At 34.3% G+C, this 72089-nt stretch overlaps 1 protein-coding gene across 1 annotated transcript; it reads right to left on the minus strand.

The window, feature by feature from the left end:
• Positions 1 to 6092: 6092 nt before the first annotated feature.
• LOC120623421 (neuroligin-4, Y-linked-like) lies at positions 6093 to 57947 on the minus strand. Its single transcript, XM_039889446.1, has 10 exons — positions 57459 to 57947; positions 57061 to 57278; positions 38650 to 38802; positions 32453 to 32653; positions 30215 to 30713; positions 28775 to 28865; positions 24951 to 25124; positions 23347 to 23498; positions 9347 to 9465; positions 6093 to 7309 (listed from the first exon to the last, which is right to left on the minus strand). Exons 1-10 carry the CDS (start codon positions 57821 to 57823, stop codon positions 6315 to 6317), a joined length of 2967 nt encoding a protein of 988 aa, XP_039745380.1. The 5' UTR covers positions 57824 to 57947; the 3' UTR covers positions 6093 to 6314.
• Between the last annotated feature and the right edge of the window lie 14142 nt (positions 57948 to 72089).

The following is a 72089-nucleotide window of genomic DNA, read 5'->3' on the forward strand; positions in this document are numbered from 1 at the left end:
TAGCGCAGTGGGCAGCGACCCTGCTTTCTGAGTCCAAGGCCGTGGGTTCGATTCCCACAACTGGAGAGTGTTTGTGTGGTGAACATGAATGTTTTTCAGTGTCTGGGTGTTTATCTGTATATTATAAGTATTTATCTGTATTATATTTAGTGTATTCATCAGCTATCTCAGTACCCATAACACAAGCTACGCTTACTTTGGGGCTAGATGGCGATGTGTGTATTGTCGTAGTATATTTATTTATTTATATTTATTTATGTCTATTTCGTATTAAGTGTTCACGCTGTGTTTAAAACTACATATGAGATACACTCAGTTATTCCAAAAGTCAGCGCAAGAAATATTCCACCACGACAAAAAGAAATATGGTTTGGAAGGCAGATAGTTGCTATGTACTACTAGTATATAGGTACATGTGGTATATCTATAAGCTAACATCTGTAGAACATCGCTACTAACCTCCACCTTGTCTCAATATACCTACGTAACATATGATATAAGACTAAGACACGGGGAGGTATCTTTGCATCGTTCGTGTCCATGAAGGACTGCGTTGCACCGATAATGCAGTCGTATTTATATCAAAATACCCACCAACTCAATGTCATGAACATAAATAAATATCTGGCAAATATGAATTTACAGTAAAAATAACCTAAAATAAACTATTTAAAACTAAATAAAATCTACAACGTCCTCGAAACCACCGCAGCGAGGCACAGTTCCTAAGATGCTGGCAGCATTGCCCCTTTGGATAGCCAAACTAATTCGTTGGCCAAGGTAACTGCCCGCTCTAGGATCACCGGTAGACTCGTATAGTATAGTATAGTATATTTATCAAAAGTTTAATTATTTACCCACTTTATAAATTTACTGTAACACATACTAAATGATATTGTCTTTATACGCTATTGTATTGTATGCGGTGCGGTGTAATGAAATCTATGCGTGCGTTGCATTATCAGAATGCTATTATGCATTAACTTGATTTAGGACTTACCTGGATAGTTGATAGAAGCCTTTCAAACGGCGATATCGTTTACTATTTTGAGACACAAACACCGTATGAATTACTAGCTGGCTTTATGAGCGTAACATAGCAAATTAAAACGCAACCGAAATTCTCACTTCACTTTTTCCAATTTAATGCAATTTCTAGTTGCTAATTATTAAAGATTTTTGTTTTTAATCAACATTTTTCTCAAATATAGTTAAACGGGTACATACCACGATAATATTTTTGGATTTGTCGATATTTCGACCCAGTTGCATGAATCGTGGTCACGACGGGACTGCGTAGGCACGAGATGTCAAGTTGGATGTCACGGGCAGAATCTGACTACCCGATTTCGTGTTCTTTTTGTCGGTATTTCACGAACTGAATTATATTACACTAGCTGTTGCCCGCGACTTCGTCTGCGTTTGATTTTGTTTTTTGATGTGGCATTCAATTTAGTTGTAGTTCTAAAAAAAAATATTAGTTACAAGTATTCAGTATCGCTAAGCCTTAAATGAGGTGTTTGCTGCTTTCCGCTGAGGAGTTCTGTCCTCTATCTCCAATCCATTCATCAGATCTACACAAAGTTTGGGCAAAATTAAACACACATTATAACCTCTATAGTACATAAATAATTATTTAAATCGGTTATAATTTGTCGGAGTTATGGTGTAAAATCGTCAAACACTTTTATCCCCTCTCTCAAAGGAACATAGCTTAATGTCGGGATAAATAGTATCCTATATTACTTCTAACATTTCCAAGATAAAAAAATGTTTGTGAAAAAAAAGAAAGAAAAAGAAAATCAAGAAGAAAGAAAGAAATCTCATATATCACGATAGGTGTAGACTATGTAGCAGTACGCTGCCTCTCAAAGTTACGCGGGCGAAGCCGCAGGGCACATTTAGTCGTCTATAAACATAGCAACACTTCACAGGGCACGTTATTAGCACGTCCTGCAACATGCCGTCCTGTGTCTTATTTGAGGAGTAGGTTTGAAGCCTGTTACTTGACGGCCGATAGGCGCAGTTTGCAGCGACCCTGCTTTCTGAGCCCAAGGCCGTAGGTTCGATTCCCGCAACTAGAGAATGTTTGTGTGATGAACATGAATGTTTTTCAGTGGCTGGGTGTTTATCTGTATTTTATACGCATTTATGTATATGATCAGTCATCTTAGTGCCCATAACACAAGCTATGCTTACTTTGGGGCTAGATTGTCATGTGTGTATGTATTTTTAATTACACTTGATATTATATAGGGGAAGAAATAACCAATAGTCAATTTGTTATGATTTTATTTCATCTTATTATTTCTTGTTACTTAATACTTGTCATAAGATTCGTAGTAGTAACGGTTAGATAACATATTAACCCGTTGTTTCTGAAAGGCCAATCAAAAGGACAATCCTCAAATTTATCTGTTAAACAGTGATCGAGTTGACGAAGCGCCGTAATATCTTAATATTACTGTACATCGTAATAATCGATTAGCCTAAAACCAAATTAATGCCGTTAAAATTAATTTAATTAACTGATGAATCGCCCTTTTTTAATCCTATTTGGTAATAATCATTTGATAAAAGATCAGCTTTTCAGAAACTGGGGGCAGGTTACTCAAACAAATAATCAACAATTAATCGATTGTTGAAATCTATACGAATACTCGAATACACACAAGAGGAGCACCTAAATTAGATCAATTCATTAAAGGTCTATCTAAACACAACTGGGCCTTGTCAGGGATTTGGCTGGACCTTGACCAGGTTTATCAACGGTGCCTAAGACAAAGTTGCTCAGTTAGAAGATGAAACAACTCTCATCTCCAGTTTCTAATTAAATTAAATTTTGAAAAAAATGTACAAAAATAATTGATTGGTAAATTGTCTTAAGTTCGTTGACCATAAAAATCATGAATACGGTATAGTAGAACTTTTTTTTAATTTCGTAGCCGTCAGTTCACAGTCTCAACCACATCCCTGATATCGCACGTTCACGTGGGAATATACCTTAATATAAAACAACAAAACAGATATATTTTTAACACACAATAAATATTTATAACGTCGAAATACAAATTTAGAATTTTAATAATTAATTTAAGTATAAATTTTTGTATAAAATTTTCATAAATAAAATTCAAGAAACAGACCATCAGATATTCTGATTCAAATATTAATTAAATCAGCGATCAAGAGAACGACATCTGGGGGGGTTATTGCATAGCGCACTCATAGTCAGCATCACTTTGATTGGGACTGTTAAAGTTCTGTCTGCTAATTTCAGTATAAAGGTTTGATATTTTGTAATCCGTATTAACTTTAAACGGCTTAACTACCTACGATTGCTATCATCATCAAATTCTAAGCACCTCATGAGTTCACCGCAATAGCTCATCACGAGAAAATTATGCTACGCACCATGTGTACTTTAAAAATTGTTGATATAAATGTAGGTCAGGTTTAAATATTAATTTGCAAATAATAATTTATTTTTCCTTAATAAGATAGAGGCAGAATTTGAATAATTCTGTGAATTAACCTTTATCAGTTCCTTGAGAAGAGTTGACTAAACCAGCTGAAGACTTTCATAAATCTATAAATACAATGTAATTAATCTGGCTAGTTGCCAAGTAAAATGAACTAGAAGAACTATCAGGTCCACCACTGATCGTGCATCATATCAAAGAAAAATTATATAAACAAAAAGCAGCTCTGCCATTGTTTTTTTTTGTGTATTCTATAATCTGAACTGTAGAGTCGTTAACTACAAACAGACGTGAATTATCAAAAACGCCTATATAATAGGCCATCTTTTCACAGAGAAGTTATAGCAGAATAAAAAGTTTAGATAAATTACGATTTACTCACATATTTATAGTTATAAGGTAGCAGACAATTTAGCTACACTATCGAAGTTGTTTGCAACTGAAAGCGCGCTATACGATAACCCCTTTGAATTAACAGTGGGAAGAAATTGAATAATTAAATAAGGATTTACACAGAATGGAAATTGTGTTTCTCTGTGTGATGTAAAATTGAACATGCACCGGTTATGTTAAGCCAATTTAGAGCAACAGAACCTCGTAATTATTAGCTTATATTAATTACTAAATACTTAATAATTAATACTTACTATTAATTAATATGTATATTGTTGCTCTTTCTCATTTATATCAGTTTTACTTAAACTCAAACATTATTTTTATTTAAATAAATCAAACAGAAAAACTTTTGAATTTTTTAAATTTTTTTTTATTTTATTGTGATTATCTTTTCGCTTAGTTAAATTTAAGGCAGAAATATACTTTTACCCTATGTTGATACGCGACATGACGTGAGTCAAAACAAAATGTATATATAGCTTAATAATTATAGGACATTGGGTAATTATCTGCTACATAGAAAATTAAATGACAAGTAAAAATTTACTTTTTAATTTGGGTTGATGTTAGTACATTTACCCTATTATCGGTTCATATAATTAATTTCAAAGTAATAATGTCTCGTACAACTCGTTCTGTTTATGACCAAAGAGCTTGGCAAAGTTTATTTAAAATACGGTTAGTTTTAAGTTTAAGCTTGAGTTCAGGAAAGTATCTTTGAGTTGCATAACCGGTTGGTCCTCGGAACAAAGAATTGACACAAAATATTTGAGGGTTTTGTAAATAAAACTACTATACTTTCCCAGTAACATTATTCTGTAAAATCTTCCAATGGATTTTAGAACTAACTAATGTTAACGCGAGAGTGTATTTTATTTATAATACCATAAGAGGTGATTTACTTTGTAGTGCCCATACGCAGATCAAATTGATATTCTTGAAAGACAAAGGCAATAAGCACGTTAATTGTGCATCAAAGAAATTGAGAGTGTCCCTTTTACGTCCAATCACATCGCTGTTTATTCTTTATACTTGATTTATTTTCAATAGAAAATAGGCAACTCTAAAAACTCATACTTCAAAGTCAAATTGTAAAGAGACATGTGCCGATTAGTGGATCACGTACACACATAAGGTAATGCCAAACGCTATATATATGTTTTATGCATATTCAACGAGCTAATGTTGTACTATTACAGACAGGCTAGCATAGGTACGAGTCAAAAATTGTACCCACGGAGTATAATGGATAAAATTAACTTGTCTACTTGCCAAAGCACTGCAACAGAGAAGTTTACCTCTGTTTCATAATACACGTGTACTATTATTTCCACTCGAGCAAGGTTCTAGAAGAGTCGATACAATTGTGGGTGAGGATAAACAAAGACATTATGCTAGCCATCCTGATAATATAATCATTAGATAAAAATTAAAGATGTAGTCAAATGATACTTTTAGTTCAAACCAATGATGTTTCGTAGAGTATTATTTTACTGTATATTAATCGCGAAATCGACACTACAATCTAAATCCAGTCGAGTAGCTATGATAATAATTACAGTCTTTAGGTTCTATTTTCTTTACAATAAAGTCATTTAATGACTAAGTTAGGACATTAACAATAAAGTATCCGACATTATGCTTTTATTTTCATTGAAACATTTCCGGGATAGATTATGAAAAATGTATAACACATAAAAATAATCAGAAGTGAGATTTTATTCGTAGATCCATTCAAAATGGAAATGGTCGTATTTACAGGGTAATGCCACGTGTTCACAGTAAAGTAAATTAATTTCAAATTTGAATATTAAATCAAATTTGGTGGATCGCGAAGCACCCTAGTTAGCAAGCCGAAACTATGTAACGGAGGTACATTTTACTCATTCAGAATATTTACAACTCATTTTTTGGTAGGTAATATTAAAAATACAAACAGCGGCTCGTACACAAAAATCAGAAATTATCTAAAAAAACTTTAAGGTAAATTTATAAATACTTCATACAAAGGTTTTATGTTGTTTTTCTTAAAAAAAAAAAAAAAAAATTTATTGTTCCTAGAACAAAAATATTATAATATGTTATTTATTTACCAATCTTTACAGAATACTATATCTTTCAATGTCGCCTGGACATATCTTACATTGGAAAAATCCGTGTCAAAAGTAACCGTGTAAGTAACAATTGCGAACTAATGAACACGTGGCTCATGGGCTCATTAAATATACGTACATACGAATGATGTAATATTAATCATGATACATATTATCTAAACCTTAAAACGTACCTGTTACTTTCCAAACTTACAGTTTATTTACACGGTATTTTCACATGATATTCACAACTATGTGTTGTTGAGTGCCAGCAATGTTAACACGTGTCCATTTCACGATATTCACTTTCACTTTAGACATAATTGTAAATATCCTCCATTTCTCATACGTTCATTTCGGACATGGCCGCTTGAGGGACCCGGGATTTCTGCGAGAAGTGCTGTGACGGTGGGGATGACGAGGGAACCGATCCGTTCCCTGGCGTTTGCAGCTGACCGGTTTGAGCCTGTACGTCAGGCAAGTTCGCACCGCTCATAAAAGTAGCATTCTTTGGTAACGTCATACAATTCGACGCGTTGCAAATCTGATTTTGGTAGCTGAAGCCGACTTTTCTCGGCAAAGTCGTGCACTGTCCTCTGCTAGTCGGACTAGACTTTTGCGTCAAACTGGACATTTGAATTCCTGTGTGACATACATTCGGACAGTTGGAATTCGTGAAGTGCGGAACTCGATTCGTCATAGCTATAATTGCGTTCTTGTCCTGATGATCGATGTCGACAATCGTGCTCGAACTTTGAGAGTGGCCGACGAAATAATGTGGATGTTTCGACGAGACGCTATCAAACGTTGAATTGTGATTCCTCTTTTGCTGCTGTAACGCTTTCACTTGCAATCTTGTCTTATCTCTTTGGTAATAAACTCCGGCGAAGATAAGTACGTTTAAGATTAATAGCGAGCAGCCTATAGCTATTGTGACGCTTAGGGCTGTGGAATAGGCTGTATAGCCGGCTGCCTCTGAATTGGATACGTCTTGAGGGCGAGAATTGTTGGTCTGGCTTTGAGTGACAAGTGAGTCGGGTCGGGGCGACATGACATTGATGCAAGTGGTTACGTAAGTCTCGATGGTAGTTGTAGGTATGTCGAGGCTAACGTTGTACGGCCGGCGATACAGTTCGAGCGTCGGGTCGTAGAAGTTGGACCGTGTGAGGGGATCGGGCCGCACTAAGCCGTCGTACAGTTCCGGGTCGTTGTGGTTACGGAATAGGTTGTGTTTCGCGACGACGTCCTTCATCCCGGCGCGATGGATTTCCGGGATTAGCCGCAACCAAACGGACAGCTGGTGGGCTCGGTAATGATTTTTCATGCGGGGCTTCATCCCTGAAAATGAATTTCAGATGAACCTCCCTTTAAATTATAAATCGTAGCAGCATACATTTTTTTGTTATATTTTGATTCGAAATATAAAAATAAAGTCATTTTATATTATTGTTATGTACGTCAATGATAATGAGCCGTACTTTTGATATAATTTCGTTTTTACTTCGTTCACGAACTTTCGCTAGATATATTGTTTCTTTGCAAATATCCAAACTTCAGCCTAAACTAACGCCTGTTTTATTCATGCCTACGTTTAATATTGCTTTTATCGCTCGCTGAATTTTTGCGTTAAATTGCCAGCCTGGCTCGTTTAAAGAGACTAAAATTACCGAGCCATATATAATTAAAAGAAATGCTTCATTGTATTAAAATCATAAATATGATGATATCAGTTGACTTTTCACCACAAAATTTTAACAAATGGATTAATATTTTATCAGTTTTGTTACTGATTGAATGCAATTACAAATAATTGCTGCGTAAATTTGTACGTAATAAATAATATGGAAGTCGAAAAGTCAATATTAATAATTAAAGTCACCAAAGTGTTTGAATATTAAAGTTATCATTGAAGTTCGCCTGGCGCTATTTAGTAATGTCACAGTTTAGTTATCATACAGTTCAGAAACCAACCACAGCGCTCACCACTACATCAGTCCAACAGATCCAACAAATCGGCTAAGATTACAAGTACAATATAATGGAGCAAAGAGAGCATTAAAACTGCTTCGTTGTGGTAGTGAGGTAAATATAACAATAGGCTAGCAGGAGTTTAATTCTTTGTAATGGACTCTACAAAGTTTAAGGCCTGCAACCTTATACTCAGTTTGTAAAGCAATAGGCTAGCAGGAGTTTAATTCTTTGTAATGGACTCTACAAAGTTTAAGGCCTGCAACCTTACACTCAGTTTGTAAAGCAAAGAATTAAAGCTGTGTATTTACTCTTTTAGTAAAATAATGTGCTGCTTTGAGTCAATTACTTGACGATTTATACATAATGACAGGTCAACACTAACTCTCGATGTAGTTGTTTTATGGTAAATTCATCCTCAAGGCTCCGAAAAGTCGCGCTTGTGAACATATCCGACAAAAATCCTTAAATTAGTTTATCGACTGTACAAGTGGATTTATATATCATCTGGAATATTTTGTAGCGCCTTGCGGTCACGTGTTCAATATACCTGAACTGTAAGCTAACTAAACTGTGATAATTTCATTGCGACATCATCAATTTCGCAACAATAAATATTTATTTATGCAAAATGGTTACTGGTTACTGCCGTTAATCATACGCATATATTTGCAATATTTTAACCAATGTCGCTGATTACACAATGAATGTAAAATTGTTTGTTGAATGCATTGCAGCATAACTAAAAGTTTGATTTTTATTTAAATTAAATCAGACGTTTAAAAATATAATTCTATTATTAATTATTGGGTTGTTAAATCATTTTAGAACACATGGTAAAAAGGCTTGTGACAAAATATCAATAATATCAGTCTTTTGAAATTTAAACTATTTAGATCTTTTAATTATGTTGCTTCAATGGGTAAACAGTTTTTGCATTTGAATTTTGAATTTCGAACAGGAACTAAAATTTATTTTGATATTATTAAGCTTCTAGCATAATCATAAAAATACACAGTTAAAGCAATATATAAACTTGAAAAAATAAAATTGAAGCACTAAAAGAATTATAAATTAATCTTCGTCAAAAAAAAATCCCCCGAAAATAACATTTATATTAAATTTAATTTATTAAAATAATTAATTTACAATCCACTTAATCATGGCTGGTTTTTGTTACATTGGATTACAAATATAATTGAAACTTTATTTTGTTATAAAATATATTATTATTTGAAAATTGAACAACGCATCTCGTTTCGGTCGTGTTCAAATAATTATTGTGCTAGGAAACTGACGTATGCAATCAGTTTGTATCGAGCGATCAAGCCAATACGTTATTTCAATCTTCCACACCTAATTAATATAATCATAAACATACTCGTACAATATATAAATTTCTCTTACCTATTTCTAAATACTTCTGATGTAGTGTATCGTATTCGTCCCAAAATATGCTCTTGAATTTGTTTCGCTCTCTAGATATTGGAAGCACGGCTTCTTGCCGTTGCGCCTCGTTTGGATTTCTGTGAAAAATAACACAATGTTAAATTTTTTTTTTTTTTAGTAACGATAGGCCAGCGCTTGACGACAATCATGCCCGTTAGAAAGCAATGATGAGGTATAGGTTGGAGCACGCTTGCATATAAAAAGCCTATTCACTCTAGCCTTGAAGGTACTCAAGTTATACGTGGCAGGAAACAATAAATAAATAAATATAAATATACTTCGACAATACACACATCGCCATCTAGTCCCAAAGTAAGCGTAGCTTGTGTTATGGGTACTAAGATGACTGATATTTTTATGAATAATATACATAAATACTTATAATATACAGATAAACACCCAGACACTGAAAAACATTCATGTTCATCACACAAACATGTTCCAGTTGTGGGAATCGAACCCATGGCCATGGACTCAGAAAGCAGGGTCGCTGCCCACAGCGCCAGTCGGCCGTCCAAATCGTCCAAATCCTAACAGTACGTATCAGAAACGTGGATAAAAAAACGTTTCGTGCGTATTGATGGAATAACAACCACATAAGGATGCCACCGCTCACGGCTTCGTGCTGTTCTGTGGTAGGATGGGGACGGAGGAACAAGGTTGTGAAGTTCACACACTGACCGAAGTATATCCGGTAAAAAACCGATAAACAGGCAACAATATACATTCATATTTCCCCTTTTTTAATAGTAATTATTGAATGACCAAGAAGATGGGCCACCAAGAGTGGAATACCATCGCCTAAAAACAGAGCAACACTTCGCAGAGCATGCAAGAAGCACTTCCTGTAACTTGCCAGCCTGTGTCCATCAACTAAAGGCGTAAGTGGTATGCCTCGAGTGCCTATAAACAACAAACACGCCTTTGAGACCGGAACACAGCATTGCAACAATGCTGCTTAGGGACAAACATTTTTAAACAGGGATTATGTTATCAAATATTCAAAAATATGCATAAATATTAATAAGCTTAAAACTTGGACATTGATGTTAAATTTTTTTTTTTTTTTTTTTTTTTTTTTTTTTTTTTTTTTTAATTTAATTTGAATTTGAATTTTAATTCTATTTTATTATATATTATAGTAAAATATTTTTAGACATTTATTTTGTAATGCAGTTATATATAAAATGTAATTATATTTTGAAATTATTTGCAAACGTTGTGAAAACCTGTAATAAGCTGAACATTCACTTAGCTCACAACGTAAAAACTTGGACAAGAAAAAATGTATTAGCGGTTGGTTTTCCTAAATAAATAAATAAATAAACTACTTTCGCCAAAGGTTGTCTGGGAGAGATCGCTTTAGCGATAAGACCGCCTTTGCGCACCTAAACTAGTTTTTTTATTATTTTTTATTTGTAAATGTGTTTCTTTTTGTATTTTGTTTTTGTGTGTTTAATAAAGAATTTAATAATAATAATAATAAGTCGTTTCAGTCAATGATCTTCTCGCGAAAAGCTTCGACCAACATCTTAAGACGCTTTCGCTTGGTTGTTGGATCAAGGGTCGGATACAGAAGGCAGTAGTCCTTGAAACGGCGCGTATTGTGAGGAGATTCCTCACTCTGGAGCCCTGACCGCCGGTTGCTTGGGCATTCAAAAGCCCCGCAAGCGACGGGTGGATTTTTTTTCTTATAAATTTTTAATAGTGTATTTTGTTTTTGTGAGCATTGTAAAGAATTAAATAAAAGGGAATCCCCTGACAGGGATTGAACCCGGGACCTCCCCCTTAAGAGACTATTGCGCTCGCTACTGCAGCAGGGCGATCGTTAAAGACTGGTTTGTGGAAATCCGTATAAGGTATAAAATATTATTATTATGTTAATCAGGATACGACCATCTAGATAGAAGGCACACACAAAATGTAATACGCACCCTCTTAGGATAGGAGGTGACGGAAAATGATTTTTGGTAAAATACACCCTAGTATGAATAAAACGGGAAACAGAAGGTGTACCTTTGTACGTTATCAGACTAAAAAAATATAACGTTTTAAAGAAAATCTACTAAACAAAATATAACATTTTAAAGACAAAAGTTTTTTTAATTACATAAAACATTTAAATAAAAGTAATTTTTTTTTTCTTAACTTATTTTCAAATAAAATTTGGCATTTCTATATTAAGCACCATGTACCATGAACTCATGGTACATAACGGCCATGAAATTTGAGTTTGGAGATATTCAATACAACGCTTGATTATTGCGTACAGAATGGGTAAAATTTGAAGTTAATATCAAACATATTTGAGTATATTCAAAAAATTCTAAATTAAAAATTCATTTATTTCAAGTAAGCCTAATATAAGCACTTTTGAAACGTCAAGTCTGTCTGTTTCTAGTGATTCTACCACCGGTTCGGAAGGCAGATTCTACCGAGAAGAAGCCGGCAAGAAACTCAGCAGTTGCTCTTTTCCAACATCAACAATTTACATTTTGCATTTTAACATTAATTTTTCTATCTTGTGAGAGCTGAAAGCGGAGCCGGATGCATCCAAGCAACCTTGTCATTAAAAAAATCATCAATCGTATAGTAACCTCGCTGTAATAAATGTGTTTTAACAAATTCTTTAAACTTGTGCATTGGCAGGTCCAAAATCACCTTAGGAATCATATTATAAAAGCGTATACTCAATCCCACAAATGACCCCTGTACCTTACGCGGACGATATGCAGATGACACTAATTTATGACCATTTCTTGTAAGTCGACTGTTTATGTTCACTTTTTGTTTATAAAGACTAATATGTTGTCTTACAAATACTATATTGTTAAAAATATATTGTGAAGCTACAGTAAGTATGCCTATTTTTTAAAACTTCTCACGGAGGGATTCGCGTGATTTAAGTTTATATATTGACCGTGCAGCTCTTTTCTGCTATATAAATATAGTTTCGATATCAGCTGCTTTACCCCATAACAAGATTCCATAGGACATAACACTATGAAAGTACACAATATAAACTAGCCTAGCTATTTCAACGTCAGTAATCTGTCTAATTTTTCTGACTGCGTAGGCAGCCGAGCTTAGTTTACCCGCTAGTAAATCTATATGGGCACCCCACTGTAGCTTATTATCCAAGGTCATGCCCAGAAAAACTGTGGAAGTCTCTATTTTTAGTGATTCACCATTTATCATAATATGTGTTTTGTGTACGTATATGAAGTAAGTATATTTTACTTAATTTATTATTACCTATCTATTTTAGTTTTCTAGGTTTATTATTTAAGTATTATTTAGTGTACACCCTATCCTTTCTTCTTAAGTTCATGTACTTTGGTAGGTTGCCTGGTAGAGATCGCTTTTAAACGATATGACCGCCTTTTTCTTTTATTATTTCAATTGTTTTTTTTTTCTAATTGTTTTGTCTTTGGTGTACAATAAAGTGTATTTGATTGATTTGAATTCTTAAAAAATTGACACTTGGATACATAAAGGTGTCTATTGTTTTTACTATAACATCTCCTTAGATCTACAGCTGTAGTTGGCAGGATAGAAAACCCGTGGTTCAATTGACAAAGCACTCAGGCTTGATTTAAGCCACAATGCAGGTTCATATACAAAAATAAAAGTTTTTTTTAATTAACATTTTAATTAACAACAATTTGAATTAACTAAAAAATAATTTAATCTGAACTTAATTAAATTAAACGTATGACTGGCATTTACCATCAATTAATTCTCTCTGGTGTTCATATAACTCTTATATTGTCTTTTTCATAATGACAGATTGAAATGTATTTATTTCAAGTAGGCCTAATTTTTAAGCACTAAAGCGTCAAGTCTTTGTACTGACATTTCCAGTCCACTACAAGGCATGGGTCTTTTCCCAGAATGAGAAGGGTTTAGGATGTTGTCTACGCTGGCTGAGTGCGGATTGGTATATTTCTCAGATCTTTGAGAAGTTTATAGACAACTCTCTGGCACGCAGGTTTCTTAACGATGTTTTTCCTTCATCGTTAAAGCAAGCGATATATAATTGCTCAAAGGTCACAGAGTGTGAGATTTTTTATAAACATTAATTCAACAGGAAATTTTGTTTAAGATTTATTATCCTAACTACTTTTATAAATATTAACTTTAAATGACAATGTGAGATGGTGATAACAAAAAAAAAACACCCAGGACGCGTTTGGAACCCTCGTAGCTTTAGTTTTAAGTTTACGAATATGGTTATCGCCATCATCTCACTACCGTGTAATTCTGATGTAATGTACGCATCAAAAGTGCCATCTTCACCCCCTAACTAAGCAACAAATGAACTTGATTTTAAGCATAGAATTAATAGAAAGCAGAGTACGTAATACGTACGTACGTGATACGTTCGTTACTCTACGTCCTTTCTACTAACTATGCTAACTGCTAAAGACGTAAGAAGTAATATAGGGATTTTTACAAACACATAATAAATGCGGGCAACAGTATTCTTGGTATAAAATATTATTGTAAGTGGGCCAGTAAGATATTTGGCTATCAAAATACAAAATCAAGCTGTGAAGGCAACAGTTGTGCATAAGCACCGAATGGCCAACGATATAAATTACATTATATGGAAGGCGAGAACTCCGAAAGCCACCTTTATGTTGAGGTCAGTGTGGCTTGTGGTTTGCCTATATTATTAAAGTTTGTAATACAATTTATTATTATTAAAATAATTACGTTTGTCGTTACAAATAACTGTGTAGTTTATAACCAATGAATTTGAATCATTGAAATTTAATCTAACACAAATACTTCAAAACAATCGGAACGTTTCAAAATAAAATAAAATAACAACGATGATTAGTATTTTGAAGTCGAAGGGATTTATGGTAAGGTAATCTTTAACTATGTAATATAGTTCTATATAATTTGTCAATAAAATCTGTAAAAGATCAACAAACCAATACACAAGTTAGCAGGTACTTTTATAGAGCTATATGGCTATATTACCAGGTGAGGTCACGGGCTAACCTGTAGTGGTTAGCCCTTGACCAATAACTATTTCCTCCAATCTTTATCTGGGTTGCTACATAAGTTTTTAAATATTGAAGAGAAGCAGGCGTTACTTTGCGCAATTCCATGATATACTATGAAAATGAAGCTTAATTTTCCATGGTCTGCGAAAAGCATGAGAATCTGTACGATGTAATTTATAATTTCTTCAATCTTTATATTCCACAACAAACAGATCTTTGGCAATTTACCCTTTACGCACGTTTCGCTCCGAAAGCGGAACATCCTCTGGAGATGTTTATTTTACAATGAATAACTGTTACTTAACAATTATTCTATTGTAAAGCCAATATCTCCTGAGGAGGCTCGGGTTAATTTATAAATTCTTCAATAAGAAATAAGATTGACTAAATTATAAATTACATCATACAGATTCTTCTGCTTTTCGCGGAGCTTAATAACTAAACTGTATTTTCATAGTACATAAGTTTTTATTTTCTTTGCTATTTGAGAGCGTACACCCCAGGAAACGTCCACAAGCAGTAATTATTTTAAAAATTAGTTGTTGGTGGGTTATTTGTGTTTTTACATAATTCATGTTTCTGTTTTGATTATTTTGAAAATTTATAAATTAGGCATCACTCTTGATAGTTTGTGATATGATCAATCATAAAATTAAGTATCGTCAGCTAGCGTACTCAGGCGCTCTGAATGTCTCAAGATTAAACAAGTACAAAAAAATTTAACTAAAGGCAACAATAGTACCTTTTATTTACCTGTTAGATATTTCCGAGTTTAAAATTTCCCGCTACAAAGCCGCGCCCTATATATAGGAGGCGTTTATAATCATAATTTTTTTTTTTTTTTTTCTTTAATTGGAAAACCAACAGTTGTAGATACTAAATAGTTAACAAATTGGTTGACTTAAAACTAATAACAGGTTTCCACAGATAAGTCTTATATAAACAAGGATACCTGATAGAACCCAGCAATAACGCAGCAAACTTTAACAAAGTGTTATGTTTACCTACCTACCTATTAATCTGTTATAATGTAAAGAAATAAGTGACATCTGTCTTACGCTAACACTTATACGTCATTATCAATTCACTTTCCTAGATTGTCTTTGCTACTAATTTTTCGCATATCATGCATTGCTTTAACACTTTACGAAACATTGCATCTGTATGTTACCACCCGAGGACACGAATCTCACCACTACCCTAAAAATATATGAACGTTTACCAATACTATTCACATAATTTTTAAATTTCATTTATATTTTAGGCAGGAATCGTAAAGGTACAGGCTTCTACGCTCCCTAAGTAATCGCTTACCTTAATGGAACTACACCTATCTCGTATCTAAACTGATATTACAGTTTTATGAAGTAAAACTTCTATTAGCGCACCGCACACAGATTCTTCCGTAGGTAAGTACGAGTTAGGCTGAACCGTCACACTCTGAGCTGACAGGCTCGATAACCGCCGAGTGTATCCGAGCGAGAAAGGTACAATCAGCTGCTCTACGCTATTGTTTCGCTGTGTTTAGTATATTCAATTCATACCTAACAATTAACTTTATTAAATTTATTATTATTGGTACATAATAATAATTATTTGGTTGAAGTTCTGAGGTTAGTGTATATAGTTAGCGGTTTATCGTGCGAATATTATATATTGTAAAAAACATTATAAACATTAAAGATTAAAAAAGCACAGTTATTGTTAATGTAACGCTTTTTTTAATCAAATATTTAATTTTAATATAAAAATTTTAATTAAATTATCAATCAAATTCTACAGCTAGAATAAAAAAAAGGTATATTTAGTATATCTTATTCCTAATTAATCATCTTTTAACGAAGACAAAGATTAAAAAAACAAAAAATTAAATGAAATAAAATAACTTCTGCCATGCGGTCTTAAGCACACACTCTTTTTTTCAAATATTATAAAAAAAAGATATATGTTTTATTAAGCCATAATTAAGAAACGTTTGTTTATATAATTTAAATAATAATACTTTTATATGAATTGATTTATCATAAAGTAAAGTTCAAGGGTTCCAAAAGTGAACTGGTTATAATAAGAAACCCGCAAAAACCTCGTCCGGATATTTTTAAAGCACCCGGTTAAATAATAAAAAAATAAAAACAATGTAATAAAGTGTTTCTTTTATATGTTGTTGTTTTTGCGAATAAAATACGAGTAAATGTTATATTTTTGTATGTAAACGATAAAATGGAACGAGTATGGGGCGAAGTTATGATGATATTAAACCACTATTATCACAATGAGTACCGAAGAGGCTCGTACTGGCGGCGTAGCCATTATAACTAACCGGGTTGTTGGGAATATGATGTTTATTTAGTATTTGTTCAGTGGCGAAGTTCACTTATAACTTTAGAAATTATACTTTACTTATAAAGTATAAGTATTAGTATTTATTTATTATAAATAAATATACTACGACAATACAAACATCGCCATGTAGCCCAAAAGTAAGCGTAGCTTTTGTTATGAGTACTAAGATGGCTGATGAATATTTTTATGAATATTATACATAAATACTTATAATGACCCAGACACTAAAAAAACATTCATGTTCATCACACAAACATTTTCCAGTTGTGAGATTCGAACTCACGGCCTGGACTCAGAAAGCAGGGTCGCTGCCTACGGCGCTGATCAGCCGTCAGTATGAAGTATGTAGTATGAAGTAATAAGTATTGTTATTAAATGTGAGGAAAGTCGAACACTCACTCCTAGCTGCGCCATGTTACCAACGTATTCTCTCGTATAGCCTGGAAAAATTATAATTACGGGCAACAACGGAGGCAAAAGACCTAGACGCCGGTCCCCAACGAGATGGGTAGACCAGTTAAAAAAATCGAATTTATGCCACTTCTATCAAATGGCCTCCAACAGAAGCCGATGGAGACAGTTTACCAACTCGAAGTTGAGATCTCACCAGGACCACGATCTTCAGTGATGAAGGAACGAACAGAGAAAGAGAGAGAAATAAGTATTGATAAAAAATAGCAAATAACGATTCGCTGCTCTTGTATGGATTAGCAATATTGACGCAATGCCTTCACTTAATCGGGGAGTAAAAAATACTAAAAATATTTTTGCGTGGTATGTTTTTTTTTTATAATTATTAATAGATGGACCAAGCAGATGGCCCACCTGATGGTAAGTGGAAAACCATCGCATATAAACAGAGCAACACTTCCCGGTAGAAACAAGGAACACAAAGCGGAACACAGCATTGTGCCAATGCTACTTAGCGGCAGAAATAAGCATGGGGGTAGTATTTCCCCTGAAGTTGTCTGTCACAAAAAGCTCTGCTACTACTAAAATGAATACTCTACTACTAAAAAACCCAATGTCTGACTCTCATGGACTAAAGTCCCCTTTACTTCAAGGTCAACACGCAACTGCCTTGCATTACGAAAGTTTTCTCCCTTTCTTTTCGTTTGTATGTCTTTTTTATTCCTTCTCTCCTAACTATTATAGCAATGAAGATACTTTTGCCTTTCTTCAGTAGACAACACGCGTCTTATCAGATTTCGGACATTAAATTGTGACATTCAGAGAACACTTTTCTTGGGGTGTTTTACTAGAAAAAGTGCTGCAGTTACGCTGCGATGATAATATCATGTGGAAATATAGCGTATCATAACCAGGTTCAGCTTTGGGCAGCAGTTCATTTGGAAATATGTATCTTCTGAATTGGTTTCGGTTTAGACTGCTTATAATATGTGGCTTTAATTATACTACACCCTAATTAATATGCTTCAATTCTAAACTGGATCATCACTCTCTCTACTATGAAATCGCAGACAGTAAACTGCATTAAATAAAACGAAAATCATTTATTATTCTACCCCACTCGATAACAATCAAAAAGTTCGGAACAAGGTTTTAACATCAATAGAAATCTTCAGTCGTTTGCTTTGTGACTCTATTAAGGTATAAACGACACCAAACTACGAATTTGAAATGAAACACAAATACTCGTGACGGAATAAATAAACCAAACAGGTTACAACTCGTTTTAATTTTACCCCGCTTGGTAACAAAGTGAAGCAGAACTCGAAACAAATTCGTGACAACGACACAAACCTTTTGTCATTTGATTAAAGACTGAATTAAAGTGTGAAAAGATTGTAAATGAAGAAATAGTGAAGGAACGAGAATAACAAACCGGTAACAATTAATTTTCCGTTTCAACCCGTTTGGTAACAAATGAATAGCTCGCAATAAGTTCGATTCTCTTGCCATTTGTTATGGGAATTCTTTTATTGTTGCCGCTCAGGTGAAAATTAACGAACTGTCTAATTGGATGGTTATTGCTTTGTGCTATTTATACTTCCTGGGATATTTCAGTACGAAATAATAAAGAGGTCGGATCGAATTTATCAAGGATATTAATCAAAGATTTTGAAGCGGTGAGAGCGCAGTGGGTAGGATTTCGACTTCACTTTTGGAGAGCCGAGTGCGAATCCCAGCACGCACCTCTTCTTTTCTAAGTTATGTGCGTTTTAAGTAATTAAAAATGTTACTTGCTTCGACGGCGAAGGAAAACATCGTGAGGAAATTTGCATGCCTGAGAGTTCTATAAAATGTTCTCAAAGTTATGTGGAGTCCACCAACCCGCAGTGGGCCAGAATGGTGGACTACGGCCTTAACCCCTTCTCATTGTTGGAGGATACCCGTGCCCTGTAGTGTTCCGGTAATGGGTCGATATTATGATAATTGAACTTTAGGGTATACCATATTATGTGTGTGTTTGAGTACGTCGCTCGTGGACTAAAATTAAACTCCTATTACTTACCTCACTACTAACTTCGTCTGCTTTGACTTCAGAAATGGGTCTTAAGCTTCGGGATAAAAGGTAGCCTATGTTCTTTTATATGTCAAAGTCTACATGGGTGCCAAATTTCAACCAAATACATTCAGCCGTTTTTCGTGATTGAGTAAAAAACATCCACACTTTCACATTTATAATATTAGTAGGATTACCTTACTATTTTACTGAAGATAATGTATTAATATATCCAAGCTAAAGTCAAAAATCGTTATCCAAGTAGGCCCATAGATGGCCAAGATGCGTACATTACTTGAGAAACGTGTACACGGTAGCGAGATGATTGCGATTACTACATTAAAAACGACTTAAAACTTTCTATACTAAAATAATGTTTTTGTTAGTTTGTTTTTATGTGCTCCTATACCATTTGGCACTTTGGAAACGATTTCTAGATATCTGTTATATATTTGGAAACTTAAAACTAAAGCTACGAGGACTCCAAACGCGTGATGATCTAAGTAGAATAACACAACAAAATTAGCCGTGATTTTTTTTGTTATTACCATCTCACATTCACATTTGAAATTATTAGAAAAGCATTCTGGTCAGAGCAATAATTTACACCCAAGCTTTTGTATCGCTTACTTATTCCTTTATACTATATTAGGACTTTAGTATAATCCTAATAACAGTAATATAATTAATAATTATACGCCACTTGGTCAATATGCCACGTTCTTCATCCGTGTTTATTTCTGTATTATTCTCTCTCTCTCTTTCTCTTTTTTTGTGCCTCTCCACTACTGGAGGTTGGCCGTCAGCTCAGCGAACTTCTCGCGGTCTTGCGCCAAGCGAAACAATGTTTCCACGCTTACGACATTGGTCCATTCACGGATGTTGCGCAACCATGTCTTCTTCCTTCTTCCAACACGTCTTTCGCCCATCATTATGAGCTGGAGCAGTATCGCTCTCGTCTCAGGACGTGGTCCGGATATTTGGCTTTTCTCTTATTAATGATTGGCAGTAACTCACAGCTTCTTAAACCCAAAACTTAGTTAAAAATTGTTAACCACTCCAAATAGATATATATAATAGATACAGCTTAAGTAACGCTTTTTTGTAGGGAAAGTTGAACAGAGCCATCTAAGTCTTTGTCACAAAGCATTCACCGATATTCTTCAATAAAAATATATTTACAAGAAAATAACAAGTAGGTACATAATACCTTCCTTTTTCAGTTCTTTTCCTTCCTTTGTTACTTTCAATTATATTTAGGACCCACCAATGGCAATAAAATTCCAATTTGAAAGAGTCTTTTTCCTACAAACCCAACGTCAATAAAGACATTCCAGTAACAAAAGAAAAGACAATCAAAGCGTTATATTTTCAAATTTCGTCGAATAATACTTCCCATTGTGCCAATACCAAACCCGGCATACGACATTTTACAGCCGGTTGGCGCAGTGGGCAGCGATCCTGCTTTCTGCGTCCAAGGCCGTGGGTTCGATTCCCACAAATGGAAATTGTTTGTGTGATGAACATAAATTTTTTTCAGTGTCTGGGTGTTTATCTTTATATTGTAAGTATTTATGTGTATTATATTAATAAAAATATTCATCAGTCATCTTAGTACCCATTACACCAGCTACGCTTACTTAGCTTACTTAGTATATTTCATTATTAAAAAAAAAAAAAAAAGATGTTATTTATCAAAAACGGTTCTGCTTTTTTATATAAACAAATAAATATACAACAATACACACATCGCCATCTAGCCCCACAGTAAGCATAGCTTGTTTTATGGGTACTGAGATGACTGATAAATATTTTTATGAATAATATAGATTAATCCTTATAAAATACAGATAAACACCCAGATACTGAAAAAAATTCATGTTCATCACACAAACATTTTCCCGTTGTGGGAATCGGACCCACGGCCTTGGACCCAAAAAGCAGGGTCACTCACTGCCCATGGCGCTAAGCAGCCGTCAAAATATAATGTTATACAATAGTTGCTACCTTAGGAGTTCTTCATTCAACCGATTTTATTGGTTAAAAATATATTATAACAATGATTACTTGAACGGAATAGTCAAGAGACAAACGTTTTATTTCACATTTTATCCACTAATTATAAGGATAAAATTTACTTGTCCACTTGCCAAAGTACAGGAACAGGGAAAAGGTGACATTTATACCATTTTGGATGTTATATGCCCTAAGACTACTTCATGTAAGACTTCGTTCCTCGAAAGAAATTCCAAGCACATAGCACATTGTTCTTTGTAAACGTAAGAATTTACAGGTAAAACGCTCTGATCGGAGATATGGTCTTTAAGCATGAGCGATGAAAATACATAGCGCAGTTTGCCAGATGCTATCAAGTCTTATGTTATTCTCCTGTCGATTTTTTTTCTTGAAACTATTTTGGATATATAATATTACAATGTCATAGAAAACTAGGTTATTTGTAATTACAAGTAAGATATGAATTATCAACTCTTTCCTCTATTGGCATTTCAATTATTTACTTGTCATTAGCTTCACTTGTCTTATCATCAATTTTTCTTTTTTAATTCCGTTCATAAATATTCCGAAAGTCATTACAATTATATAGCTTCCATACCACAATCTTATGAACAACGACCCCATAGTCAGTGTCGACTAAAAATACGAAGAACAAAATACAAGACAATCGAAGCGTTTTATCAAACTTTATTTCGCGCAATAATTTTCCATTCTACTGTTATTAAACGAGGCGAAACGGGAAGTTGATTGTTACCAAGTTAGCATTCTCATTGTTTTGCCTTTTTTTTACTTTACTTGAGTTTTAATACCCACGGAATTAAATTTGCGGCTTTAAAAGAGAGATAGGAGAGCTACCCATCAATAGAGCTGTAGTTGTAGTAGAGTTTTTTTGTGACAGTGCTCGTCCGGGGAAGTACTAGCACCATGCTTATTTCTACCGCTAAGCAGCATTGTTGCAATGCTGTGTTCCGGTCTGAAGGGCGTGGTTGCCGGTGTCATCACACACATATGAGGCTTAACACCTACGCCTCGGGTTAAGGGCCACAGGGCAACACTTTGCAGGATGTGTACCTTTCATGCCCAATTATTGCTCTAACCAGGTTGCTCTTCTAATAATTTAAAATGACATTGTGAGATGGTGATAACAAAAAAAAAACACCCGGCCAAGTTTTTTGTGGGCTTCTTCTTAGACCAGGACCCGTTTGGAACCCTCGTAGCTTTAGTTTTAAGTTTACGAATGTGGTTATCGCCATCATCTCACTACCGTGTAATTCTTATGTACGCATCAAAAGTGCCACCTATGGGCCTACTTGAATAAAGATTTTTTGACTTAGACGGTGGTTTTCCACTTACCATCAGGTGGGATATTTGCTTGGTCAATCAAATATTAACCATAAGATAGGTACTTATTAAACGTGCATAGAAAAAAAATTTAGTATGTGAACATTTCGAGGTGAGAACAATTTAATAATATTATAGTAGTTGAAAAGTGGGTGAAATTCAAACTGATCTATAGAAAAGCAAACCATTTTACCACATTTTTTATTGGCAAGGCTTTGGTCGTGTAAGCTTAAGTCCATAGTAAGAAAAAAAATAAAAGCAAGCCTGACTTGGTGACAATAGGATCCCTCCTTTAAAACAATAACAGAAATTTCAAGAACTCTCTATCATTGTTATTGACGGAATATCGGGGAATTAAAAAACAACATGTTGTCGTAAAGACCACTTCGTACTTCTTTGAACTAGGTATCTACTTTTAACATTTTGTCTATGCGTTTTATTAAAAATATTTTTATATTAAACGACATGGTAGCCTGTTTGCCAGATAAAAGATAAATATAAGTAATAATTGACATTATGACTTATATTTTGCAAATTTAACTACAATTTTTAATTATAAATATTTTAGTTAAACTTACTTAAATAATATATGTATGCTTTAATATATAAATCATAAAAAATCTAATTATAAAAACGGATATTATAATTATAATTAATTTTATTCGGGTAACGTCATTTCGAAGAAAAATTACAAATGTTTTAAAAACCAACGTCAATAAAAAATTTATATCGTAATTGCAAATGGAGAAATGAGTGGGAAAACTTGTACTCACCCAGTCCTAACAAAATTAGCTATATACAGGATAAACGCTTCAGATAAGGCCACTTCAGACTTGGAGTAGTTTTTGGGAAAGTGGCCAAGTCCCTCCACTAATGGCGCGCCGAATAAATACGGCAGCTCTTCCCCGTGTACGGAACCCATACGCTGAAACAAACATAATGTTACGATATGTGCTATGTACATTTTCTGTTTTCATTTGAGTTTAAACTTAAAGCTTATAACTAAATAAATAACAAATAAATATACTACGACAATACACACATCGCCATCTAGCTAGTAAGCGTAGCTTGGGTACTAAGATGATTCATGAATATTTTATGAATAATATACATAAATATTTAAATACCTATATCAAACAGATAAACACCTAGCCACTGCACTTTTCAGTACACAAAGATATTCCAGTTATGGGAATCGAACCCTCAGCCTTGGACCTTGGACTTGGATTGCTACCCACTGCGCCAATCGGCCGTCTATATATTTCCGTAAATCTCACGTGTGAAAATGGCAAATATAATTTTTTTCATTCTTTACAATAATTACACTGGTTAATAATTACTGCCAAGATTTAAACCAAATTTACTAAACGTAGCATTTATTTTATTTTAGAAGTGTCTTTTATGTATATAATCGATAAAATTTATCTTATAAATAACATATTAATAATATCACTTGAAAAGATTAAAAATCTTGCTTATTTTAATTTAAATTGTGTTATTTGATTACGCAAACTCAAAAAACTATTTCAGTCACCCTCTACAGTTAAATTAAATGCCTATATTTCAAATACTTCAGTGAACAATGAAAATACGCATTTGTGAATATGCGAAGCGAGAGATAGGCTTTCATGCCAGAAGGATAACCATAAATCAATCAATTGAGAATCGGTTTGAGATTTACTAAATGAAAGTTTGCCAATGGAGAGACGTGGAAAAAGACGAGTAGAAACAAAATTGCGATGAACATAAAACGACGCTCGCTTTGAAGAGAAAAAAGTACCAATAATGATCTAATATTGGAAATCGGGGCAATATTAGAAACGTCGCTCCGAGCTTGTCTAGAAGAGACAATATTATATTTTATAGATTGGATCGGAAAACGGTTTGCTTGAAGTAGGTATTTTGTATATAAAGTTTATATTTTATAATCAACCTATGGCAACAACCAAAGTATCGAATTAAAATCATCCTTACATAGAGTCACATTAGTTTTAAGTTTGAATAGAAATATAATTAATCGCCTGAAGCAATCGTATATGCAATGTTATATAATAGTTGTTACACATTACAGAAAAAAGATAAAATTACAATAAAACAAACTTCACATTGACATTTTGCGTGCAACGGCGGTCTTATTGCTAAGGCGACTTTTTCTAGACCACCTTTGCGACAGGAAATCCCACTGAACGGGATGGTGCGGCAATTCAAAAGTCAAGAAAATGAAAAACTTTTGCGTCGTAACTTCTGTCAATACTTTGATCGAAATAACTGCTATTATACATAAAAAACAAGTTCCAGTATCAGCTATCAGAATAAAGAACATGAACAAAATTTTATTGTTTAGTTAAATAATTAAAATAAATGTTCTCAAACTTACCTGAGGATAATCTCCATCTTTCGTTTGATAATCGAACACGTAGAAGAATGTGTTTGGCCCAGATCCTACAGAGCTCTTGCTTACACTGAGGAAATCGCCTGTCTGTACCAGTGGAGCGACGTACTGGGCATCCGACAGTGCTAACACTGCTGCATCTCTGGTGTTGATTGGATGCTGTTGGAAAAATATATGAATGTTCTAAAAGTATTTCTAAATTAAAAAAAAAAGTGACTACAATAATTTTAATATTAGAAGTAGGAATAAACTTGCAGTGCAATATACAAGCTTTCATAAAATTCATTATTTGGGGCTAGATGGCAATGTGTGTATTGTCGTAGTATATTTATTTATTTATTTATTTATTTATTTTATTATTGCATTCAATTTAACAATTAACCACCCATAAAGCACCCATTGAAATCGAGGAGATGTCTCTTAAAAAGTTCAAGTTGGTTTTAAACCTAAGCCTATCGAAAAGTCCCATTATAGTATAAAGTTATCGATAAAAATGTTTGGGTGTGAATTATTGCTATAAACAGGTTGTTATTCAAATAATTTTAAATGACAATGTGAGATGGTGATTATAAAAAAAGAACACCTGGCTAAGTTCGTTTGTGCTTCTTCTTAGACCAGGACGCGTTTGAAACCCTCGTAGCTTTAGACTTAAGTTGACGAATAAGGTTATCGCCCGCATCTCACTACCGTGTACGCATTTCTCACGTACGTTCTCATCATAAGTGCCATTTATGGGCCTGCTTGAATAAAGATATTTTGACTTAAACTTTGATATTTTTGTAGATCAATTTAAATCCATTAGGTATGCTTAAAACCTAGCTTGTAGCGCTCGTTAACTCTCTTTCCAGTCAAGTCGGATTTACCGTCCTATGGGACTATTAAAGTAAGGGAATAGAGAGTGCACCTTTGTTTGCGCTCATACGATAGTATATTCTGATTACGATTAGTTGGAAAATCTCTCTGGAGGTTTACCACTGTGGCCAAAATAAATTATCATTAAAGAAAGATCAGGCTTTTTTTATTATAGATATTCTTTGTTCTCCTATCCCAAGCTATGCGTAATCGGCACAATATGTTTGCTTCAAACTCGGAAACAGACTAGTTGGTTTAGTTTTGGGATATTTTTTGCTGCCGACTGCCTGTCTGCCTTTCCTGGACATGTTTTTGTTGGTGGAATAATTCCCACATTTCGGTTGAGTGAGTTCAATTCAGTAAGATTCCTTTCCTAATCGCAATGTCAGTCAATTTCCCCGAGCATCAGGCTCAGTGCAATTTTGTACAAGCAGCAAATGAAACCGAAATAATGCTACAAAAGCTTTAGATGTACAATATGTACTGTCTCTGAGACTTATCAAAAAATTCAAAAACAAATACTTGAACATCAGCTAAACGTGTAAAACAAGGACTCCTTTATATTAAAACTAGCGGGTTCTCGCGTCTTAGTCTGCATATAAGTCAACCTTATAATATAGTCGTATATTGTCGCGGCCCCGTTCTTTCATTATTAATACAAATAAATTTAAAAACAAATAGACTCCTTTATATTAAAACTTCTAAATTACTTTCGAAAGAGCAATCTTAAACTAAAAGGCCTAAAGATTAGGGAGTACAATAAGCATGGCTTAGCGAGGGTCGAGATAAACTCACTGACAAATTTAAAATTCTATTCAAGAATTTAATATAGAAAAACATAGAGTCTATAAAATAAATTTTTAGTGTTCTTTTTTCTTTTCATCGCGTGACCTTCATCGACGAGTTGCCGTGCCGACTCAAAATATACTTATACTTATAATCCTATGCGGCATTGTTCTGGAAAGCTAAATCGCTTAGCGGCACGTCTTTGTCGGTAGGGTAGTACCTAGCCATGGCCGAAATATCCCAGAGAAAATTCTGAAATATAGATTTCCGGGAATCGAACCCGGAACCTCCAACTTAAAACCACAGCGCACACCGCAGCGCCAGCGAGAGAGGTTGTCAAAACGAATTGTTTCCAATGATTTATTTTGATATTCTTTAAAAAGTTCAAGTTTACTAAGATACGAAATCCAACAATGCAAAAGAATCGGTTCTTATTACGGTCGACACGCAACCATTGAGAGCTCTTGGCGTAAGCTCGAAATCTGAAACTGCTGCCAAATGATCTTTGTTTTCCCGTTTCATCTGCATCCGATCCAATATAAAATTCAAAACATATTATGCTAACTATTCCAAATTTTCGCGTTATCTTTGTTTTTCAATTCCTGAATACACGCAGGCGTTATCAATACAACTGATATACAACGTGTTAAGGAATAACGAAATACTGTTTAAGGGTGCATATGTGTATAGGAACCACCCTGTAAAAATATTAAACCAAAGAAGCATATTCATTCTTCCATGTAAACGTATTCAAAACGTTCTAAGTTTTTAATTATGACAACCCTACCGAAGTTAAAAGACACACGTGCATAGTACCTACGCTATGCGACAGTGACAGGGGTCACATGATTTTAATTTTGCATGTGATGGGGCTATATCTATATGTATATATAAATAATAAATAAATATACTACGACAGTACACACATCGCCATCTAGTCCCAAAGTAAGCGTAGCTTGTGTTACGGGTACTAAGATAACTGATGAATATTTTTATGAATAATATACATAAATACTTATAATATGACACTGAAAAACATTCATGTTCTTCACACAAACATTTTCCAGTTGTGGGAATCGAACCTACGGCCTTGGACTCAGAAAGCAGGGTCGCTGCCCACTGCGCCAATGGGCCGTCAAATCTGATATCTTACAGTTAAAACCATGGCAATGTTTTATTCTAAAACTTTTAGCGTTTCGGTTTCACAGATAAATCTGAGAGACAATAAATAATGTACCTCTAAATACCCTAAAGTTTTATTTCGCTTTTCATTTACACGCTGAGTGATTTTATTTAGAGATACTTTTAAGATTTGGAGGTAATTTTAATGGAATTAAAAAAAACTGCCGCGTATTTATTTATCGTTATTTATTTGCAGGAGTGTAGTGTTTGCAAAAAGGCATGCCGAGCAGTATTATTGATGGTAAAAATACTTGTTTCACAAATACATTTTAATAATTGGCTATCACATACGATAACGTTACAAAAGTTGTTCTTTATGTAAATTGTTTATTATGCCGGTTGTGTGTTGAAACCTCACCCATTAAATAGGCGAATTTATATAATGGAATGTGTTTCGATCGAAGTCGTAACAAAACTACAGTGTCCCGTATTCATTGAAGTGTCTCGAATCCAAGATTTCATCAAAGGCTCAGCATGAATGGTCTTGTACCCGACACCTTTTTCTTTTTATCTCTTGTCAAAGAACTCTTTTCATAACTGCACATTTTTTTGAAATTATGTTAATTGTTAATAAAAATATTTGCAACTTGTAGTCATCTAAGTTATATTAAAACTACATACATCGGCAAGTTATACATACAAATGTGAAAATACATAAAAGTTCGAAGGTAAAACTATGTAAAAGTGTATACAAAGTCAGGAAATCAAATTTTGCCAATTACATTTGAAGTACCCAATAAAGTACCACAGGCAGCTGTCTACCAAAACTATCAGTTTCGTGCAATTTACTCGCGAAGCCTATTACTCCCAATTTAAAAGGGACCTGATATCGGTTTACTTTTCCAATCACGTATGTAAGTAATGTGAAGCCGATAGACAATATTCTGATCAATATGATAATACGAAATGAAAAGGGCTTGCCAGTCTTTCCCCCAGACAAGATTTATTGTTGTGGTTAATGAAAAATTCCACCAAAAGTGAAACCTTACCTGAACTGTCCTCTCCCAATCTGTGTATTCGTTGACTATGGTGAAAAATATTTCACTCAAATGATATGTGTAGGCGTTTCTTACGTAAGTCCTGCAAAAAAATGGTATAATAAACGATAGGTTATTTAAATGTACGTTAGTTTAGGTTGTGCGATCTGCATCATCAACTCTTCAATAACACACTTGTAGATAACACGCGTGTCATTATTACCCATTAGCGGCCTACTACAGGATTCGGGTCTTCATCCAGGATGAAAGAGCAGAATTTAGACAGTATAACACACGCCTTTGAGAACATTATGGTGTAAATATATTTAAAAACGCACATAACTTAGAAAATTGAATAGGTGCGTGCTGGGAATTCGACCCTTTACCCACTGGGCTATCACTGCTACTGTATATAAATTATTAATAGTCACATAATGCCGAAAAGTAAGAGGGGGGATCAAACAAGGTCCCCCTAGAGGGAAGCCGAAAAACTGCTCAAACCCACAACTCTCCTCCTGTATAGGTTTGCAATAATTATCACATGCTAACGCAAATTATATAGAGCGATGGGTCAACGTGCATAATGTCAGGTTTCGGAGGTATAAGCCATTCAAGTTTTACTAATAGTGTCATTAGCTCAAAATCAAAATTAAACGTACGAATTCCATTGTGGCTTTGTTTAGTTTAACAATGTTGATTCTCATATAGATCCACAGCAAATAATCGAATTAAATCGGATTGCATTGTTATAAAGAGCGTGTAGATTCTAGTTCATTGCACTAAATAAAGATATTTTTTAATAATTGTCCAGGTATGGCCTATTCATTACTCCGATCAAAAGTTTTAATCGTAGATACGACATGGTTAAGTCAATTCGTGAACTATCCAATTTGTCTTTAGTGCGTGTTAAAAGTGACCCTTATAGTACAAAACACTCGAATGTACTGCGGTCAAGTAGAGATCTTACTCAAATATACAATCGGAACAACAATTAAAAAAACAAAAGTCTGTCTGACACGGATGACAAAACCGCGATGCAACGCAAACATAATATTTCAAACTTCTTAAGCCTAGAGCTGGTATATTAAAATTTTTTATGATGGCCTTATAACATTGTTCGAAAAAGATTATATATTAAACGGCTATCTAGCTATTGAGATAAAAAATATATTAAGTTAACTTTTCGATTCTTAAGTAGGTACAACTAGATAGGTACTCGTATCTGCGCCTGAAAAATATTATTTTACAAAAAAATAACGCCCAGATCGGTCAGCCAGGTACTAAAGTAATTTATAAGCCAAACACCTCTGATGTTACAGCTATGATCCGATTTAAAAGGTTAGTGAAATAACACTTCAACCCTTTCGTTGCTTAAATGGATTTAAATCAATCGATAGCTATGAAATCCTCCGAATCGAGTAAACACCAATTTGCTATTATAAACATCCTCACCTTATTATTCTGTCCCGCCTTTCACCCTCGAAACCGTTTTGTATATCCTGAGCCGAGAATTTCCAGAGAGCCTCACTCGTTACCACGCCAAATAGCAGATCATATTTATTCTGCCCGCCTCTTATCCCGAATATCCTATCTCCACTTCTTTTGTCCGCCTTGATGTTATTTACGCCGGATACGCTGGTGAATCCTTGGAGGTCGTTCGGTATGAAGTAAGTTAGTAACTCTTTTGCATAATCAGTCTTTACTACCACACCATCGACAGATGGCCCGAAAGCTGTGAGGTAACTGGGTGTATTAATTTCCGCGGACATCAGTTCTTGAAGGGGTACTTCTCTAAGGCAGTCGACGATTAGCTCGTGATCCTTAACGACGTCCTCTGGGATTGTGCAATTGGATTGTTTAGCAAGTTGGACGGAAAAGCTGACGGGGTCTTCTACAAGGGCCCATAAGCTCAGTGCTGAGCCAGACAGTAGAATTGCTCGATGGAAAAGACCTAAAATACAACATACTTCTTAAAACTTAATAATTTAATTAGTTTGTTGGTAGAAACAAAAGTGTGTTACATTTGTATCGCAATATTAATTCTTAGTAAAATAAAAATATAACCTAAAATAAACTATTTGAAACTAAATAAAATCTAAAACGTCCTCGAAAGCACCGCAGCGAGGCACAGTTCCTAAGATAAAGTAAATAATTGAAATCTCAATATTAATGTAAGTTAAAAATATTAAATAAATGTAATATTTAGAAAAGTTAGATAACTCACTGTTCCAAGAATCTAGATTGGTAAAGAACGGGATTATATTTACTTTATATACGTTATAATTATTCGCTTTTTTGTTTTTTATAGGAATGAATCTGTAATATTAATAGCGTATGTTATGGTTATATTTATTTTGGCGCGTGGTGAAAATCAGATAAGAGTAAAATCTTCCAAATGAATCAAAGGTTGTATGTACATACTACCTTTGCATTGATTTAAATGAATTCGAATAAATTCATGCTTTACTCTGGCTAAACCTAGGTTAATCTCATTCTATTGGAATGCATAAAAAAATTGTGATGTAAACAAACGCCAAACGTTATAAAGTATAAATTCATACTTGCATTACATTATCTGTTTTTTTTTTTTCATTATTACGAATATCTCTGGCTGATAAGGAGTAACATATAAAAAAGTATGCACACCCAGTATAAAGTAGCAATGTGTAATATTATTCGGCAGCAAAACACAGTGGAATTTAAAAAACACTTCAAAGAACCTATGTCTATCTGTTGAGATAATCGTCATCATCCTCATCAATCCATTACTGGCCCTGTACAGGGCACGGATCCCCCCTCAGAATAAAAAGGATTTAGGCCATAGTCTACCACGTTGGCCAAGTGCCCCGTTGAGAAAATTATGAAGAACTCTCAGGATTGCAGGTTTCTTCACGATGTTTTCTATCACTGCTTAAAAAAAGTGATATTTAAAATGTTTTTTTTTGAAACGCACATAGCTCTGCAAAGTCAGTGGTGCGTGCCGGGACTCGAACACGGTCTCCACGAAAGGAAAACCGAAGCTCTACCCATTAATATTATGAAAATTATAATTAAAATTAATTAAGATGTTGACTTTACAATGAATAAGTCAACATCTCCTGAGGATGCTCGGAGCAAAACGTGCGTAGAGGGTATATTGCCGAGGATCTGTTTGGTGTGGAGTATACGGATTGAAGTAATTATAAATGACATCATACAAATTCTCCTGGTGTTTGCGGAGTATAGAAAATTAAGCTTAATTTTCATAATATATTATGGATTTCCGCAAAGTAACGCCTGATTCCATCCAATATCTACCCATTAAGCTATCACCGCTTTATAATATAATAGTGATGATCATTAAATGTTTTCATTTCACTTTACACCCCGTGATTATTTCCTATTAAATCTATCTGATCTACCCTAAGCAATATTTAAAATAATTGAAGTTTACTAAACAAAAAATAACCAATAAAAAACATTGATTTGTGCGTATAAAAATATAAAGGCAGCTGATCAAATTAAGTACCTGTTTGAACATTTTTTCTTAAACTTGAAACGATCGCATCTAATTAAATTGATACAACCAACGCACCGCGGTGCTTTTTATAAAACATTTTTTTTAACAATGTCTAGAAGATTTTGTACAGATTCATTGGGTCACTGTTGATCAAAGGAAATAAGTGACAGTGTAAAAATTGAAATATATACCAGTCACAACTGTAGGTGAGATCATGAGGAAGTTGATACACGCAGCGCCCGAACCATGGCCCAGCATTGTCACGTTTCCGGGGTCTCCACCAAACAGCGCTATATTCTGCTGCACCCAGTGTAATGCTGCGATTTGGTCCATTAAACCGTAGTTCGCCACTCGCGCCTTTAGATGCGGTATTGGATTTGCATTGAGGAACCCTGCGGATAGAATTCTCATTAGAATAACTCTTCAGTTTCCTTAAGGGAACTGCATTAAATTCAAATTCAATTTCATTTAATTGCTTAAAACATGACTAAATATTATTCATGTTTAGTCCCAGTCCACGACATGTAAATCTTAACGCATCTAGGAATATTAATTTATATACATCACCCCTCAATTGCAACTTACAATTTAAAATTGTAATTATAAGAATGTCATAAGTACACTATGATAGAATTATAAGGTGTGTTAGTTGTATGTCATAATCAAAAATAAAAAGTCTGAATTAATGTTTCGTGGCAAAGAATCATTTTACAGAATAATAACACTTATCCACCAACCAGTCGTGTAATTTAGCTTTGAACTTGAAGAACATGTTAAAATCACATTGTACTTTAAGTAGTTCAACGCGTTTTGAGTCCAATCTATCTTAAGAAAGAAGAAGAAGAAACACCTCATTGCACGTATAACACACAGAAAAAGAAACAGGAAGAAGTTTACAGTGCGAACCTGCATGGAGTACTGTAGTCACCTGTGGGGTGGCTCTGCCAAGTACCAACTTGAAGCTTTGGATTCGGTGGATCGTCGCGCCAGGAGAATTATAGGCGACAATTCGTTAACGCAGGCGAAACTACATAGTCTCCAGCACCGACGCAATGTTGCCTGTTTATCGGTTTTTTACCGGATATACTTCGGTGAGTGTGCTCAGGAACTTCACAATCTTGTTCCCCCTTCCCCGTTTTACCACAGAACAGCGAGACACCGAGAGCGGTGGCATCCTTATGTGGTTGATATCCCATCAACACGCACGAAACGTTTTTTATCCACGTTTCTGATACGTGCCGCTAAGATGTGGAACGCCCTCCCGGTAACTGTGTTTCCTGCCACGTATAATTTAGGTACCTTCAAGGCTAGAGTGAATAGGCTTTTTCTAGGCAAGCGTGCTCCAACCTAGACCTCATCATTGCTTTCTAACGGGCATGATTGTCGTCAAACGCTGGCCTATCGTTAATAAAAAAAAAAAAAAAAAAAAACAGTAAAATACAATGTAGAATAAAGCGGCCTTATTGCTGCAAACAATCTTTTACAGGCAACCTTTGTAGACAGAACTACAGCAAGAGAACGGGATAGTGCCAAGAGCTTTGTAATATATACATAAATACCAGCAACTTCAAATGCCATCAGTCAAAGAGAGGTAGTAGTCCTTCAGACGACTCTTTAATATAGAAGGGGAATTACTTCTACAAATTTCAGCAGGCAGATTGTTCCACAGCATAATAGCCTTAAAGGTGACAGAATTACCAGTACGTATTTAGTAGTATTAAGCCTGAATTTTTTGATATTCGATGTGCAATTGATTGTTGACAACATTTTTCTGGCCTTAAATAAATTAAGATGTCGTCAACAAGAACAATTTTGTAATCTCATCTATGAGTTTACCAACTGTGCTTCTATCTACCTTATTTTCTCGCTAGGTCAATTCTTAGTATTTTTTAAATCTAACTTATATTGAGAGCGATATTTGTCTTAAGCCGTGTGTTTTAATTTACATAGATTTTATGTGCTATGAGCAATTTAGACTTTTTTTTTTTAAGAAAGCTTCAAGTAGAACAGAAAAGGGTTACGTTACGTCTACTCATAAGAATTTGCTTGAATTAACTTAAAACTATCGTTCACGTGCACTAAGCACAGCGGTCTCCTCTTAGAACAAGAACAGTTTATGCTATAGTCCACGATGCTGGCCAAGTGCCTTTGAGGACATACAGAACTATCAGGCATTTAGGTTTTATCACAATATTTTTTCTATTAAAGTCATATTGAATTGTTCAAAACGCACAACTGCGTGTGAATGAAGCTCGGTCCCCGAAAGTGAGACTGCAGTCCTAATTTACTATACAACAGCTGAGACTAAAGCCATTAATATGGGTATCGTGAAAAGAAGACCGCACTTTAGTTGAGGAATCATATAAATTATTCATTGAAGCATTTAAAATGTATGAATGCCTCTTAAGTCAGGGCATTTCTGACCGTCATATTTTTTTTTTTTTCAATGGACTTTTCAAAACACTGTTTGTTTTTCATAGCTATGTTCATCTCAAACGTTCTAACGATTTTGACGAAATTTTTAAGGAAACAGCTTGCATCCTAGAGACAAACATCGGATAATATTTATCCTGAAAATGCACCAGGGATATTTTAAGAAACAATCATTGTAACCTACGTTCTGATTTGCAACAAAAACGATCATGATTTAATTTCGAAAAGTAATTCCAAAAACTAAATTCATGTCAACCAATAGACGTTGAACCGCTAGGTTCCAGCGGCTACCTGCGACGCACTTAATGTCGTCTGTCCACCTCTTTGGGGTCGACCCCCAACGCCGCGATTACCAGTGCGGGGCTGCTATTGCAGCACCTTGGGACCCCAACGTACATCCTTTCTCAGAACTATGTGCCCCGTCCATTGCCACTTTAGCTTCGCGGCTCAACGAGTCGTAAACTCTGGTTCTTCTAAGGATCTCTACATTTCTGATTTGATCATGTAGAGATACTCCGGGCGTAGCTCTCTCCATCGCCCGCTTAGTGACTCTGAGTCTTCTTATGAGGCCCATAGTTAGCGACCATGTTTCGGAGCATCATGCAAAACCGAATTAAAAAGGCGGAACTGATTTTTTTTTTTTTTCTTATGCAGAATTAAGCAGTTAACGGGCAGTTTTTTTATAAACACTTAACTAACTCGTTGAATAATTATAACTATTAGTATATTTTTCATAACTTTAAGAGCTCGTCCGGGGAAGTACTATCGCAATGCTTATTTCTGCTGCAAAGCAGCATGGTTGCAACGCTGTTCCGGTATGAAGGGCGTGGTTGCCGGTATAATTACAGGCTTAACACCTACGCCTCAAATTTATAGTTGAAGGGCGGTTAGTGGCGTGCACAATATTATTGACCAGGGTAGGATAAAGCTCGAAAATTGAAATTTTAAGGGTAGGCAGTGCATTTGTGCATATATGAAATGCACGCCACTAACGGCGGAATGTTGCAGTACGTGTTCCTTGCACGCCCTGTGAAGTGTTGCTCTGTTTATAGGCGATAGCTACCCACTTACAAAAAAAATTAAAAAAGCACTAAATAAACTCATTAAAAAATCAACCCGCGCATAGTTTTCCTTTGATGAATAATGAAATGAGCATTTAGTTTTATTTTTCTTGAGCTTTCATCTAATTATGCGTTTCACTTTGCTTAATTAAACATTTCTTGTAGCACTTTCTCAATGGGACCTTAAATTTAGTCGCGTGTTTGGGATAATGTACTTTATTCTAAGCACGTTGATCTCATTTTACCCCGCCACCCGGGTGGGTTTGTAATTTTAATGAGCTCATATTCGCAGAGTTTTGGTCTACGTGTGCATTTTAGGTGTTAAATCTTCTGGGTGTTGAATGACCTGATTATTATAAAATTTGAATTTATACCGTGGGCTGGCGAGATGAAATCTTGAATTATAATGGCGCTTACATTTGATGTCTGTGGAAAATTTTACTAGTTTATTCTTTATATTCACGAATGCAGCTATGATATCAGAATGTCAAATATGAAACAACTTTTACGTTTGTACAAGCAACCACTTTTTACACTTTCGTCATTGTTTTAAATTTTGTCGTCGAAGGAAGGACGTTTTTAAGTATTTGGATTTTTCTTAAAACACATAATTATTTTTTTACTTTACACACATATTATATTTAATAAAATTTCATGTAATAGCAATTTGAACTTTTCAATTTAATTTACAAATTTAATTTATTTATAATTTTTAATGTTTTTATTTCTTGACGATTTGATGTAGTTTCGAGTTGAATCGCTTTTAATTGACAGATAAGTGTGAAAAATGCAAGTTGTGTTGAATTATAATAAGTTAAACATTTAATATGTAACCGAGTATATAGAAAGTTAGAGTAAGTCTTAATGTATCAGCAGTTGGTTGTCATTAATAAATAATTAAGAAAAATCCATGTATCAAATAAAAAACTGAGTCTTTATAGACTATATTCTAACATTGTTTTAGCAAGTGTGACAGGAGATGAAATATTTAATGATTGTTTTGATTTGTGTAACATTAATTATTTTTTAATAATTGATTCATTTATAAAAAATAATTCAAAATTCAAATTTTCTTTATTCATGTAGGCTTATCACAGGCACTTGAGAAGCGGTCATACATATATGTTTACATAATTGTAATGGGATGGTGATAACTTCGTTCGCCAACTTAAACCTAAAGCTACGAGGGTTCCAAAAGCGCCCTGGTCTAAGAAGAGCAAACAACAAACTTAGCCGGGTTAATTTTTTTTTTGTTATTAACATCTCACAGTAAATTTATATTAAGCTATGAAGCTAGAGCAAAACACACCCAAGCTTTTTTATCGTTTAAGTAATCCTTAATATTATAATATGATTTTTCTGCAAGCTTACGTTTGATATAAACTTTGAACTTTGATTGAAAGACTTCTCAAATATTTCTTTTGGTAATTTGTTGTTAAAAAAATATACAATTTCCCTTGAATGAATTTGCAAATTGTATAGCCTAGTAAACTGCACAACGAGTTTATATTTGTTTCTAATATTTACATCGTTACAGTCCAATTTATTTAAAAAAATATATATATTTTTATGGACATAAATTAAATTTTTAAACATGTACTGACTAATAAAATTGGGTATTAAGTGTTAACTTTAAAGTAATATAGATAAACATTATATAGATCGTATAAGACTACATTCAATAGCAAGTTACAAAAATGCCTGCGATGCAGATGTCTTGTGTTCTTAATATTATGATATTATTATATTCATTATTCTTGACATTTCACATTTTAAACTCACGAACATGCATCTACGACCTTATGAAATTAAGTCACCTACTATATATGCGGTTTGGAGTACTGTGCTGTATTCTACACACGTAGATAATTTTACCTCACCACCTGGTGGGTTTGTTATTTTAAAGAAATCATATTCACGGAATTTTGGATTTTATGTGCATTTAGAGTGATTTATCCTATGAGTGCTGAATGACCTGGATCATTGTAAAATTTGAATTCATACTGTTGGGTGGCGAGATAATAATAATTGTGGTCGTTTTTCAATAATATGCAATAGAACTGCAAGAATGATATGTTTGATAAACCTTTTAAATTATAATCAATCAATATCATCATTCAAGCAAAAACATTGAAATCGTTGGATTGAATCGCAAATAAACGTGGGGCGGATCTTATATGAGGCGATTAATGGAATATAAAGGAAAACAGTAAGCATGTCGTCCGCTGCGCTACTGCTACTACACTCTACTGCGATTAGAAACCGATTTTATTGCGGGTGCCCAATATCAAAAAATCATTTTCTGAATAAAAGCATTGCTCTATGAGGTATTTTTGTATATTTTTAAATTCATTAACGTTTAAAAAATCTGGCAGATGAGTAAGTATTTTAATGGACAATGCGAAGACTTTCCTTGTGAAGTGCTAATTTAGAATAAGAGACATTTAATTTATTTTTAGTATTTTCTGGAAAACGCCTTTCTTTTTCTTTCATTTTAGTGTAAGCTTCTTAGAGCTAAATATAGTTACTTAGTTTTTTTGGCTGTTCAACAACAACCAAATGAACAAAAAGAATTTTCCCCAACTTATTATGTTGATTACAACATAATAAGTTGGGGAAAATTCTTTTCGCGTCATTATTAAGTAATAGAATCTCTTTGGATATACTATTTGCATCTTTGCAAATAGTATTTGGGACATGCAGGATTTGGTATCATTAAAAGTTCAAAATTTAAAGAAGATAATTCCAAATTTAAATCAGGAAAATGTGTGATTTTTATTTGTTTTTCGTACTGTGTAGATGAGTAAATCTACTTATTGACACTTATGGAATGGACTATGTTAAGATGTCTCTGATGGTGTGAAACTTATTCGGCTCGTCAGTATGTTACTTACCCAAAATTCCAAGGCGGTAGTTGATAGTGATGACCACAAGGCCCGCATAGCTCGCTAGCACGGCACCGTCATACACATTGCCGGAATTCCACTCAAACGACTCTCCGTGAATGAATATAACTACTGGATACTTCGCTAATAGTGTCGGCCCAACTGCAACAAAGAACTTATATAGCGCAAGGAATAGAAATAGAAAAACTCATAATCATAATCATTTATTTGCAAAAAACATGTGAAATTATAGATGTTAAAAAAATTATACAGAACAGTGTTTAGCCCATTTAGAGGCATGCAAATCTTAACTTAAAAATAATTAAAAACATTCATAATTAGATTACGTCAATTATAATATAAATTATTTTATTACAGTGTCAATTTTATGTCTGATGCTATATAATTACAATGAATTTAATTTAGGCCTTTAGTACCAGCAAAGTACTCATCTACGGAATAATAACATTTTTCAGCAAAATATTGTTTTAATTTGTGTTTCAGCTTATATGTACTAAATCTTAGGTGCCATATTAAAAACACTTTTGCAAAACTGCGCAGATGAATGTTTTGAAGAAAAAATTTTATTTCGCCTCCTTGCACTCTCAGAGAACCTAAACAGATTTCCATTTAATTTGATGAACACAACAACTTTACAGGTATGCACTAGTCACTATTTTTAATTTTTGGAAGTGAGGTTTGCATGTGTCTGTTGGTTTTAGGTGACAAATAGCACGTATACATTTTTTCTGTGATTTAAATACTCTTTCTCTGTCAGTTGCATTTCCCACCAGACCAGACCTGAGAAAATTCAGAAATTATAAATTCCCAAATTGCTCCTGCCGGGAACTGAACCCGGGACCTTCTACTTAAATTCACAGCGCTCACCATTGCGCCAGGGAGGTCGTAAAAAGTTTCTAGTTCCTCTATAATCTACGCTTGCCAGCCCCACTACATTGTATGCGACTTGCTTCTCTTAGTTCTGGTTGAAAAATAATCTGTATCTCATTTCGTACAAATCTTGACTCCTCTTTGCTTCTCTCACAATTGAAATAAATCTTAAGGCCATAGCTTTGACACAGTCAAGCGAAAATAACGTTTCACAGAAGATAAAAGTCAATGCCTTTTAAGCCTTCTTCAGTTCACCTTTGTTTACGTTATCAACTGTTTCGCATGACAGATCCGTAGAGTTCTAGATAAGTTCCATCTTTGGAACCATTCCAACGAGATGAAATATGTTTTTCCCATCTTATACTAATATAAACCTACGTATATTGTTTTTAGGTTAGTTTAAGTGTATTACTTGTGTGGCAAAACTTAATTGTATTTATTTTGGTTCTTTATTTTTATTGATCTGATCAAAGCTATGTACATCAGATATAACATACCATTGGTCTAGAATAGACACTCGTCTACGAATATAATAAGAAAGATCGTCTTAAAGTTTTGCACTAGGTACTCACTTAAGAATAGTTAAGACCAAGCCAATGAATGAAATGGTGGCGAGTCACCAGCAAAGCGACCAGCAAAGGACGAAAACAAATTGTAATAAGAAAATAGAAAACGAGAGAAAGAGGTAAGAAGATTTCAGAAAAAAACAGAGCAGAGTCTATGAAAAATAAGCGTCTGTACCATTTAAACACACCTATACTACCGAAAAACAATAATCTTTATGGATCTTCGGATTTAGAGTTAAATTATTTCAGCTGTAAATAACAGCAATTGCTTTTATAAAACTATACAGATTAGCCAAGCCAACACAGTTGAAATACATTTTATCGGCAAGGGTGGAAAGCAAAAACCAAATCCCGATATATTTTCTGATAAAACGCGAATGCAAAAACACTAAATCAAGTAGACCATCATGTTTAAAATATGTCTGAAAAATATTTTTTCGTGAGCACCGTTCGGACGCTATAAGCTTTCGCATCAATAAAAACTTTATTAACGTTCGGTCCGCGGAATATAAAAATATATCAATAAAACCAATATGGTCGGGAAGTACGCAGTTATAAGCTTGTTATATTTTTCGAAGATAAAAAAAAAATTAACTACGTTTTTTTGGTAGCTCTTAAATCGATGTTTTGTTATTATATCTAATTACAACAATTTACTAGAAAAAACGAAGTAAAAAGAGTTCAGTAAGTATTGTAGTAAAAAATAAACTCCGGCCTATTAACGAAAATTTTTTTGAGAGAAACTCAACACCTTAAAAACTTTCAACTGTTTATTTAAACCAGGATCTCGCGATTCAATGTAAATGAGGCAGTTACAATATTCATATTGAAATAAATTTAGAAATCAACATTTCTTTTCCAACTTACGCAAATGAGATAAAAAAAAGTCACGTCTGTCTTCGAGGCGGAATAAATATTTATTCTGACATCGTCACAGTTTTGCTTCTGCTTGGGATATTTTCAAGCAAAACATTGAAATGTAAAATTTTTCTAGAGCCGTATGCGCTACGCTCGTGTGCGGTTGTTTAAATACGTTTTCTATAAAAATATACTCTATTTCCTGGAGCATATAAAACCATTTTTATTTAAGCTTCATTTTCTATACAGCGCTTACGTTCTAGCTTTATATTTGCTACTAGCAGTTCCCTGTGACTTTGTCAAATTTTAATTCTGCTGTTCTACATAATATGTCCTTCGTGCTGCCTCACCCACCTACACTATTTTTTTATTTCCTGTGATACTAAATAACTGTTTGTAAATTTTATGTCTTGTAGAAATGTTTGCTCTACTATTGTAACGCAATGCCGTAGTTATATAACGCCAGAAATTAATATTCAATCTAATCCAAAATCTTTAGATGGCATAATATTAAATTTAGTATTGTTATCCTTCTTCTATTCTTCCTCGTAGATAAAGAAAGCAATACTAAATTCAATTTGCTCTTTGTAAATTTTGGTAATTTGAGACGTCTATTATTTATTTATCTACTCTAACTCATATTTAAGTATTTATGGTATGCCAAAGTTTATATTACTATATTTACTTCTTATATTTATCAATAGTTTTGTTGTATTTGTGTAGTCAGATATAGTATAATTTGTATTGTATTAGTATATAGTGATTCGTATGTATGTTTTAAACAGTGTAACCCGCCTTTCCGTTATTCTTATTAGTTTTCCTAATCCTGCCTTTACCTGGCAGAGATCGCTACGTATCGATAAGGCCGCCTTTTGTATACTACTACAATCTCGAAGTGTTTGTTTGATGTGGTATACAAATAAAGAGTATAAATAAATAAAAATAAATAATAATTTAACAACAGGCTTGAGTTGCTACAAATTTTAAAGTTATGTAAGAAAATCTACTGGAACGCAGCCGCCCTTCACTGTAGTTTATTCTACTACTCGAAACAGTTATAAATAGTCCTACAAAATTTCGCCCTGGGCCATCAACTTGAGGCCGTTCTTTAACCATGCCCTTTAGACCAGAATACAGCAATACTTTTTGGCGGTAGAATTAATCATGGAAATAGTACTTCTTCAGACGAGCTCTTAAAAAGTTTTCCTACTTAGTCTAACACAGTGGAAAGTTTATTCTTATCATTAGTAATTTCATCTTTTTATTTGACGCTTTGAAATACATTAATTCTTAAATCGGAAATGCCTATTGCACGTAAATAGAATTCGCTTTCATAAATTATCATTAAATGTCAGAGCAATACGATTCCATTCTGTATTTCAGTGGAGACTAACATAATTATATTAAATTGCGAAATTTTAATGCTGAAATGTAAAAAAATGAGACAACATAGACAAAATCAACATTTCTTTCCCAGCTTGCGCAATTGAGTAAAAAAAGTCGCGTCTGTCTTCGAGGAAGAATAAACATTTGTTCTGGCATTGCATCGCCGCAGATCTGCTTCTGCCCTACTTGGGATATTTTCAAGCAAAACATGGCGACGTAAAATTGTTCTGCAGCCGTTTCTACGCTCGTATGCGGTTGGTTAAATACGTTGTCTATAAAAATATACTCTATTTCCGTGGTTATATAAAACCATTTTTATTACAGCTTAGTTTTCTATATTTCAATGTAGCTTTTTCATTCCTGCATATATTTTGTTTTCAGAACACCGCATCTTATATTTTGCAACCTGGATATCAACAAATGCGATTATCAAAATTCTTCGTTTCAATTAATATTTTATAATAATATATATTATATTCCGATATTTTATAATTTATTTTTTGCAAATTACATTATAACTCTTATTTATAAGAAATAATTGCAATTTTAATTGACTCCTCGCGAATGTTTATACTACGTACAAAAGTTGGTGTAATTGTTGATATATACTACTTTCTTTTCGTAAAGGCATTAACTCAAGAATATATTTTATTTGAGGATGTACATAATTTTTTTATAGGTACTAGTTCAGTGTGACCTGAGAGGATAATACTTAATTTGGTCTGATAATACTAAAACTTGGCAGGTAAAAGGTAATTAGGACCGCTTTAAAATATTTTTAGGTAGGAAAAAATAACGGTTTAATAGTGATTTAACAAAATTAATTGAACTAACTGGCTTAGTTACTGACAATAGCTGTAGTAATATTTTAAAGAGTCGCGTCTACGCTCGAAGGCTACCTGACTGCCTTTTGAGTATTATTCAAGTCAATGAAGCATAAGCTTTCTGTCACTGTGACTTAGGAATGTATTCAATGAAATTGTGCGTGTTTGCGATGTCAAGTGTGACTGTGCTATGGTTCGCTGAGCTTAGAAATTCGAGTGCAAGAGGCGGAAATATTGAACGGTAGGATATACAAATGGTAGATTGGAAGCGGAATTTATTTGTTGTGCCTCCCTTGAAGGAATATTTTATTTTATTAAAATAATAGGGATTGCCCTCGTCACGCGTTACGTAATAACTTAAAATGAAACTAGCTCCTTTTTATGGATAATTTTAATGGATGGAAATTTGAATAATTATAAATAAATAAATGAATATACTACGACAATACACACATCGCCATATAGCCCCAAAGTAGGTGTAGCTTGTGCTATGGGTAACTAAGATTACTGTTGATTTTTTTAATGTTTAATATACATAAATACTTATAACATACGGATAAACACCCAGAACCTTAAAAACATTCATTTCATCACATAAAAGTTTGTAGTAGTGGGAATCGAACCCTTGGACTCAGAAAGCAAGGTCGCTGCTAACTGCGCCTATCGGCTATAAGGGACTCTCATGCAATCTCCCAACCCCTATTTTATCCCATTAGGGATGTAAAATAGGGTAGATTTCCGAAACATAAAAATACCTACGAGATAAAAGCAGGCGTTAGTTTGTGGAAACTAACTTACTAAATGAAAAGCAGGAGGATCTGTCTGTTACACATTTTCAATTTCAATCTTTTCTTACAAAAACATACAAGAAGTACATAGAAACCGATTAGGGATATGGTTTCAATGTAACTGGCATACTTCCTGACAGGTTAGCCAGCTAGTATAGCTACTCGTATTTGCAATACTATGCGAAAAGCCGAAAAGTTAGTACTCATTGTTGAGTAACATAGACAACGAGTACACTTATTTTCTATGTCCCTGTTTAATTCTCTACGTATTTATGTCAAAATGTATTAATGTACAGACACACATTTTAAAAACGTTTGTTTGGGTATTCTATTCAATGTATTGCAAATCGCTCTCGGAAAGGTGGATGGCAGCGGATGTTTTCGTTGCCGTCCACCATCTTGCAGGCTGATGTAATTTCATTTAAAACATAATTCTTTCTTCTTTTTATGTTCTAACCCCACGCCAGAACAACAAGTGTTCTTCTGAATTAAAAACTGACTTTTTGTTTTGGTTTCAAATATTTTTTACGCTCAACAACCTATCTGACTACAACCATAAAAATTCGAGCTTACATAAAAAAAAACTCTTAACTCTTTAGCTCCAAATTGTATTTGAGTATGTGATATGACTTTTATAATGTAAATAAATAATCAGGATTTGGTGTTTTTTTTTTTACGACAATACACACATCGCCATCTAACGCCAAAGTAAGCGTAGCTTATGTTATGGGTACTAAGATGACTGATGAATATTATTATGAATAATATACATAAATACTTAGAATATACATATAAACACCCAGACACTGAAAAACATTCTTGCTCATCACACAAACATTTTCCAGTAGTGGGAATCGAACCCACGGCCTCGGGCTCAGAAAGCAGGGTCGCTGCAAACTGCACCAATAGGCCGTCGGTTATTAGGTTAGAACAGAATTAATTCAACGGAAAAATTATTGTTATTTCATATTAAGGGGATTACTGATAAAGGGCTAGCTTGCTTACATTCAACCGTCTTGAGTACTATGGAATAATACAATTATGCTTCGCTGACTGGAAAATCTATGAATCCTAAGCTTTCCATCCATGTACTGGAACTTGTACTGTATTGAATAGAACAGTGCGTGTGTGCGATTCTGAGTATGTTTCTGTTGAGCTCCGCTGAGCGTAGTAATTCAAGTGCATGTGCCGGAAACATTGAATGGTAGGATAGGATAGAAATGGTAAATTTGAAGCGGAATACATTTGCTATGCCTGACTTATTCAATGCCATTTCGGGATTACTGGTGAGATGTACGTAACGTTGATAATTCCTTGAACTAATAGGTTGACTGAACTTGATACAAAACGCTTGGAACGCGGCCGCCGCGTGAAAAATTAAGGGCGTCGGCTACTTGAAAGACTCGGCAGGTAACATTCACCCACAGTGTTTATTGATGCTTTGGGATTTAGAGATAAGTAGTAACGCATGAATTCAGATGAGTTGATATTTTGAATTTTTCATTGTTTATTATTGTAATTAACGTAATACGAATTTTGATAAGTAGTTAAGTATGAACTAAATTACAAATATGCTTAGAAGCAGTGTAAGTCCTAGTTACAAGATAGATTAGCGTTGTAATATTATGATACTGAAACAGCTCTTATAGATAGAATATACAAATCAGTTACTACAAATAAGACAGATTTAAAGTTTTGAAAGGGAAAAGTGTTTATAAAGTAACCTTAAGCCTTTTTGAAATAAATTAATTTTTGGAACTTGATTTAAAAAATAATTGTCTCATTAAATTTACGCCCGAATATAGTAATATTATTTCGTCGATGTTCACGTTTAACCTTATCTTAGTATTTTTAATGGGCCTTCAGCATGGTCAGTATAACAAATCTTAGGTTGGTTGGAACTTTTTAATTAAACCGTAATTTAGTTGACTAATATCGGTACTTTCGGTGCAAATCAGTAATTACAAAGGTGTCATTTTATTTTTTCAATCCTATGTATCATATAACTGTAAAAATTAATAACATCATAATAACTTGTTAATAAGAATATCTATCGCCGAGAGGATTGGTCTAGAGCCACTAGAATAAACATTTAATGACTACGTGTGCGAAGTTCTGTATTTAAAAGTTCGTTTTGTAAAAATAAGGCTCTTAGCTTTTAGAGCACGCAAATTGTTTGAAAGCAATTTTTGCATAGTTTTTGATATGGAAACGCTATATTTTTATGCTCTTAAGCTGCAATGAACAATCGAAGTAGGTCAATGCACATTTCATACATCGTTATTAATTTTTTTTTATTATGTTTTAGTTAACCTACACTTAAGAGTATGGTAGGGTTTATTTTTATTTCTAAATGAAAGAAAATATGTGACTGCAATAATTTGAACATAAGAAGTAAGAATAAACTTGCAGTGCAATGATTACAGTAGGTAACATAAAATTATTAATGCGTATCAAGGCAAGTACATACAATTTTTACTAAGTTTATTATACCAGTGATAAAAAATTAAAACATGAATTTAATAATAGATGATCCATTTGAGTACCTATTATTTAAGAAATAATATAATATTGATACCAGTACGTGTACTACAAATACCTATTTTCCGTAGCTATGTTTCTATACATACCATTGGAATCCAATGGTACGAGTATATATGGGAACAATGGATCCAATGATTAGATCCATGGCAGAGATGACTATGAAATAATTCATTTATAACAAAATTCGTTAATTTCAAGTAGGCCTAATATAAGCATTTTTTTAACGTCAAGTATGTCTGTTTGTTGTGAATCTACCACCGGTTCGGAAGGAGATTCTACCGAGAAGAAGCCAGCAAGAAACTCAGCTGTTGCTCTGTTCCAACATCATTTTACAATTTAACAATCATTGCTCTTCTTTTGTTAAGAAACGACAGGTTGCCTGGAAGCAATAATGTAGTGATATAGCCGCCAAATTGAACACGCTTTTGGTGATTCTTTTTCTTTTTTATGTACTTTTTGTGGCGTATAATAAAAGCATATTCGCCACTGCGCCAGGTAGATCGACAAGCACCGATCCAAGAAAGAAACAAACAAGATTTTTTTGCACATAAACGCCATTATTTTGTACGTATCTATCAAAAACATATTTCAGACTCGTGTATTTCTAAGCTTAGCACACTTGAGTCAACCACACACTCGCAGTATTTCGAGCACGTACAATTTCACTCAATACACATTACATATCAAACCAGCGTCAACGTTATTGCGTGGATAGAAACTTCGATAATTTGAACTTCTTTCTTTTATGTTTTGACGGCCTTCTGGCGCAGAGGTGAGTGGATTAAAGAGGAAGGTCTCAGGTTCGATGGGTTGATTCCCTGGCAGGGCCATTTCAAGGATTAATCATCTCTGAATTTTCCCTGGTCTGGCCTCGTGGGAGGCGGCGGCCGTGGTTAATGACCACTCTGCCGACATAGATGTACGACTAAGCAATTCTGCCCCGATTTCTCACGTCAACCGGACGTGGACTCTTGCCATGGTCACGGGGGCGTTCGGACTAAGCAATAATTAGTCCAAAAGTGGTGGACTTTTTAACACTCAGATTAACGTCGAACCGAGCCGAGGTCCATCTCCCGCGGACTTAACGCACATACGACCAGCGGAAGCCTAGTAATGGATACATACTAATACAAATTTTATTGTATGTAGAATTTTGTTATTATTTAGATATATTAAATACCCTTAGTAGTTATTATGAAGTATATTGTACCTTTATTTGACCTATACCACAATCAAATCATCTTACTCACATCCTAAGGTAGCTGGAAGAGATCTCTTATAGAGATAAGCTTTCCTTTGTACACTTCATGTATATTATGTTCACAATCACAATTTATGGTACATAAATAATAAATAAATAATAGAGCTCAGTTGACTTAGTTCATCTGGCACCCTTTGGATACGGAACCCTAAATTTTTTTTAAATTCACTACAAGTTAGCCATCTCCTTATTTGATCCCTCTACTAAAAAAAAGGCATTGGAACTCAATAAAATCTTTGAAACCGCATTGGACTGCCTCATCGGAGTTGACTTTATTTACTTGCAAGAAGTTATTTAAATTTCGAAAAAAATGGTAATCTTGCGCAGCAAAATCGAGGGAGTACGGTGAATGTGACATTAAAATTGAAACTACTCTAATTTGGTAGCAGTCTATTGTGCGGTGTGTTTTTCACCGTTTTCCTGAAGCAGCAGTGTAACTGTCCGGCCTGATTTAAAAAAGCTGAAGTAAACCACACCGGCACTAGTTAACCAAACGCTGATTTTTTTCTTAAACTCTATCATATATCAACCATTTAAAGTTAAGGCAGCGTTCATAAGAGAAGTTATAGTTAACCCTTTCGTCCGATTTAGTTTGTAGACCCTTTTTTTTTATTCCACGACAAGTTAGCCCTTGACTGCAATCTTACCTGGTGGTAAGTGATGATGCAGTCTAAGATGGTAGCAGGCTAACCTGCTAGGGATTATGGTAGTCATACCCCTAATCGGTTTCTACGCGACATCGCACCCGAACAGTAAATCGCTTAGCGGCACACGGCTTCGTCGCTACGGTGGTAACCAGCCACGATCAAAGCCTCCCACCAGACCAGAGATAAGCCCCAAAAACCTCACAAAGTTATCTCTTTATAATATTAAGTGTAGATTAATTCTGATTCATGTAAGAAATATATATTTTTTTATTGGACATATCTTTCACATTTGTTTTATAAATAAACTATGTAAAACTAAATGAAATCTAAAACGTCTTCGAAAGAAAAGAATTATCGAAATGGGTTATCGAGTCTACCGGTGATCCTAGACAGGGCAGTAACCTTGGCCAACGAATTAGTTTGGCCATCTAAAGGGGCAGTGCTGCCAGCATCTTAGGAACTGTGCCTCGCTGCGGCGGTTTTGAGAAATATAATTAAAATTTAAAAATTAAAACATCGCTTTTTTCAACGGAGAACGAAAACATCGTGAGGAAACCTGCATGCTAGAGACTTCTCAAAGTCAAAGTCAAAAATATCTTTATTCAAGCAGGCCCATAGGTGGCACTTTTGATGCGTACATAAGAACTACACGGTAGTGAGATGATGGCGATAACCACATTCGTAAACTTAAAACTAAAGCTACGAGGGTTCCAAACGCGTCCTGGTCTGAGAAGAAGCCCACAACAAACTTAGCCGGGATCTCTCCATAATGTTTCAAAGGCGTGTGGAGTCTACCAAGTAGGTCCAGCGTGGCCCTCACTTCTCACTGTGGGAGAAGACCTGTGCTCTGTATTGGGCCGGTAATGGGTTGATATGATGACGATGAATGTATAATGAAGCCTACTCCATTATATTTGAATTTAAATTTGATTCTTCGTGAACGATAAATCGTGCTATTTGAGTTTTGTTCAACAGAATTTCTGATTTAGTTCCAAATTGAATTTGTGAACGAATTCGATTGAGTTGATGTAGATTAAATTAATTTGATTTGGTGAGTTTTGACGAATAAACAAATGTTATTTATTTAACGAAGGTCTAAGTTTATTATAAGATATTTATGTTCGCGGCTGTAAAATTAGATCTGTGATTTATCTTAGGCAGTACGAAATTAATTTCGATCTATATACTAACTATTCACGAGTATCAGATTTATTATTAAACTATATCTGTATTTTTTTTTTAATTGTCTTATAAGCAGTCAATGATTTGAGTAGTTTTTGCGCAGATTATATACAGAGAGTTGCATACATTATTTTTGACTTCGGCAATCAAAATAAAAAAAAATCATAATTTATTTATTTCAAGAAGGCCTAAGCAGTTTTGAAACTCTACTCCTTAACCAGTGAAATCGGGACGAAAGGCTGTTGGCCAATCATTATTAATAACCAATTATTGCGTACTACAGGACACGGGTCTCCTGATAGAATGAAAAGGGTTTAAACCGTAGAACACCACGCTGGCCAAGTGTGGACTGGTGGACTTCACACGCCTTTGAGATTGAGAACATTATGGAGACTCTCGGACATGCAGGTTTCCTGACGATGTTTTTGTTCACCATTATAGCGAGTGCACGCAGGGTCCCCCTGAATACCAGCGCCGCAGCTCGCTTCGGCTTCGTGCTGAGGTAGAACCCTGTTTGTCCACATGCTTACTGTTATTATATACTTATTTTGGTATACAATTGTAAGAAATTATGAATGAATGAATGCTGGATGAATAAATCAATAAATAAATATACTACGACAAAACACACATCGCCACCTAGCCCAAAGTAAGCGTAGCTTGTGTTGTGGGTACTAAGATGGCTGATGAATATTTTTATGAATAATATACATAAATACTTAGAATATATATATAAACACCCAGACACTGAAAAACATTCATGCTCATCACACAAACATTTTCCACTTGTGGGAATCGAACCCACGGCCTTGCACTCAGAAAGCAGGGTCGCTGCAAACTACGCCAATCGGCCGTCAAATGAATGAATATACTTTTTTGCACACCACAAAAAGTACATAAAAAAAGTAAAGTATAACAAAACATCGTATACAATTTGGCGGCCTTATAGCTTCATAGCGATTTCTTCCAGGCAACCAATTGCGAAGATAAAAAAGTACAGAAAATAGATAGGTTGTGCATATAGACATATACTCATAAAATATATGTCATTACATAAGTAAATATATATAATATATATAAAACAATATTTATAACTAAAGACAAATAAATAAATAAGTAACCAATATAAGTATAATATATAAAAATGATATTTACCAAAACTAATAAAAATAAAAAATATGAAACAATAAATAAATTTATAACAATTATGTTGGTAAATTTAAAATTTCTTTCTTTCTTTCATTATAATTTCGGTGATAGTGAAAAATGCATAGGACATGCAGAAGGGTTTATATGATGGCCGCATGGCCAATATTACATTACGTTACGTGGTTCAGTCAACGCGTGTGAATATAATAGGAATAAAAATCTAGCATCCCAGCGAATAGTTTTGGTATAGTATTGAAAAGCATTCCATTGTGATTTATCGGTACTAAATTTTAATACTTGATGTCAATAGTCTATTGAAAATATCCGGACCGGTTTGGTTAGGTCGCGAACAGAAATTTTAATCACGGCCCACAATGGCTATCATTTTGGTACGATAGTTTTACAAAAAGGATCCTTTATGTGCCACTGGCGATAGATTCCCGGATTTGTGGGCGAATATTATTCCGGGAATCCTCAAGAATGAATTTAATTTAAGTAATTACTATTCCGCTTTGCCGGTAAGCCAATAGACGGAGGTTGTTTTTATAGAATGCTTAAACTAATATTTAGTGTACCCCACGAAATCTTATCCTATTCGTGTACTTGTTGAAATGTGATTCCTAAGTTGATAGTGAAAAACTTTTGTTCCACAACTTTTTCAGAGGTCGATACTTTTATGGCTATACAAATAAACGAGGCATATCGTTGGAATCGCTATGCAGTAGGTATTTTATTTTAGCAACTCGCCATCCACTCGGGTAGTACATCATTATCAACCCATAACCGGCCCACTTCAGGGCACGGGTCTCCACCACGAAAGAGAAGGGTTTAGCTGTAGTCTACCGTACTGGCAAGAACGGATTAGTAGACGACACACTTCACATCATTCTTTTAAACTTCGCCTGGTAATACCTACAATACATTCAAATCATGAAACGTTCCATTTATTAGAATTAAAGAATGAAATAACTAAACTTTGCAAGAAATAAATGATATGACATCAATAAGTTAAGACTGCACTGTTACATGAACACACACACACACACACTTCCAGTATGTTTAGTTTTATTGATTCCATAGGTGCGTGCCGGGGTCAAACTCAGTCCCACGATAGTACCTAAAGCTGTCACCCACTAGGCTATCTCCACTTTATCTCGAATCGTACCGGCACAAAAATATTGAAAAGTTTGTTTTATGACACATAAAATAAAGCTAGCTCACTACTACAATTTCAGCCTAATCGGTATTCAGTCGACATTGTGTGAGAACGCCATAAAGCTGCCAGTTAGATTATTTATTAAACATTCTCTAATAATAACGTCAATAATATATAAGACTGAATACGAGAGTGAATTATGTGCTGTGTCAAAACCATCACACACTCAGTCGGTGCTTAATACAGTGATATGCGAGAACGTAAACTATGACTAACACGAAACTCATCTGCATGTAAATGTGGGACGTCATATCTACACTATGCGACCCCGTTTCGAGCTGCTATTGGAGTGCTCTTGCAGCCAACCAATTATGGAAAAGAGGTATCATTTTCGTATGTTATATATGCGGGCAGAAAATGAGATGTGAAAAGTATATTCTGTATGCTTTATTAAAATGTACTGATTATTTATGTACCCTTTTGTTATGTGCTTTAGTTACAAAAATATTATTTTATGCATCTAGGCTTTTTACAATATAAAATATTCTTTGCCTCACGAGGACGGTCTGTTATAGACACAAAACTCGCGTGAAAAGCGTACAATAAAAAGAACGAGAGAATTAAAAAGTAATAAATTACACCATATAGGTTCGTCTGGTTGCCACAGATAACATCGTTTTTTTTTTCTTATTTATCACGTAAAACAAATTAGAGGTATACAGTACATAGGTTTTAAAAAAAGATAATAATTCATTGAAACTTAATTGAAAAATTCGCTATGCAAAGCTTTGTAAAACGGTGCCTATTTTATGACCTGTGATTAAAATTTTTAGTCCGATACCGACCAAAGTATTCCGGTTATTTCCAATACTCTATTGGCATGAGGTATTAAAATTGAGTGTGGATAAAGTCACAAAAGAATTCCTCTTAACTACTAGCCACTTTAATGAAGAATTCATATTCGGTGATAATGTAAAACATGGTGTCACCGATAGCGCTCTGTGTAGGGCATGCACGGAGTCGGTGGAAACCCTAAAGCACTTGATGCTAGAGTTGCAGAACAACGCCCAACGCCAGTGGGGATCCAAGGTTAACCTTAGATCAGTTCCCGGAAGATTAACTGGGGATCTAAGGTTGACCTTGGATCCCCAGTTACTCTCCCGGAATTCCATGGAAACCTGAGCGGCCTGCTAAGCTTCTGGATCGAGTTAAGCTGGCTGGAGTAAGCACAGGTTATGTTGTAGAGTAATTAGTTTTCTATCGAAAATGAACCATTTTTAGGCTGTGTAAAGGGTTGCCAAAAAAAATTATACTTTCTGTTATGAAATTTTTCGAAATTTAAAGATTGACGTGTGATATGCAGTCTTAAGTACGAGTGTTCTAGGCTCTGATTTTAATTATTTTATAGTGTTAGTTATTTCGAGCTATCTGAAACTTAGAGTTCTAGACTGTGGGATGTAAAGGGTTGCTTAAAAAAAATATACTTTCTGTTATGTAATATCTTCGATGTTAAAATATTGACGTTTGATATGCAGTCTAAAGTACGAGAGTTCTAGGCTCTGATTTTAAATATGTTATAGTGTTGGTAGTGATATATTTGAAACTAAAGAGTTCTGGGCTATGAGATGTAAAGGGATGCTAAAAAAAATACAACTCATGGACTGGTGGACTACTGCCACTGGTGGGCCAGTATTGGGTGGATATGATGATGTTGATGTGTTCTTTTCATGAAGTGCTAAGTCTGTTAACTTATGCATAAAATTAACGAGACTTTAGTAATATCAAAGTAATAAACACAATTTATATGTGCAATATTCTGACAAGAAGAATTGCAAGCACCCGAGTCGCATTGTCGTGACATTTTGTAATTTATGAAAGAGAATCGGATCACTGGCTGTATGAATAAAATATTGGAAAAGTTGTATCATTGTTTCGTCGCAACAAGCCAAAAATGTTATTGAAATTTCATATTTTTTCATCCAGAATCCATTGAAGTATTTAAGGTATTGATGGCGAATATGCAGGTTGATAATAATTGCTTATACTTTTTTTTGATGTATGTAGACCAATCGATTGTATTGAAATCTATTAGACTTTTATGATTTATACTCTGTTATTATAAATATTTTAAAACCTCGACTCTTTGCTATATCCTGATGTTCTTCACAAAACTTGCACTGATTGCGCAGTATTAGGATTTCTGTCATCTGTTGCTATTTATTTATTTAGTTACTACAGATCACTAGGCTAAACAAAAAATTAAAAAAGATAATTATAAAACGAATCCTTAAACATAAATAGAACAACCAATATGTATGTCCGAAGATCTTCATCAAGTCTACTTATTTCTTATAACATTTTCTTGTATGCCTTTGGTTGCCTGGAAGAGATCGCTATTTAGCGATAAGGCCGCCAAATTGTACGTTCTACCTTATTGTGCTGTTGTATTTGTATCTCTGTAAAATTTCTCTGTGGTCTACAATAAAAGTGTATTCATTCAAGTCTAAGTCAAATATACAAGATGCAATCCGCAAAAATTTAGTTCTTTGATGTATTTCATAAAGCTTTGTAAATCCGTTGTATAGCTCATACACATTAGAAAGAAGCTTGATTCTAGTTTACCTGCTTAGGAAAGTTTGAATTTCGTAATATAATGCGATCTCGTTTCAGTAAATATAAGTAACTTGCATGATTTTTGTCCCTCAAAATTAGCTACAAGCCGCTCATAAAAGGCTTAACATAAAATGTTGTCACATTTATGAGGACTTTAGTACTGAATAAAAAATGTTAGAAATTGTCTGGGTTAAACTTTAGCATACGACTCAACTAACAATGCGATTTCGATTCTTCCTGTAACAATTACTATTCTTTGTGATAGGAGCTAACACTTATTGATATCAAATTATCTTTCAATTTTCCAAATACGGGCACCAATCCATTTACTGACTTGGGTCAAGGTTGCTTACCCAGCGCTATCGACTAATATGTAGTGCTGCTGTTATGCCACACATTATTGTCATTTATAATTATAGAGAATTAAAAGCATATTAAATAGAAAAAACTTAACGTTTAGTATTTGATTTAGTTAGGTGTAGTCTGTATAGCAGTACGCTGTGTCCCGTATTAACGCGGACGAAGCCGCAAGGCACAACTTGTTTAATATAAAAGCAATTACAAAAAAAAATAGTGTAATGTCGTATGGGATCTTGTTATGGGGCAGAGCTGCTGATATAGAAACTATAATTATAATACAGAAAAGAGCTGAGCGATCGATATATAAACTTAGATCACGCGAATCCCTTCGTACCAAATTTAAAGAAATAGGTATACTTACAGTAGCCTCGCAATATATTTATAATAATATTATCTTTATTAAACAAAACATAAGTAATTATAAACAAAAAGTCGACTAACTAGAAACGGACATAAATTAGTGATATCTGCATATCGTCTCAGAAAAGTACAGAAATCCTTTGTGGGGATGGGTATATGCTTTTATAACATGATACCGAAGGTAATATTAGATCTACCTTTACCTAAGTTTAAACAATATATTAAAACACATTTAATAAATCGTGGTTACTACACGATTGATGAATTCCTAAACGACAAGGCTGCTTGGAAGCAGGCCACTCCGCTGATGTTGGAAAAGAGCAATCTGCTGAGTTTCTTGCCGGCTCTTCTCAGTGGAATCTGCCTTCCGAACCGGTGGTAGAGTCACTACAAACAGACTTGACGTTTCATAAGTGCTTATTAATTAGGCCTACTTGAAATAAATTAATTTTGAATTTGAATTTTGAATTGAAATAAAATATACGGACTTTATGTTCATAAAACATATGACAGTCAAAGTCACTAGGCATATTTAAAAATTCTGTTAGGGCTCATTTTCTCGCTCAATAAAGACGACTATTATTTATTTATGTACTCCAACTAATATTTAAGTATTTATGGTATGTTATAAGTATGCCTTTTTTATATTTATCAATAGTATTGTTGTAATTATGTAGTCTGGTTTATGTATTAGAATGTAGTTATTCGTATTTATATGTTGTAAACAGTGTACCCCACCTTTTCGTTTTTTTTATCTAGGTTTCCTAATCCTAAGGTTTCCTGGCAGAGATCGCTAATAAGCGATAAGGCCGCCTTTTGTATCCTACTACATTCTTTAAGTGTTTTCCCTTTTTTGTTGTTTTTCTAAATGATGTGGTGTTCAAATAAAGAGTAAAAATAAAATTAAAAAATAAAAATTATAAACAATACGTATTCAAAATATTGAAGATTTAATTTTAAAATAAGCTTTCAAATAATAGCTAGTGAATAAATTTACGCTGCAATACAGTAGTGGTGTTGAACATCAAGATTTAGTCGCCGGTATTTACTGAGTTTATCTCGAATGCTGCACTCTTTTGTAAAATTTGTCGTGCATTTTGAATAAAGTAAAACGAGGTTAGCGTATATGCAAATGGAAATTAGAAGTCAGTTCTGTGAAAATTTTCATTTCGTATTCTGGTAAATACTTTTTGGTCTTCTTGCTAAAATTAACAAACCCGGCTTTTGATAAGATTTAAAATTACAACGTCGGTTCAATTTTTCTTGTAAATTTTGTATGGTATAATTATTATACTTCATGTTTTTTATGTTTATATATTTGGTTAAAAATGTTGACTTACCATAATATCACCTACTCTCAAAGTCACATCTTTAATACCAAATGTTACTCGTGCAATTGAAATGTAAACTAATAATGATTGTAAAATCACAAACTGAATTTAATATAAGAACGAATGGCTCTTCGCTACCAATATTCAAGATGGCAGGAATCAAGTACAACAACGTACATTAATTAAACTTATTTATTCTAAGATAATCTAAGGACATTATTTATTTGATTGGGCGTGATTGCCATCGAGCCACTCTTCAAATCTAAAACCTGAATACCAGAGGTCATTCATTGACTGATTGCTGAAACTCTCAGGAAGAGACCGAAGTTCGTATTCAATCGATACGCAAGACTCACAAACGTCACGTGGCGGTAAGTCAAATATTATTTAATATTTCTTTAAACTACTCAATAAAATAACTACAAATTAATGCAAATCAATTTTATAAAGAAGCTTAAAATATGTACAGAGAATTTCCCAGGATATATTTAAAAAAAATCTTACCCTGTACTGGCGTATATATGTTCATATACAAACAATCTTCGCTTTGATTTTTTAGCCTTGGCAACAATCGTCTTAGATATTCCAGTCTTCCCTTTGGCATTTTCTCTAAAGTAATCGTCTCGTTTGAAATATCTGGTAACCTTTGCGGACAGACTGGTCCCATTTGATCTACGGTTCTTACGTCGTCCCAGGGTGCTGGAGCTCGAGTTGGAGCAAACCTTAGAAACATAGCAATTAAAACGACCAGAAATTTCTTATAACGATGATCGAATTCGAATGAAAATATCAGCACTGTAATAATTTTAATCAATTCCTCGTAAAGCTACTTTTTATTAGTCTTTAAGTTAATGTTGTAATACAATTTTAGTTCAGTAAAACATAAAGAAAACTCTTCATACCTATTTGATCCTGTGGGTGGTGTTGCATAGGGGACTCCTAAATAAGCCTCCACAGGTTTTAAATACTTATGTTGATCCATAGGGAGTATAACACCTTGTAATTTACCGTATCTAGTACCTATAATTCTGGTCCTTAGCATCGAATTCCTACCACCACTATAACTGTTACCACTTGAATTAACACTTAGCAGCAAAACTAATAGTACTATTAAGGTAAGCTTCTCCTGAGATTCTAATTTGCATCTCCATTTCACTGTTCTACTCTGTATAACTTTCAGTAATTTTGTTATTAAATTTGATACATTTGATATCCAGTACTGCTTTATTGAGTTGCAAATGTGTAATGGCAGTTTGTAGATGGCCATTTTCTTCTTATATCACCTTTGCGGACACATTTCTTTATTCTATTGCTGTGCCGGTCGTTATCTTCATTGTATTATTACTTTCGACATCTTGTTATAAACTTTGATCTGTACTTTTACCTCCTTGTTTGAGATATCCATGGTTGTACCTATAACAAAGGAATAGTTCAAATTAGATTTGAGCTTAATTAACTAAAGTCTTGGGATTCAGTCTGTGGAAGTTTCAATATATACAAGTCAAGTCAATTTTTATTTCAAATCTTAAACTATTTGAAAAGCTGTCAGACATGTGTGATTGAAATCGATGCAATTTTATAGTTTGCACCTATCGAACAATTTATGTTGTATTCAAATACAGAAGTCAAGTACTGGGTTGTGCGTACCTCAACAGTATTATATTCGTAAAAGGTAATATAATGAGAGATTAAATCTTGAAAAACTACGAAACGAAAAGAACAAATAAATAGTTCAAATATTATCCATATATAATAAATTTAAAATGTCTGCTGAGTCAAATTGGATTAATGGTTAAACACCCCCACGAGCTTAAATTACCGTATTGAAACTTGCCTACTGATGTACTGAAGTTATACGTAGAATACTTTGCATCCCATATAACAATAAATTTGAAAATTATACTCTAAAAATCCTCATAAACATGGAGCAAGTCATAAATAATTATTAAACCTTTTCCCAACATGTTTAATTACAGGCCCCTGCAATTCCGTTACAGTGCAATACAAAATAAATAACGATCTGGTACATGATAAAAGAATTTTAGAATTTACATCCGTTCTTTGTTCCCTGTACTTAACGTGAGAATTTTAAAGAGAAAGGTTCTGAAAACCGGATACGCCATTCGGGGCTACGCGCTCGTTATTGTAAATTTATTATGATAAAAAATGTTTACCTTTTTCTGGAAATTGCGATGCTCACAGTTAAAAACTGTAAAATTTCTGTTCATTTATCTAAAGTGTACGTTTTGTTACATTGTCATCTTTTATGGTTATCATCTCGAATGACATTGTTATTGCTGACTTCTTTTCAAGAAGTTTCTCATTTTAATGTTGTTCTAAATTTTTAGTAAGAGTTAAATATAAATTGATTTCAATCTACGCCCATTTCTATGTTTATATTACTCTTATTTTTTTCTAGGTTGTGCCACAAATAACATACGTGGTCATATGTAATTTGTGGCGTTGATATTGTAATGTGTGGCGCAATGTAAATTTTTTTTTCCATTTTTCTGTGTCTTTCTTTCTATAAGTGTCTTGTCTGTAATTCAATGACCCAAGACTTCTAGCACAAAATTTCATTAAAATCCATTCAACCATGTTAACATGAAAAGAAGCGCTTATTAGTGTATAATCTAATATTTGTAGTGATCCAAAACTAGCACAGGTATTAAATAGATCGTTATGATTATTTTAATGTGAAACCCAATAGAAAAAGATACTATGATTTAAAGGTACTGGAGTGGTGACCAACCAATAGTAAACACAACCAGAAGGACTGCTTGGATAAAATTGGTTGTAGGGGAGGTTCTGGCGTAACAAGATAGACGACCTCGAAAATTGCTACAAGAGACTTTTGTACAGCAGCGGACGTATCTCGGTTGAGATTATAATTATGAAGATCCCTATAAGAAAAACGACCTGGATCCCCATCCAAATACATGACAACTACGAAAGACAACGGCAAGAAATGTTCTTAGAATTGCAAACATGCAAACATCGAGAATAGCACATATTTACTTAGATACTATTGCATGGACTTCAAACGGTAGCATACAACTTTATTCCTAAAGAAAATCCACATTATAATCCTTGTTAAGTACTGAGAACAACGATAAAAAATAATTCTCTTTTACCCATATTAAATACTTTGCCCCTTTGTATGTGTAATTTTACACGGGTCGGGAATCAAAATGAGATTCATTTTTAATTACACAGTTATGATATTTTTATGCTATTGAATCCTCTTTTTTTGCCTACTCGTATCTCGACGTTGAGAAATAAACAGCGACATAGTATTATATAAAAGAAGTAATGGCCTGTTTACACTATCCCAGTCGCTAGATTTATATACGTATTTTCAGTCTGCACTATCTAAAATAAAATCTGTATTACATCCACTTTATTGATCGAAATAATCACTTTCTGATTAACAAAACTATAGAATTGACTTAGTTTAAAATCTACTTGCATTAAGTTATATTTTTCTTTAATCGTTGTTTGTGCACTAGTTACTTTTGTATTATATAATATATACAAGTACTTTACACCGATATGCACAGTTATTGTCTAGATGAATTTTGCCAGCAGCAATATTTTCGATCATTTTAAGATAGATATGTGATTTTTTTTCTTCCACGTTCTTTTTTTAACATGAGTGATTAAAGAAGTGTGTGGAAGTATAACAACCGACTACCGCAGTAAACAGCGACGCTGTTCTAGGTCCAAGGCTGTGGGTTCTATTCCCGACTAGAAAAATTGTGTGTGATGAACACAAATGTTTTTCAGTGTCTGGATGTTTATTTCTATATTATAAGTTTATGAATATGATCCATAATAATATTCATCCATCAGCTAAGTGCTCATAACACAAGCTACGCTTACTTTGGAGCTAGATGGGAATGCGTGTGTTATCGTAGAATATATTATTATTATTAGTGACAGAAATCGGCCTCCCTCCTCCTCCCATCCATCCATGACGCAATAATTTTTCATAGTTGTTTAGTAGTAACTAAATTTTTATTATTGTATAAATGTCTTCTACTCTGTTCAACTTTATTGATAACGAGGCTCACTCTGGAAGATTTAAGTATTAAAAAGGGGCTGAAAAAACATAATTTAATCATTAGCAAGCTCGTTCTCGAACTAAATTATGGTTAGTTTGGTTACCAATTAGATTTCGTCTGAGAGTCCCGGTAATCTAAGCCGTTAAACTTAGAAGCATCACTTCAAAAAAATAACTACTAGAGTTATGTAAACTGGTGATTATGATATTAATATTCTCTTATTGTACCTCGAAACCGCGTTCGCGAAAATTTAATACGCTACTTTTTACAAATCTACAATTTTACAAAAGGATTTGATTGCTTTAATGTAAATTTTATTAAAGTTGTTTCTTTTGACAAAGGTACGCGATTTTTTATCACAACCAAATAATTAATTCAGTAAGTAATGAATAGTAATTATTTTGTGTGTTTATGTTTGATGATGGTGATAAAGTAAAACAATTATTCTGATAATTGTGTTTAAAGGTTTTAAGGTATTTCAATCTTTTTTCATTGATAACAAACTGAAACTGACTCTTTCGCGACTTCGTTTGCGTACCTACAATTTCTGCTATGTATAAAATTTGTGGCATACAAATGTACCGCGCTGCATCGTCCGCCGGTTGCCCGTCTATATGCCTTAAGAGTCGTAGATTGAGGTACGAGTCTGGAGCTTCCCTCAAAAATTTCAAAAGAAAGTCAGAGAAATTCTTATAAATCGGTAAAAATGTATTTTACTGATTTAATGTTTAATATAATTTTTCATCGATAGATAAAAGAAAGATTAACGACTATTATACAAACTTCCCCAATTTAACGTTTATCGCTACGCTATAATGGACCGACAAAAGCTTTAGTTTTTAAATCTTAAATACCTTACCAATGCACGGGGAAGAACATAAACTATTTAATGATACTGGACTGATATGACTGACTGAACTGATATGCATTTCTCTGCTGAATAATCTGTACCGAGCAATTTTTGGCTAACCACGGGAATCCAACTCTAAAACTCGTTTTCCGTAGCCACACGTATAAACGATTGGGCCATAAAGACCTACCAACAATTTCAAGCTCCACCATCAACATATCGATCCATTACCAGCCCACTACAGGGCAAGGGTCTCCCTCCACAATGAGAAGGGGTTAAGGCCGTATTCCATCACGCTGGCCCAGTGCGGGTTGGTGGACTCCAGACACCTTTTGAGAACATTATGGAGAATTCGCATAAAAGTTTCCTCACGATGTTTTTTTCTTTCACCATTGTTGCTAGTGATATTTTAATTACTTAAAACGCACATAACTTGAGACTAGAGGTGCGTGCTGGGATTCCAAATCGGTCCCCCGAAAGTGAAGTCCTGCCCACTGGGCTGTCGTCGTTTTCAAGCTTATTTTTATTAATCTCCGTACATATTATTTTAAGGACCGCCATCCCTGCCTGACCCCATTTGCTCGATTCCCTTTTTTGTACATCGTTGTGTAGACAAAAAAGAATTTATAAGCAAAAACTCGTTTCAAATGCGTTTGATTTGATCCCTTTAAATCCTCATCAGCGTGGCTACAAAGTAATGGGTGTATTGATTTATCGAGGACGCTCGCGAGGAATATCAAACGAGCTATTTGTCATAATATATCAGACGTTTCTGGTTCTCTGGGTAGAGATGGCTCAGTTTATGGCAAACATCGATATTGATATCGATTCGGTATAGCCAACATACCATCGGTATATCACAATATACCGATGCGTTTTAACTGAGCTTAGGAAATAAAAGAAGAAGCGAAACACAAAGAAGAGGAAGTAAAATAGTAAAGGTTATTTTTGCTTATTATTTATCTCAATCTATCTTTTTATTGTATTATTGCACCACCAATCTGCACTGGGTCACCGTGGTGGACTACGGCCATAAAACCCTTCTCATTGTGGGAGAGTGTGAGGAGACCCGTGCAATTTAGTGGGCCGGTTATTATGAAATGCCATATTAATATTACCGGCCCATAAGATTATATTATTGTATAGTTTATATTTTTAACATAATAGTTATTTCATAATAATAATATTCTGTGTATATAATACAATGTATCAATATTGCGGTTCATACAAAAGTTAAAACGACATTACTTCTATAAATAAATATAAATATTGATCAACCCTATTTACACGGATCTGGGTGTTAGTAACTTCCGGTTTTTCTCGTCATTAAATAAACGATCGATTCTGTTAGAACGACACTGTGTTTGAGTAACATAATAAACTAAAGTTCAGCTCATTTTTCTTTAGCAAGGTTGGTCGTGCGTACTGAATGAATTCATAGTTTAATACACTTTGATGACTTGCCAAAGTCTGGGTTTTCTCAGCCCCTTGAGTAAGTTGTTAGTTTAACAACCTTAACGGTAGAGTTACGATAAAATCCTTTGCATTGATGTCAACTTGACACCAACTCCACTCAAATTAGAGAATAGAAAAGTGAGTTTAATACCGTGCGCCTCAGGGTCAGTTATTATAAACGCTGTGGATAAGGTCAGTGACGACTAGACCACGAGTTGTCCACTCATTTTACACACATTTGTTAAGCATTAAGTACCTACATCCCGCTTACAGCTAGTTTTTATTCCACTATAAGACAGCCCTTGACTGCCATCTCACCTGATTGGAAGTGATGATGCAGTCTAAGGTAGTAATACCCCTAATTGGTTTCCACGCGACATCGCACCGGGACGCTTAGCGGGACGTCTTTGTCGGTAGGGTGGTAACTAGCCACGGCCAAAGCCTCCCACCAGACGAGAGTCAACGTTAGTGATGGAGTTATAGTTGATGTTGAGCTGACTATTTGACGACTCTTTGTCCTCGACGACTGGTATATCAGGGATAGGAATCGTTAGTTCGAGTTGAACAGACGTTAAAACGGTGTTGGAACGGGTTCGAGTCGATAAATTGGTGAAGGTTCTTAGAAACAAATTTTTACGGAACTGTCGGTCGAACGGACGGTTGGTCATCATATAAATAATCTATATATATAAAAGAGAAAGTGTGTGGGTATGTTCCGTATAAGCTCCGAAACGGCTGGACCGATTTCAATGAAACTTACAGGGAATCTCCGAATTGACCTGGCGAGTAATCCTGTAACTGTTTGGTGACGATCGGAGCACTCCAATTTCTGAACTGTCAAACTGTCAAATACAGCTTTTATTTACTATGATGATACCCTATTGTTGGGTGTACATGGGTGTAGATAATGATCTTCACCCGCTGAAATAAATGATTTAATATATTATGAGACTTAAATTAAAAATTTAATGATCTAAGTTTATTGTCTAAATAAAATAAAGCAAAATCTAGCCCGGCGAAGCGGGCTGGGTACGCTAGTAATATATATAAGAAACGAATAATTATAATTTATTCACTTTTTCTAAAGTCATCACTTTATGTCTGAGCATAGGCCGCCTCTCTCATAAGAGCATAACCAACTAATGTAAACTATTATTACATGATTTATTCCTTGCTGGTTTAGAATTCTTTTTCATATTTTTCATTAGACAAAATACCCAAATCGTTATGTAGACTTACTTTTTATAATGTTATCTTCTATATACTGTTACGTCTGGCAGATCACGTAACGCGAAAACCTGACCATTTGATAAACACTAAAGGGGTAATAACATCTCACTGGGTGTAGGCATTAGCGCAAACGACGCTCCAGATCAGGCGCTGACATATTAAACTGTTTGAAAGATGAGATTTAAATCGAAGTCAGCTTGCGTCGGATGATTGGAAATCAATTATGGGCGATGCCGCATCTCCGTGAGGCGATGGATCTTATTCAAACGTCAATTTGAATCCCATTTATATTGAGACAGCTCTGAATGATTTGTCTTTGGTAATTATTCATGACAAATTGCGTATGCCTGTAAATAGGACGAACGATTGTGGTTTATTGTGTACTTTAAGTTGAAAGCACGACTCAGGTGCATACCTGAATCCTTATTTTAGGTCTATCATAATTTACAACCAACTCCCAAATTATATCACAGAAGAAAGGAAAGCAACGATATTTAAGAAAAAACTGAGACATTGTCTTGATAAAAATTGTTTTTATGATGTAGACGACCTATTTAAATACAATGCTATGACCTCAATTACGTGATGTAACATCTTAACTATTGATAGCATTGCAAGTGGCATCCAATCTTAATTCTATACATTTAGATAAATAATTGTAAGCCGAAATATTTTTTTATCTTTCAAGTTGATACATTTTAATATTATGTACCTATTTTTAGCCGACTTAGCTCAGAACTCGGTCATAACCGATTTGATAATTTATTTATTCATATATTAAATTTTTTGTTTGAATGGTATTTGAAATGGAAATTATACTTCCCATGTGGTTCTATTTTCACCAGGTTAGGATCTGTTGAAGGGATCTTCAAGAAATTTAGGGCCTCTTGTAATATTATAGTCACTCTGTTCATGAGGGAAAATCATATGTAAAGGCGTTGCGTTAAGTAGTTTTTTATTTTCTCGCGCCCAGACAGGAAGACGCGGCCGGGGACTTTTATTTTATAAAATGTAAATATAAAGGCTGTTCCTTTATATTCCTCTTAACTCCTCAACTAAAAGCAGATATCCTCTTGTTTAAGGATTGACTATTCTGAATACATAAAGTCATCATCATCATATCAACCCATTACCGGCCCACTACAGGGCACGGGTCTCCTTCCACAGTGAGAAGGGGTTAAGGCCGTAGTCCATCACGCGGAAGGTGTGTGGAGTCCACCATCAGTGCGGATTGGTGGCCTCCACACACCTTTGAGAACACATGCAGAACTCTCAGGCGTACAGGTTTCCTCACGATGTTTTCCTTCACTATTGAAGCAAGTGATATTTTAATTATTTAAAACGCACGAACTTAGAAAAGCTCGAGATGCTGGGATTCGAACTCAGCACCCCGAAAGTGAAGTCGACTCTATGGGCTACCTCTGCTTCAATACGCAGCAATATACAATCAAGTGTAGTAACATATTTACGGGATTCGCCTCGAGGACAACATACAAAAAAGAAAACAGAAAATTCTTTGTTAACTTAATATAAGTCTATTATAGAATTCGGGTCCAGTCTCGTAGTATTATTGTAAATGTTAAACACGGCTGAGATCGTTACAATAAACACGGCAATCAATTATTGAAGATCCATTGTTGAAACAATTACCAGTCTGTCATTACTGATGACTGAAGCTCCAATGTTATTTTAGATATCGTTTAAATAATATGAAATTCCAATATAAATTCATCACAACGCTGCGCAAAACAAAATGATAAATTATACGATACATACATTCCCGATAATTATTTTGAGCTACCTATGACGTTTTATAAATAGGTCATACTCAACCATTTTATTTTACATATTATATATTTTTAAATAGAGTTATTCGCTACAGAGTGTATTTGACTTTTATTTCAACAAAAATATTTGTTAGCGACGCAAACAGCCCTCTAGTTAATTATTAATTAATAAAATATAAATAATTAATATTATTTAATTTTCGTTGCAATAAATGCTTGTAATAAACTATGTGCAAAACGGAACGTAGGTTGCGGGGGCGGCAAAACCGTTATTCTGACTACCGCGGCGGTTCAAATTGTAGACGTTCACCGCAACCGACCGCAGCCGCATCGTTTAAATTTCGCCAACCGCTACACACGTTCCGCAAGCCAAGTCACTGAAGAAACCCTGTGTTTTCACATGCTCTGACCCCTACAATATTTTTATTTATTCTATGTATGTTTAATTCTATACAAGTGTAGAGAAGGTTCACATCTTTCCAGTGAAACTCAGATAATATATACAATAACAGTCAAGAAGAAAATGTTTATTGTAACAAAATGGTATCTTCTATCTTCTTCTATCTATCTTTTATATTACCAAATATATTATTATAACCAGATACTAATATTATTAATGTGAAAATGTGTATCTTTAATTGTTTGCTGCCTATGTTCGGCTCAACTATTTAATGGATCCTGGGGGATGTTGACAAGGTCGCGGGCAGCAGCTAGTAATCAGCATAAAAAATATTTATGTATTTTTCCGCCCATGTAAATGCACAAATTACATTTTGTCATATTTGCCTGTAGTTAGACATAGAATTAATAATAACAAAATAATAAAACCATGTAATAATATACAAACTGTACGTGTAAGCATAATTTCAGTAACATCGGTTAACTGTTTTAAAATTGTCTTGCAAGATTTGACCTTTTTTTATTCCACTGTCAATGACTCCAGGCAAATGACGCTGCAGTCTGGCAGTGTGCTAGCCTGTTAGGGGTATGGAAGTTATTGCAGGTATGGAAAATATACTAAATCCGTACCCCTAATCGTATTCTACACGGTAGTAACTAGACCCCTAGGCTACCAGGCCGGAAAAAAAAAAAATTGCCGGGTATCAAACCTACTCAGAGAACAAGGCTCATCACTAGGCCAGAGAGGTCAAAAACCTAAACAAGCAAGTAATTAACTTTGCAAGCTAAAATAAAAGCATCAATATATATTTATAAAAACTTTTAATCGGCATACGTGCCGGTGATAGGCCTTTTTTGAATAAATAATTTTTTGATTGATTGGTTCGATTGATTAATATTTTACTATTATACAAAATGTATACACGGGCAAAGTATAATAATGAACACGGCAATCAATTATTAAAGACCATTGTTAAACAAGAACAATAACGAGTCTGCCGTTATAACTGAAACTTGGATATTGTTTTATATACCTATCGTTTTGGAATTTCATATTATTCGAATTTCGTTTTCGCTATCGTTTATAAACCGAAACCGAAATATTACTTAAGAGGCTTTAGAGGTATTATATAGTATCTCTGAGACTTATCCGTGAAACCAAAACTCTAATAAATTGCCATAGTTTTTACGGAAATAAATCAGATACAGACATACAAAAGTAAAATAAAGTGACTGCTGTCACTTCATTAGGTACGAGCCGCGTAGCGTAGGTATTATGCACGTGTCGGTCTTTTATCCATCCATATTTTCTTACAAGTGTGTATTTTCTAATAACTGTCTACTTATGACAATCTCCAGGTTGTCATAAGTAAACACTTAGAATGTTTCGAATTAGTTATTTCAGAATCATAGATACATATTTTTGTTTTATTTTTCATAGAATATATCCACCAATCAGATAGGCCAGCGTAATAGACTACGGCCTTAACCTTTACTCAATGTTGAAGGAAACCCGTGCCCTGAAGTGGGACGGTAATGGGTTCATATGATGATGATGATGATATAATATATTATATATTCAAATTCAAAATTCATTTATTTTAAGTAGGCCTATTATAAGCCGCAGTATAATGACTACCACCGGTTCGGAAGGCAGATTCTTCCGAAAGAGCAAGAATCTTGACATTATGAAATTCATCAATTGTATAGTAGGTACTATAGATAGTTTAAAACCGGCTATATTATCATTAAACTAACAGCAAATATGTTTCACTTTCTTAGATCATCCTGATTAAAAACCTTCGGACAACAATATCATATTGTGCCGACGCAGAAGGTTTTTATCCACTGAAATATTTGCCGTTTAGTTTTATACGCCAGCCGAGAGCAACTTTGTCGCCGAGCGTTACGAGAGGAAACTTTTTGATGAATATTTTTTGCATAGTTTTCGATTCTTTTGCTTTTGCTTTATGTGTATGTCCAGGTTTCTAGCCGTGTTTTAGTTTGTAGTTTCACTGAACTGCAATTCTGTTATAAACCTAATGGTTTAATATTTCAAAGTTTTAATAACGCTTAGTTTTTATTCTGCTTAAAATATATCTTTTTCTGTGATTTAAATATATTTATGTCTATAATTATCAAAATCAGTTGAATCTATTTTAATAGCTGGATACCAATATCGACAGAATTCCTAAAATGCCATTCAGACCGGAACACAGCATTGCAACAATGCTGCTTTGATGCAGAAATAATCAAGACGGTAGTAGTTCCCTGGACGAGCTCTGTCACAAAAAGCTCTCCTACTACTAGATGATGATGAAATAAGGATTGTTTTGACTCAAAGTTAGAAAAACCACACACAATTTACTATGTAGCAACTCGAGTAATATTTTAAGTAGAACATATTTTCGTATGTGTAGTGTTAATCTACAGAAACGTTGGGGTTGAGAATTTATCCAGTACATTGTGTTTTCCCTAAAGAGCAACTTTCTCGCTGGGTCTTGTCATCGGGTAACTTACACGGGTAACTTTTTAATGAATATTTTTCGCAAAAATTCTTTGCCCTTAGTTTCTTTTCACTTTTCTTGTTTATTTTCCGTGCCAACCCCTTCTTTGTCTCTAACTTTACTTGGTAATGATTTTGTGTAGAATTCTTTATTAAAGGTTACAAGAAATCAAAATAAATGATGTTTTTCTACTAGCTGTTGATGTTTGTCTCAAAATCAACCAATCCGCACACAGCCAGCGCAAGTGGTTTAAACATCCTCAGGCTGAAAGGATATTCATACTTTGCAGGGGGCTGGTAATGGGTGGGGTTTTTTTATCCATTACATGATAGCCCTAAAGGGCTATACTATATATACTATATACTGCAATTATACCTGGTATTAAGTGATGATGCAGTCTAAGTTATCATCTTAGTCGGCCATACGAAATTCCATAGCAGTGCTACGTCGTAGCAAGTCGTAGCCTTGCTCCAAATAAAAAAAACACTTTCAGTATTTTTTCCATAGATCTGGTGGTTGTTATTAATTAGGGATACTTTTATTAAAAAAGCATATGTAGCATTTCTGTTCGCCTTACTTGATTTTATCTGTTGTCTGCGTCGGAATTGCTAATATTTATGTTAATTAATTTGCATGGATTCCGCTGCAGTTAGCAAAATGTGAAAGAGACATTTTATTATTGGAGTTTACTCCTTAAGAATCGATTTTCATATATAAGGCGCCCGGTATGAGCAATATGTGAGGAGTAAAATCTACTGATGAATGATCTCGTTTTCGCTTTGCGATGTTGCATGCCCGGCAACTGTGATGCGCAAACATGCAACGTCGCTTTCGTTAAATTAACTTATTTTTCCTTTGTAAGTTACCAAGGAAACCGTATATTATCTAGGTATAGTGGGATAACCTGTTAGGTAGTATGTCAGATATATTAAACCCTTAATGTAATTGCTTAAAACGCGCATAACTTAGAAAAGTTAGAGGTGCATGCTGGGATACGAACTCGGCTCCCCGAAAGTGAAATCGAAGTCCTACCCACTGGGCTTTCACCGCTCCAATAAACTGCATACCCACTTTTGAAATCAATTCATAGCAATTACTCAATTAAACACCAATTTCCACATGCTAAGTATGCGAATCCGAATCTCTCAAAGGCACGATAATCGTCGTTAAATTATGTTCAACCGTACCTAATTTGAGTTTCAATGAGGTAACCGCTTCACAAAGTTCTAATATAGTTAACAGTATACCCCATCTTCTAATGTACCTTTAAATTAAAAGCTTTTAGGCCTAAAAATCGAATCTTATATATTGTTACAGTAATTTGTTACAGTATCAAACCTTTTGATAACTATAAATTCATATTTGCTAGATATTTTATTAAATTGATTAAGATTTTACAAATACCCTAATAAATATTAATTAGTTAATAGATAGTTAATATATATGTAATAATAGATAGATAATAACCAATGTTCATGACATTGAGTTAAATACAGTGCATTTTCGATACACTTCAGTCCTTCGTGGACTCGAACGGTGCAAAGATACCTCCCGGTGTCTTGGTCGTTTATCAATATATTACCTAGCGGATGCCAGTAACTTGGTCGACGAAGAATTAGTTTTCTTTAAAGACCAGTCTGGCGCAGTCGTCAGTGTTATGATTTTAAGTGGGTTCGATCCTGGAGGGGCCAATTTTTCGAATTTATTATTTCTAAAATTTCTCTGGTAAAAATTTTTTTTTATTTTTTTTTTTTAATTTTTTTTTTAACCCTACCGAAAAAGACAAGCCGGAAATCATTTTAACAGGTTAGCCCTCTATCTAACATAGACTGCATCATCAGTTTACCACCAGATGAGAGATTGCAGTCAAAGATAACTTGTTATAATTGAATTAAAAAGAAATATCTTGCGGTAAAAAGAAATATCATCCGTCTAAACTACAAGCAAAGCTAGCAAAAATAAAATAGAAAATTTAGTCGTTCACTCTTGACAGAGTGGACGTGGTTGAAGATGATACATTTTCTTTGGCTACAGCAGTCCCCGCGATGCCTCCACTTCTTACGGTCTTCAGCGTTTCGGGAACATTGGATGAACATGGAGGTTTGTGTTGTGGCTTTTGTTATGACCACCAACGCGAGGGTAATCGACCGCGTGACCAAACGGTCACGCGCCTTCCACTTTCCCCTGGACAACGAGTCGTTCCATGGAGATTTTATTCCTAGCAATATGTCCAAAGAACTTGAAAATTTATGTAAATGACTTTAATAAAAATGAAGATATTCATAAATTTTATAGCAACCTAGATATAAACACATTGTTTAACCATTAATATTTTGAAAGTACTTTATTAACACTGTTGAAATACGTAAAGTAATCTTGAATAAATATACCCACTAAGAAGGAAAAAACTAAATTAATATAAGTAGCGAAAATACCATTTCGTACACATGGTAATTCATGTTAAAAACTATAAAAAATTTAGTAACTTTAAGTAGAAAGTTATTCGAATTACATTAGTTTATATATAGGTAATTTACACCTGACTGCAGTAATACATTCTACACAAAGAATAATCATATTATATGCAACTCTCCCATTTAAAAAAAATACTGAATCACTTGCATGGGGTTACATCACAAGAAAACAGACGCGAAGATAAGATATTTTTGACTTATATATCTTATATCTTTAAACGAGCAATTCTTGTATATATATAATTGGAATCTCGGAATCGGCTCTAACGATTTTCGTGAAATTTAGTATATAAATTTAGTATTTTCGGGGGCGATAAATCGGTCTAGCTAAGATTCATTTATATTGGAATCTCGGGCAAAAACTGCGTGAATGGTAAACGTCACGTCAAACGATGGAAGTTTGTAGTAAGTTTCTTTAAAGTTCTATAAAACAGTCCGCGACAATATACGAATATTTTTTGAAATCGGCTCATTCGCGGAATATGTCGCGCCGGTCCGCTAGTTATATACTATACCAACATAATCTTACTAAGTAACCTATGGGGCTTTTTTTAAGCACTTCAACATAATGTTTTGGACCTCGTAAGTGACGCCTAAGTCCTAATCTTATCACTGCTTTCTTATAATTCTCTCATAGTAGAGAAGAATACAGAGCTTCGACCTATCACGTAGCGTCAATGGGGTAAGGCAAGCTTTGCAATGACTAAACAGAACTCACATTTTCTTAATATGATTGTCGTTAATCAAAGAAAAAAACTCACCTTAAT

This window comes from Pararge aegeria, chromosome 4 (genome assembly GCF_905163445.1).
Source record: "Pararge aegeria chromosome 4, ilParAegt1.1, whole genome shotgun sequence".
Classification (NCBI taxonomy): Eukaryota; Metazoa; Arthropoda; class Insecta; order Lepidoptera; family Nymphalidae; genus Pararge; species Pararge aegeria.

Bases quoted from the DNA above. Each gene is read 5' to 3' on its own strand.
- LOC120623421 (XM_039889446.1), bottom strand. From the start codon at position 57,823: ATGGCCATCTACAAACTGCCATTACACATTTGCAACTCAATAAAGCAG. The intron at 28,866-30,214 runs GTGAGGATGTTT...ATTTTTTTGCAG, and splicing joins AGGCGGGACAGAATAATAAG to GACTTACGTAAGAAACGCCT. The intron at 23,499-24,950 runs GTAAGTTTGAGA...TGTTTGTTTCAG, and splicing joins AAGATGGAGATTATCCTCAG to CGTATGGGTTCCGTACACGG.